Source organism: Cupressus sempervirens, chromosome 8, assembly GCF_028749045.1.
Source record: "Cupressus sempervirens isolate cs-2001-9-10 chromosome 8, ASM2874904v1, whole genome shotgun sequence".
NCBI classification, from domain to species: Eukaryota; Viridiplantae; Streptophyta; class Pinopsida; order Cupressales; family Cupressaceae; genus Cupressus; species Cupressus sempervirens.
Genome location: NC_143125.1, coordinates 785,023,375 through 785,084,322, shown reverse-complemented (window position 1 = coordinate 785,084,322; position 60,948 = coordinate 785,023,375). Strand labels below are relative to the sequence as shown.

At 33.1% G+C, this 60,948-nt stretch overlaps 1 protein-coding gene across 1 annotated transcript; it reads right to left on the bottom strand.

The window, feature by feature from the left end:
* Positions 1–21,623: 21,623 nt before the first annotated feature.
* On the bottom strand, positions 21,624–36,418 carry LOC149544749 (nematode resistance protein-like HSPRO2). Its single transcript, XM_089796005.1, has 3 exons — positions 35,810–36,418; positions 23,249–23,359; positions 21,624–23,006 (listed from the first exon to the last, which is right to left on the bottom strand). Exons 1-3 carry the CDS (start codon positions 36,416–36,418, stop codon positions 21,624–21,626), a joined length of 2,103 nt encoding a protein of 700 aa, XP_089652131.1.
* Between the last annotated feature and the right edge of the window lie 24,530 nt (positions 36,419–60,948).

The following is a 60,948-nucleotide window of genomic DNA, read 5'->3' as shown; positions in this document are numbered from 1 at the left end:
CATTGTATGCTATAAGGTTATTGGCATCAAAAAACATAACTTAGTTCATTGTAACTAGATGTTGCAAAATTTATAGAGAAATGAAACCACATCTTAACTATTAAGGTAAAATGATATTTTCACTCTAAATTATTGGCACTAGTGAATAAGTAATCTTTTATGACTAAAACATTTAATACTTAATTTTGTAACCATTTAGTGATCTACTATCTTTTTGTCAAATCCTTAAGTATTCCAAAGAATATATAGTAATGTCATTAACATTTTGTAATTATTCCTAGAATTAGTAATAGTCACAATTGTGTCCTTGCATCTTTATGAATTGAATGATAAATTATTAGCAACCACTGTAATATGTTGAAACTGGTTTTGACATGTTCACTAGTCTATTTGAGTTACATTCTTAATGACATGTCATTATGAGGTCAATATAAATGATAGTTCAATTTTTATAGTTTTTTCTTCAAATAAGTTATAATGGAACATTCTCCAAGATTTTCTATACAAAAAATTCAAGAAGAATTAACACATATTTTCTCAAATAAGCTTTATACAACACTTACAAGAATGGAAACCAAACACAATCCTTTAATTTTACGACTTCATGGGAAGGTTCTAGCAGATTTCAATCCACTTAATTTTATAATCTTAGGTACATTGACATTATGTTAGTCAATTTTTAAATTTTTTTTTTAATGCAAAAATTTAAGCAATTAAATAAAGCTAAGGATTATTCAGTTTGGTAACACATCTATAATCAATAACTATTTTTTGGAATTCTTTAGAATAACTGAGAGGGGGGGTGAATCAGTTATCTAAGGTCTAGATGTACAAATAAAACTTTCATAGCTTAGTGAACCCATATCCATAAAACATATTCATCATGCATGCATCCATTTAAATCATACAATCACTTAAGCTTGTAGGTTACTGTCAAAATAACTTTGTAGAAATGTAAACATGAAACATAATAGATTCAATAACATATTTGACACAATGATTTTACATGGAAACCTAATTTGGGAAAAACCACCAGTAAAATGCTACTCATTCTCACTCTTTTGAAGTGATGCCCTGTGAAAGGCCAACCCTGTTAAAGGTTACAATGCATATTGTTAAATGTGACCTGGTTAGAGGATTTCAATGACCCTGTTAAGAGTGAGCCTTGAGAACTTTAGATCATTCACTTGGGATATTACCCAGTTAAAGGATTTACAAATGACTATTAGGTCAACCTTAATCCAAAGGATTTACCCTAGACTGGTACAATGATTAGAAAGTAACAATGAGGCTTGATCTGATAACAACTTACAATACACTTGTAGATTAAAGGTTTTTGTTTTAGTCCTCCATTTTGCTTGGATTTCACACACTTTAGCTCTGATAGCTTTTTAACCCTTCAAACATTCATACCCTTAGGCCTTCTTTATTTGCTTGTCAATAGCAGTTTCTCCTCTTTGGTCATTTTTATGAAGCAAAACCTTATACTTATTGTCTTCCTTAGGTTCTCACACATGACAACCTTTGCTTCTAATTAGCCATCTCTATAAATAGAAAATTAAGATCTTTTTCCATTCATCCTCTATCATCCATTTTAGGGTTAGGTAGGATTAGGTAGGATTCAATGAATCTAGCCATCTTTATATTTTATTCCCTTCTAGAAACTTCTCTTTCAATCTTCTTTGAATTTGCCTCAAAATGGTTCATCTTAAATTTTGTGCCACCACCTCATCAAGCTTATTTTCCATACGGTTCACATAATCCAAGAAAAAAACTTGTCAACTCAGATTCATCGAATCCACTATCTTTCTCATAATGTTGTCACTCAACATTAACTTGCTTTTGATGCTCGACACATAGTACATTTCTCGACATCCATTAAATTTTATTGGTGCTTGGCATCAACTAAACTTTACTAGGCTTACACTATATCACTCAACATACATTGGAATTTGACTTTTCTTGACTGCAAATGATTTTTCTACTTGAGTTACACTAACATTGCTAGACACCTACTATGCAAATTGTTAAGCTTGGTAGACTTATTTCTTTTTACTTGTTCTTCTAAACTTAATTGGTGTGTCTATCCTTTGCAACCTTAAGTAGATAATTAATGCACTATAACATCACTATCTTAATTGATCTCTGTACTCCTTTTACATATCATAACTCAACCTTTCCTCTAGGTGTTATTATTACCTAATTTGATCAAATCCTCTTCATCAATCAAACAAATGATAGTACTTAAATTATCTAAGCAATTTTCTTCCCAACAAGTAGTAGGTTTGACATCAATAACAACACAATGATTAAAACACATTCTCATACTTGTATCAATCTATTTTCAAAAATCTCCCTCTTTGGTATTGATGGAAAACCAAAATTAATCAATACAACCAACAATAATACCAAAAAGAAAATAATTCCTTGTATTGAAATCTGTCCATCTATCAGCAACTTTCATCTTTTGTAAATGTTACAAAATTTTGTTCTGATCAACAGACAATCAACTCATCCTTATGACTCCCACTTGATCACTTCTTATATTTCCCTCAACACTATTTTCCTCTGAGTAGATATTCCATGTTTCTTCTATATGTATCTTCTATAATCTCCCTCTCTAGATTGTTGGATTTCTCTCTTTATTTCTCCCTTTCTTTGTCTTTCTCCCTCTTTGACAAAAATGCCAAAGAATTTTCATCTTAATATGTAGATATGAACATTTTTTAGTTTCTCCCTTTGTCAACTAGATTGCAACTGATTTGTAAATTACTTTAGGTAGCTCTTAAAGTAAGATCTATTACATCAATGTATAACATATGTTAATCATCTTGTTTAATACAGGTCACATCTAATGGTTCTTAAATAGCCTTGGATAGGGGTATAACCCCTTGTTTACCTCTTAGATACTCATGAGCATCCTTAGGTAATGCTTTTGTGAAGATATCAACTATTTTTTCTGTTGTGTTAACATATTCCATCTTCACCTCTTTAACTTGAACTAATTCTCTCAAGTAATGATACTTGATTTTAATGTGCTTTGTCTTTGTATGCATTACAAGATTCTTTAAAATATTTATAACACTTGTGTGATCACAATAAAGTATCATAGGTTCAGTGATTTCCTCCTTCATACCTTTGAGTAGTTGTTTGATCCATACAATGTTTGTACAGTTTACTGCAATAGCACTTATTCAACTTCAACGGTAGATTGAGATATGTCATTTTCTTTCTTTTTAGTCCATGTAACCAACCTTTTTCCTAAGAAAAATGCTCCTCCACTAGTGCTCTTTCTATCATCAATATTTCTAGCTCAATTAGCACCAATGTAGGCTCTCAATTCAACTTTCTCATTTTTCTTGTAGTATAGACCATACTCTTATGTTGCTTTCAAATATCTCATTACTCTCTTAACAACCATCAAATGATTCTCCCTAGAATTAGCATAAATCTTGCAACTATCCCAACAGATAATGCAATGATAGGTATGTTATGTACTACATATTGTACTTTTCCAATCATAGACCTATATAATGTTTGATTTACCTTAGCTGAATAATCATTCTTTGACAATTTATGGCTGGTCACCATAGGTTTTCTCACTGGCTTAGAATCTTCAAATCCAAAAGTTTTTAGTATCTCCTTTACACATTTTGACTAAATGATGTATATACCATATTTCATTTGATGTACTTTGATGCAGGAGCATCCTAGGATTTTTTATGATCCTCCATGTTGGGCATATTTGGCTTTGAATTTGTGGACTTGGTCACCAAAGGAGTGGTGCTCATTCATTGTTAAAAGCAGTGTTAGCCAAGGTTCTTAATCATTGAAGGGGCTCAGTCACTAAAGAGCTCGATAGATACTATTTCTTGGAACTCACTATTTTTCTTGGCATGCATTGATTGCTTGGCATGTGTTGGCTGCTCGACATGTGTTGGCTACTCAACATGTGTTGGTTATTCGACAATACTTGGGAGTTTCTTGACACTTGGCAATGTGTTGGTGTCGACTAGAGTTCTTGGTGCATTTGGTGTGTGATTGTGATATGGATTGATCTAAGAGTTTGTGTGGACATATGAGTGGTATTGGTTATCTCTTTTATGTGCATTTAATATGTGTTGTGAACTTAGGGCTTGTCCTAAGTATTTTTGTGTAGTTAGCACGTGTTAAACTTAGGTTAATGCAAGGGTTAAAATTTTGTATTTAATGTTTTTTGTGAGCTGACTTGGGGCTTAAATATGTGTTTAATGCAATGGGTTTTATTTAATTTGTAATTGCTAGGCCAACTTGTGGCTTAGTTGGGTAAATGTAAGAAGTCTTGTGGAGTCTTTAGATATGATCATCCAGCTTGGAGAAGGAGATGAAGTGGAGGAGAAAACTTTGAAGAGCTAGTAGTTATGGCTTGGAAAATAAGGAGATTTCTTGGTGGGCTTGCGAGCACAAGTTGGGATCTTCCTTAGAGGTTTCTACTAGAGTGTAAATCTAGACTAGCTGGGATTAGTGTTGTGAGTTGGATCTTGTGGGGTCTTGTAGAACTATTATTGTATTTGTTGTTGTATTTGGCCCTAACCCGAAAGGCCTTACAACTAAACACATTGCATGTAAATAGTTATTTTATAAATAAAGATTTTTGATTTGGTATCAGATATTGCATTATTGTTATCTTATGTTGTGTTTCCACTATGTGGTTATTGCTAGGGGCTAGGACATCTCCTTTGGGGATACTCCTACCCTACACTGCATCAGGTGGTATCAAAGTGAAGGTTTTTCCTGAGCATGTAGACATGTCATCAAAGTTGAGGAAGTTTGCACCAGGATCATGGGTTAGAGAAAGTTGATTTGGTGGAGCTAATTGGTCTTCTGGATTTGTGGATCTATTGCTTAGGGTTTGCAAAAATCTTGGAAGATTCCTCTAAGAATATTGGACTCTAGGGTTATTGATGATATTAGTGATGGTATGGAAGAATGGAGCATTAGAGAAGGTGAGAGTAGAGTTCATATTTGAGATTGCATTGATGAAGAGTGACATGATTTCTAAAATTGTGAGTGCTTTAGGTGGCATACCTAGGCATGTGGGTACTGAAGGTAGTTATGAGGAAGTTGACAAAGACTTTGAAGGTGCTCAATTGAGTAGTAAGGATAAAACTGATTGTGTGGAGAGACCTATTGGAATTAGGGCCAATCAATTTGCTTGACCTAGATCTTAGTTGAAGTTGAAGCATAAGATGGAGATTTCTAATTTCTCAAGTGCTTTGAATCCCAAAGACCTGATTGATTGAATTGGTGAATTAGAAGACTACTTTGAGCTTGAGGATATTGAGGATCCACTCAGAGTGAGGTTGGTAAAAACTAAGTTGAAGGGACATGCTACTCTTTGGTGGAAGAAACTACACAGAGACAGAGAGGAGGAAGGTGAAATGAAGATCTCTATATGGAGATTGATGGTGACTAAATTGAAGGCTAAGTTCATTCCTATTGATTATGAACTTGATTTGATTAAGAGGTATCAAAATCTAAAATAAAAGGATATGACTATGAAGGATTATAATGAGGAGTTCTACAAGTTGACTATTCAGTTTGGGTGCAAAGAATTGTCAAAGGAGAAGGTAACTTGATACATTAATGTTTTAAGATTCAATATTTAGGATGAGGTTGGTATGTTGAATATTTCATTGTTGAGTATTCTTATCAGTATTCTTTTAGAGTAGAAGAGAAGAAGAAGAGGAAAGATCAAGGTAATCCTCGATGAATGGAGAAGTAGGATAGCTTAGCACAAGCTAAACCAAGTGCAAAAGGTGAACCAAAACCTATTGATCAGAAAAGGAGGATAGGTGGAGGTGTATTCAAAGGTAATTGTTTCAAATGTGGCAAAGAAGGGCATAGATATTTTGAATGTCTAATTGGTAGGATAGTTGTTTTTGTGAATGAGGTTGAAGTCTAGGATAGTCAGCCCAAGTAAGGAGAGAATTTGCTGGCTCAACGAGTAGTGGTGGGTCAGAGAACATTGGATTCTTTTCAAAGGACTAGTTTGTTCAGGACTTGTTGTAAGTCAGTGGCAAAGTCTACAAGTTGATTGTGTATGGTGGTAGTACTAGTAACCTTGTTGCTAAGAAGATGGTGCAGAAACTTGGTTTGAATAGAGTGAGACATCCTTATCCTTATAGGATTGGCTAGTTGCAAGGTTCAAGCATACTTTGGAAGTGAGGGAGTAATGCCTTGTTGATTTCCAGATTGGGTAGTATAAGGATCAAGTGTTGTATGATATTATGGACATGAATAGTTGTCATGTGTTTCTTGGTAGACCTTAGCAGTATGATTGCAAGGTTGTGCATGATTGTGTCAAGAATATGTTTACTATCGAAAAATATTGTAGGAATTTTTCCTTAATTCCTTTGTAGAATGAAGAGTTCAGTAGGAGGAACCTAAGTATTGATAGCCAAGTTTAGTTAGTAGATTCTAAGAAGTTTGGGGATTAGAATGGAAAGTAAACCTATGAAGCACCTATGATGGATGTGAAGAAGAAGAAGAAGAAGAATGGAAAGAGTGTGTAAGTTGAAGACTTGGAGGATATGTATGTGAAGAACTAGTTTGGGATTTATGTGTTGAATACCAAAAGATGTTATTCCAGCCTCTAGAACATCTTTTTAAACCTAGGGTATCTGATATAGGAGCATCCTAGGGTTTCTTGTGATCCTACATGTTGGGGGTATTTGGCTTCAGAGTTGTGGACTTGATCACCAAAGGAGTGGTGCTCGATCATTGTTAAAAGTAGTGTTAGTTGAGATAATCAACCATTGAAGGGGCTCAGTCACTAAAGAGCTTGGTAGATATTATTGCTTGGCACTCACTCTTGTGCTTGATATGTATTTTTTTCTCAACATGTGTTGGCTGCTTGACATGTGTTGGTTACATGGTAATGCTTGGGAGTTTTCTGACACTTGACAGTGTGTTGGTGTCGATTAGAGTTCTTGGCACATTTAGTTTCTGATCATGATGTGGATCGATCTAAAAGTTTGTGTGGACCTATGAGTGGTCTTGGTTATCTCTTCTATGTATATTTAATATATGTTGTAAACTTGTGGCTTTTCCTAAGTACTTTTTTGTAGTTATCATGTGTTAACTTCATGTTAACATGAGGGTTAACCTTTTATATTTAATGTTTATTGTGAACCAACTTATTGCTTAAATATGCATTTAATGCAAGGGGTTTTATTTAATTTGTAATTGGTAGGCTGACTTGTGATTTAGTTGGGTATAAGTAGGGAGTCTTATGGAGTCTTTAGATATGATCATCCAGCTTGTAGAAGGAGATGAAGTGGTGGAGCGGACTTTGAAGTGTTAGTAGCTATGGCTTGGAAAACAAGGAGATTTCTTGGTGGGCTTGCAAGCACAAGTTGGGATCTTCATTGGAGGTTTATACTAGAATGCAAATTTGGACTAGTTGGGATTAGTGTTGTGAGTTGGATCTTGAGGGATCTTGTAGAACTATTATTGTATTTGTTGTTGCATTTGGCCCTAACCTAGATGTCGTTATAGCTGGACATATTGCATGTAAATAGTTATTTTATAAATAAAGAGTTGTGATTTGGTATTAGATCTTGCATTTTTGTTATATTGTGTTGTGTTACACTGTGTGGTTATTTCTCAGGCTAGGACATCTTCTTTGAGGATACTCCTACCTTGCACTACATCATACTTGCAAACCCACAAAGAACTTGATCTCTCCAAACATAGACATCTCAAATTCTTTCTTCATTTCATTTGCAAAATGTTAGGATTAAAACACAAATAAAAATAAAAATTACATGCAAATATAAACAATATCATAAAATAATAGATCACATAGAAAAGAACACAAGACAGTAGGATTTAACATGGTTCACCCAAACCCCTAGGCTATGTATACCAAAGAACAAGTCCAATATTATTACGATCTAGTGATTGTAACTTGATTACAATTTGTAATCTCTTACATCTCAATACCACCACAAGAAGAAATTTTTACATCAAACGTTATGAAAAAATCCCTAACCCTAATCCCTTTTATACAAGTATTTTTTCCACTTTAGGGTTAAAATTAGTTACAACATGTCAGCCATAAATTGGTGAATAAATAATAGCCAATTAGTACAATACTTATGAAGTATATATAGTACTTCTTTGATAAGTCACCAAAAACTAACAATCTCTCACTTGGGGACTGATTAAACTCCACAAATTAGACAAAAATCTCCCACTTGGAGACTAATCCTATAGCAATATCACTACCACATGGGGCTCCCACTACATCAAACCACACTGAACTTTGTTGTTATTTTTGTTCTATTTAGTCTAGAAGACCAACTAAAGCTGAAGAGGAATTCAACCTCTCCCTTGTCACTACCTTTGTAAACATATCTGCTGGATTGTCATCTATATGTATCTTGTCCAACTTTAACTATCCATCATCCAAAACTGAATGAATGAAATGGTACCACAACTGAATGTGTTTTTTCTTTGAAAGTAGAGTAGAATTATTCACAAGATGAATGATACTCTAGCTATCTATAAAAAAAAATTACACCTTTGAGGGTGTCCCAATTCTTCCAAGAAGAACTAAAGCCATATCATCTCCTTGGCTACCTCTATAGAAACAACATACTCTGCCTTTATAATGGATAAAGCATTAACCTTTTATAATCTAGAAACCTAGCTTACTACTACCCCACCAACAATAAATATATAACCTATAGTACTCTATCTGTTATCAATATCCCCTACCAAATCTAAGTCAACATATCCCTGTAAGTCAGTAGTAGAGCCCCCCAAGTGTAAACACTTACTGGATGTGCCTCTCAAATATCTAAGAAGCCATCTGACTACATTCCAATGCTTGATTCCTAGATGACTCATATACCTACTAATGAATCCCACTATATGTGAAATATCTAGCCTTGTACATACCATAGCATACATCAAGCTTCCTCCAGTTGAAGCATAGGGTACCTTAGACATCTTATCCTCCTCTTCTTGTGTCTTTGGACACATCTCCTTAGTCAACTTCAAATGACTAGGTAAAGGTGTGCTGATAGATTTAGCATTCTCCATAGAGAAACATTGCAAAACCTTCACAATATAATTAACCTGAGGTAATGTCAATTTTCTATTCTTCTTATCTCTATAAATCTTCATACTAAGGATTTATTTTTCTGCTCCTAAATCCTTAATAGAAAATGCATGTACTAACTAGCATTTCAGCCCCTTAATGTGATCCATGTTAAACCCAGCTCCAAGCATATCATCAACATATAAACATAAAATAATGTAGCTATCATCATCCAACCTCTTAAAGTAAAAAAAATGATCTGAATGACACCTACTATATATATGTTCATGCATAAAACTGTCAAATTTTAGATACCATTACCAAGGTGCTTGCTTCAAGCCATATAAACTTTTCTTCAATCTACACACTATGTTCTCCTTACCTTTGACCTCAAATCCCTATGGCTGAGCCATATATATCTCTTCATCCAAATCATTATGAAGGAAGGTTATTTTAACATCAAGCTACTCCAAATGAAAATCTTTAGTAGCCACAATACTTAAAACAATATGAATAGAAGTCATTTTAACAATAGGTGAGAATATCTCATCAAAATCAATTCCTTTTTCTATGCAAATCCTTTTACCACTAACCTAGCTTTAAATATTTTCTTAACTCCATCCTCTTATTTCAATATGTAAACCCGTTTATTTTGTAAAGCCCTTTTACCTGCAAGCAACTTGCATAAATCCCATGTCTTATTTTTTAGCAAAGAGTCCATTTCGTCTATCATTGTAGACTCCTACTGAATCTTAGTAACCACCTGCATAGCTTCATCATAACATTCAAGTTCACTAGCATCAGTTAGTATACAATACAAAGAGAGAGAAAATCTTTCTAGAGGTCTTTTTAGCCTTGTTGACCATCTAATATTCACTAATGTGTGTGGTATTTTTTTTTGCAATTGTTGTACATCATAAGGAATTTTTGGAACATCATCTTTTGGATTATCTTCCAGCACTACATAATCATCTTCTTTCTTCTCATGTTGCTACAACAGATCTTTGTACAACACTTTTTCATTGAATATGACATCCCTGCATCTTACAATTTTTTGATTTTTAAAATCCCAAAGCCTATAACCAAATTCATTAATTCTATATCCAATAAATACACATTTGTTTGACTTAGCTTCTAGCTTGGTTGTATTTTTAGAATCTATATGAGAAAATGCTTCACAACCGAAGGTTTTGAGAAAAGAATAACTCACCTTCTTACTATTCCATGCTTCCTTCAGAATATCATAACCCAAAGGAGTAGAGGGGCCTCTATTAATCAAATATACAATAGTATTAATAGTCTTTGCCCACATGTTTAAGGGCATCCCAACATGCAACCTCATGCTTCTTACACACTCCATTATAGTTGTGTTCATGCGTTTAGCCACTCCATTTTCTTGTGGAGTCCTTGGAATAGTTTTCTATCTATGAATACCATTAGTGGAGCAATAATCTTCAAATTTATGACTACAATACTCACCACCATTATCAGATCTGAGACATTTTAATTTCTTATTGGTCTCATTTTCAACGAAGCATTTCCATTTCTTAAAAGTTTGAAATACATTAAATTTCTATCTAAAGAAATAAACCCATACTTTTCTAGTTGCATCATCAATAAATGTAATTTAATAATGAGAGCCACTAAGGGAAGATACCTAAGCTGGTCCCCACACATCTGTATGCACAAGCTCTAATCTCTCACTTTTCTTTTCCTTCCTAGTCTTCACAAAACTCACTCTCTTTTATTTTCTATACACAAATTTTTCATAGAAATCCATATTAATACATTTCAGACCTGGTAAAACATTCTTTTAATGAAGTAATTTCATACATTTCTCACTCATGCGCCCAAATGTATTGTGCCATAGCACTGTATCAAAATCTATAGCAGCTATTTGTTTTCCCTGATCAACTATAACAACTATTCCTAAACATTCATTTTTCTTTAGAACAATTAAAGTAGAAGGAACAACATGACCTATACAAAGATATAAGGTGCCTACTTTCACACCTCTTGCTACTACAAGGGAACCTTTTGAAACCTTCCAATTTGTATCATTAAAAGTGACTACATAACCCTCATCATTAAGTTGCCCTACTAAAATTAAATTCTTACTCAGTCTTGGAATATGTCTTACCTCATGTAGTAGTCAATGATTCTCATTCTATAACTTAATCTTAGCTTTTTCCTTTCCAACAATCTGATAGGGTTCATTATCCCCCAAATAAACAAGCCCAAAATCACCTTGGACATAATCAATGAAATAACCTCTATGAGGTGTGGCATGAAATGAAGCACCAAAATCTAAAACCCATGAATTATCAACACTTTTTAAAGAAAGAAGCAAAACATCCTCTTCAGATTTGTTACTTATCACATTTTTCTCCTTGTCTCCATCTTTCTTTTTCCCTTCATTTTTCTTTCAAGTCCAACAATATTTCTTCTTATGCCCTAGTTTCCCACCATACCAGTAGTCATTTGGTCCTCTCAATTGATACCACTTGCCTTTTAACTTTCCTCTTGATTTCCCATAATTTCTAGAATTACTTCCTCTTAGTCATTCTACCTTGACTTTGTGTGTTCAAAGCACTTACAGATGTAGATTAGCTTGAGGTTTTCCTATGAGTTTCCTCACTCAAATAACACTGATCACATTATCATATTTTAGAGTATTAGATCCAGAAATGGAATTACTCACAACCATTACCAAGCCATTCTAACTTTCAGGAAAAGAACACAAAATCAAGAGAGCCATAATTTCTTCATCAAAATTAATACCCACAAAAGATAACTAACTAGTAATAGTATTAAACTCATATAAATGATCTGCAACAAATCCACCTTCTATAATCTTCATATTAAATAAATGCTTCATGAGAAATACCTTGTTTCAAGCAGAAGGCCTTTCATACAATTTCGCTAGGGTTTCCATCAACTCTTCTATTGTCTTTGATTTTGTTATAGTACATGTCATCGATGGTTCTAGGCATAATTGAATGCTTCCAAGGGCCTTTCTATCTAAAAGATCCCAGTCATTATTTTTCATAGATCCCTGATTCTTGATTTTTCCTTCCAAGGACTTTCATAAATCCTTTTAATAAAGACAGTCTTCCATTTGCATCTTCCATAACTAAAATTTATACCCATTAAATTTGTCAACCCTCAGCTTACCCTTGTCTACCATCACTCCCACTCAACTATGAGACTTTCTTGCTGATGATAACTGAAAGAAACAACTTCTCTTTGATACCACTTGTTAGGATTGAACCACAAATAGAAATAGAAATTATATGCAAATATAAACAATATCAAAAAATAATAGATCACATAGAAAAGAACACAAGACACCAAAATTTAACATGGTTCACCCAAACCTCTAGGCTATGCCCACCAAACAAGAAATCCAATATTATTATGATCTACTGATTGCAACTTGATTACAATCTGTAATCCCTTATAGTTCAATACTACCACAAGAAGAAATTTTCACATCACACCATATGAAACAATCCCTAAACCTAAGCCCTTTTATAAAAGTATTTTTCCACTTTAGGGTTAACATTAGTTACAACATGTCGGCCATAAATTAGCAAATAAATAATAGCCAATCAATACAATACTTATGGAGTATGTATAGTACTTCCCTGATTAGTCACCACAAACTAACACAAAAGCTTTACATGAAGTATCTTGACCTCCAAATATGATATCATCAACAAAAACTTTAGATAGTAAAATACCATTTTCTTTCTCTTACTTCAACAACAAATTATTGTTATCATCAGTCCTCTCAAATCCAAATTTCATAAGATAATTGTGAAGCGTTTCATACCATGCTCTTGTAACTTGCTTCAAACCATATAGAGATTTGTGTAGTGGGTTAGTGCAAGAAGTTGGGTCTCACTTTTGGCCAAAAAGTGGAAATGTTTTTCCTATTTTTGAAATATTTTTTCAATTGATGCCAAAATTTGAGCTATTCAGATATTAAATATAAAAAAATTTAGAAATAAAAATTGTAGTGCCTAGGATCTTCTTTTTGAATATGTAATTAATTTGTATACCCATATGATAGAATATATTTTTGGTATGGATCTTTAAACACCACTTTTTCAAAATGCTTGTTTCAAGACCATACCACGCTCATGTAAGAACACCATAATTTGAAACAACTAAATTAATTTTTGCAAATCCTTTTAAAGAGAGTTACCTGACACACCAAAGATTGATGAGAATATTTTTCCTGAATTTTTTAATGAATTTTTTTTACTAATTTTTAATTGGCTATAAAGGTAAATTTTAAAACCTCTCATGTATGGACACCATAATTTGATCAAAATCTCACTTTTTTAAATTTTAATTTTTTAAATTCAAAAGAATTGAATGTAGATTGATGACGTATAAATTAATTTAAGAAAAATCATAAAATAAAAAAGTTATAAAAGTTTTAGTGAACATCGCTATTTTACATATAGGTACCACCTTTGATTAAAAAATAATACAAAAATAGTAACTAAAATCATAACACTATAAAATTTATATTTCTAAAATCAAGACAATGAGAGCTCTAATGAGTTTTTGTTTCATAAAAAAATTTGATCGGGAAGACCCTCTACAAATTATGGCAAGGCATGAATTTGTCAATTCAATGCCTTAGCCAAATCTTGAGAGGCCAAGGCATAGGCTTGGTCTCACCAAGCCTGTCCCAAATCAAAATCCTAGGTAGGAAAAAAAAAATCCTGCCTTATGTTGTAAGAAATGGGCACCCATTATTTGAAATTCAAAAAATGGGTAGGTCCATTTTGAAAAACTAAAAGCGGCATGTGAAATCCCCCAAAACTAAAAAAAAATAAAAAATTTTAGAAACAAGTACCCCTTTTTTACTTTTAAAAAATGGGTACCCGATTTTTAAAAAAAGGCTACTCATTTTTTACTTTTAAAAAATGGGTACCTATTTCTAAAAAATTCAAATTTTTAACTTTTTGAGAAATGGGTGCCCATTTTTTGAAAATATAAAATGGGCACCCAATTTTTTTTAAATGGGTGCCCATTTTTTAAATTTAGGGTCGGGTATCCAAGCCAAAAATGGGTGCCTATTTTTTAAAATTAGGTACTCGTTTCTAAGAGGTCTCATTTTGTGGATTTGACTTCTGCAGAATTGCGACCCAACTTTGTGCATTCACCCTAGTCTACATACCATGTTTTTGTTGTTAGCATCAACAAATCCTTCTACATGTTCTATATAGGCCTCTTCTTCCAATATGTCATTTAGAAATGCAAATTTAACATCAATTTTATAAACTTTGAAATCTTTGTATGCAGAGTAAGAAAGAAGAGTTCTTACTCCTTCCAATGTTACACCAAGAGAAAATGTTTCTCCATAGTCTATCCCTTCTTCTTGTGCATACCCCTTGCAAACTAATCTTTCCTTATTCCTTGTGACTTCACAATTTTCATCTAACTTGTTTCAGTACACCCACTTAGTGTTAATCACATTTTTATCTCCTGGCTAGAAACTAGAGTCCATGTCTTATTTTTCTCAATCTATTCAATCTCTTCTTCCATGGCTTTACTCTAGTCCACATATTTTAAGGCATCTTTCACTTTTTTAGGTTCTTGCATGCAAAGAAACCATGTATCATTTCTCATCTTGTTCCTTGTCATGGGTCTTGCATCTTTATGTCCAATAATTTTTTTAGCAGGGTGATGTCACTTGACATACTTTGACAATCTTGGTTCTTCTCTATTTTCTTCATTTGATCTCTCATCTTCTAAATCACTATGTACTTCTCTGTCAGGTAGTTTAACATCTCTTTCATGTACACTAATCTCAAAATTAGATTGTGCCTCAACTTCATCCTATAACTCGGCACCTAAATGTAGCTCAGTTCCTTAATGTAACTCAACATTCATAGGATGTGATTCAATAGTCACTAAAATTTTATATTAATTTGCAACTTGATTTACAAAATCTTTATCAGCAGGCATACTTACATAAAAATATACAAATGATTTGTATTCCTCTAGTTCCTTCATAGGTTTAGCCTCATGTGCTTTTGTATATTCATCAAATTTCACATTTGCACTTCCTACAAATCTGTTAGTGTTAGCATTTAAACATTTATAATTTTTGTTTCTTATGGAATAGCCAACGAATATACCATCTTCAATTTTTGCATCTAATTTACCATTCCTAAAATCTTTAAGAATATAACACTTTCTTCCAAATACCTTTAGATATTTTACATTGGGTGAGTATTCATACCATAGTTCAAAAAGTGTTGAGTGAGTACGTTTCTTGACTTGCACATGGTTCAAGGTATAGATAGATGTACTTATAGCTTCTCTCTAGTATTTCAAAGCAACATTCTTCTCCACCATGAGTGTCCTAGCATAGTCAATTACAGATATGATCCTTTGTTTAGCAATTCCATTTTGTGAAGGGGTCCTAGGGGTAGATGTTTGTCTTTTGGTTCCTTTGTCATTACAAAGAATCTCAAACTCATTTGATGTAAATTCTCCACCTTTGTTAGATCTCAAACATTTTAGACTTTTAATTGTTTCATTTTCAATTCTTACTAAGTACCACTTAAACATTTGGAAAGCATCAGATTTTTATTTCAAAAACATAACTATCATCATCCTAGAATAATCATCAAAAAATAACATAATGTACTTATCACCTTTGTATCTTTTTACATCAATTGGTCCACACAAGTCAATATGAACAATCTCCAATATTCCTTTATAGGTATGAGTCTTACTCTTAAAACTAGACTTTATCATTTTCCCTAACTAACATTGTATGCAAATTATATTGTCAAGTTTCTTTAACTTAAGCAAACCTCCGACTCTTCTCATGTTACTAGTACTAACCAAGTTATCAAAATTAACATGACATAATATCTTGTGCCATAGCCACACATCATCAAATTCTACAACTAGTTGAGTAACATCATCCATATCAAGGTAGAATAAATTATCTCTAGTTTGATCACCTTTTCCAATTATTTTTCCATCAGTATCATATGTCTTAGTAATCTTGTTCTCAAACTCAACCTTACAACCTAAACTATTTAGTTATGATACACTCAACAAATTATAGTTAAGTCCTTCAACATAATAAGCATTGTCACATAAAATCTTTTCTGTGAGCTTGATAGAACCTTTTTCCTTTTATCAGTCAAGGTGCATCATTACCAAACCATATATTATTTCCATCATAATATTTTAAGGTAATGTTCACTTACATTTATCTCGAATCATGTGACATGAAAACCCACTGTCAATGATCTGTCTATCATTCTTGTTCAGACAAGACACTAGTGCAGTTTTCTTATCCTAATTAGAATCATTCTTTATTTCAACATACACCACTTCATCATCATAATCATCAAATCCATCTTTAGTTTCCTCTTCAGCAATCTAGCAAGACTTCTTGCCTTTGTCTTTATAATCTTTGTTTGTCCTCATCTCTTTTACCTTTTTACTTGTCTCCACCTCTATAGTTCTTCTTCTTTGGACATCTAGTAGCAATATGACCAACCTCATTACAATTAAAATACATGATAGGTATCTTACCTTTGAATTTTCCTTTATCTCTTTGAATTCTCCTTGCTAGTAGTGCTTAAAGTTGTTCTACATCCTCTTCATCTTTATCACTATCATTGGAAACATATTTTACCTTTTTCTTCTTCTTCTCATTAGACTCCTTCAATGATAACTTGGCTTTGAAAGAAGATTCAGCATTGTCAGATTTGAAGTTATCAAAATTAAATAGCTCAAAAGTAGTGAGCTTGCTTACCAGACCTTCAAGAGTCAGATTAGAACTTGGAATACATCTCAGTTCTTGTATTGCAGGAACTTTAATAGCATAAATGAGCAACGGTGTTCTCAAAACTTTGCTTAATATAGTCTCATTATCTATCTTACCAGTAGCTCCTCTTAATGCATTAACAATATCTTTTATCCTAGAGTAACATTGAGAAATATTCTCACCTTCTTGCATTCTCATATCATCAAAATTACCTTTAAGACTTTGAGAGTTAGCTCTTGGAACATTTGTGTCTCCTCCATAAATGGTATAAGAGCATCCCACATTTTCTTTGCATTGTCACAACCCTTGATATCATCAAACTTGGCATAAGTTAGGGCAAAAGAAATCTCCAACATTGCCTAGTTGTGTTCTTTCTTCTTTTTCAAATCTTTATCAGTTAGGGCTCCAACAAGAATGACATGCTTTGTGATAATGGTAGATTGTGCATGATCTCCAAGACCTCCTAGGTGTAGCTTAATCAAACTTTGTCATGTAGGAAAGTTATCTCTATTAAGCTTTGGTACCTCTCTCTCTAACATCTTGATTTTTTTCTTCTAGTACCTTCAAACTAGTCCTCTTAAGTAGATGGCTCTGCTACCAATTATTAAAATTCTTTAGAATAAATGAGAGGGTTGGGGGTGAAACAATTATCCAAGGTCCAGATGTACAGATAAAACTTTTCACGGCTTAGTGAACCCATATCCATAAAAAATATTCATCATACATGCATCCATTTAAATCAAACAATCATTTAAACTTGTAGGTTACTATCAAAACAACTTTGGAGAAATGTAAGCATGAAACATAATAGATTTAATAATACATTTGACACAATGATTTTATGTGAAAAATCAATTTGGGAAAAAACATCAGTAACATTCTATACATTCTCACTCTTCTAAAGTGATGCCCTATGAAAGACCAACCCTGTTAAAGGTTACAATGCACACTTTTAAATGTGCCCTAGTTAAAGGATTTCAATCACCCTATTAGGAGTGGGCCTTGTTAGATAACTTTAGATCATTTACTTGGAATGTCGCGTAGTTAAATGATTTACAAATGATTATTAGGTCAACCATAATCCAAAGGATCTACCCTAGACTAGTACAATGATTAGAAAGTAGCCATAAGGCTTGATCTAATAACAACTTACAACACACTTACAAATTATAGATCTCTACTTCAATATAAACACTGATATTAATCACTAGTGGAATAAAAACACCATTTTTTTGTTAACTACATGAATTTGTACCAAATTTCATATCTACAAGAAAATCACAAATAAATGGAAACACTTTTTATTATGAAGTTACCTAACAAACTACCAACTTACCCCAAAAAAAAATTAGCTTTAGACATTATAACTAATCATTACACAAACTCATTCCAAAAGAACCCATTTCACATGATTATATAAGGAATAAAAGGCACTAGAAAATTAGACCTCATTGATTGTATTAGGATAACTGTAAATATAATTAAAAACAATGACAATAAACTATTTCTAGTGCTAGCACCAATAGGGGTTACAAATTATAACATACACGCATCAACAATATACACATGCCTTCAAATTTCAATAAACAAAATGCATCCCTTACAAGGACAATCGTTAAAAAAATTCCAAGAAGACTTTGAATATATATATATATATATATATATATATATATATATATATATATATATATATATGAAATGAGCTTCTTAGGACCAAAACTTCTCGTAAAAATATACAATTGCTTGTGTGAGGCATTTCAACAAAGACAACAAGAACCTTTTAGTGGGAAACTTCTTGTAAAAATATACAATTGCTTGTGTGAGGCATTTCAACAAAGACAACAAGAACCTTTTAGTGGGATTTCTATCATTTTCATTGGAGACCTAGGGTAACTGCCACAAGTTCTTGATAAGTTAATATATGCCTCACACTCTACAATCATCATGCTTTGGAAAATATTCACTATTGCAATTACATTGGACACAATATTTTGTCAACAAGGGCAAAGTCACTCACAACAACAATTTGAAAAGATCTTACACAATATATAAAAAGTTGAACCATTGCAAAATGATTAGGAGACACTCATGAGACGAAAAAACAACTTCTTAAGCCTCAAACAGAGGGAAGATTTTGACATGACAACCCATCTATTTGTAACAAATGAATTCATGATGCTTGATAATAAAAAAAATCTAAAATAATTGAACCTCCCAATAGCACTTAGTTCAGTTGGAATAGCCACACAAAGATGTAAGGATCATTATGAAGATGATTAACTTCAACAAGAGGTGCTACTATGCATCATTTAATGGATAATGTTACAACAAACCTATGGATCCAAGTTGGAATTGTAAATAGATTGCTTAGGAAAATTAAGGAAATAGTTTACAATACAAACTCAAAAACTCTAGATCTACTAAAATATGTTGCTGTTAAATTTTGTTGGTGTAAATACATATTTACTATTTACACTTACTTAAGTTTACTTAGGTTAATGCATTATTTTATTATTTTGCATTATTTTATTATTTTATTTTGTGAGACACTTAGGAGTTTGCACACCTTTTTGAGTTGTCATGTTGACAACATAGGAGTATGCAAATCTATTTTAGCACATGGTGTCTACAACACTGATTTGCATGTCACACCCTTGTAGGCTTATCCTCTCATCATCGCATGCACGATGGAGGATAACCCATATCTAGTGGACATGTGTCTGGTTGTATGACTTATCATGATGCTAATTATGAGGCATTTTAGATGTATCTCAGAGGCCTTTATATGCAGGCACTCCTAGTGTACTTTTATAATGCATATTGAATGAATATATCGTCATTCTGATCATACTCTCTCTTTCTGGTCTATAGTTGTGCTTGTGTTTGAGTTCTTAGTTCCTGGATGAATTTTTCTCTTAGGCAAATTCTTACAAATTTAAAAGTTACATTGGACTAGTATGGGATACATTTAACCAAAGTATGTTACTATTATGCCAATTACCTGAGGGAACTATACACAACTACCAACATCAATGGCTTAGGCCCTAACAATACCCAAATCCCAAGGACTCACTCTACAAAATGCTATAATAAAATATTGAAAAAAAGAGCACCATGGATTGACATTTACATCAATTTCAATAGTCAAATCAATTGAAGGCCTTCATATTCAACCACCATTCTCTTTCAAAAGATATTGTTAATTGCAAAACAATTCTTACACAACATCGAGAAAAGAAGAAGCATATCTTTAGCTATTGTTGCATCTCCAATTAGGTGCACTATGCACAACATGAAAACAAATACGTTGAAAGGCAACAACTCAAACTTATATGCCTTTTTATAAAAAGATTATATAAAACAAATACTCACAAAATTGTTGCAAATAAATTTACTTTCATATTTTTATAACTAATAATCCATTTACAATGCAAGTGCACAACATTTTAGATTTTGAACATAAAATATTAGGAAAAAAAAAAACATTTCTTGGAAGAATTTTTTAACTAACTTAACAGATTACTAATGTTCTTTTGTAGATCACAATATACCACATCCACTAGACAATACAAGATTTCTTATATGATCTTGTTTCCTGCAAATCACAGTTTTCAACAATACAAACTACAAGACTGGACTAGATTTAGACAACTTATTGTTATGTTATAGCTTGTTGGTTAACAAGAGTATTTATGATCTTGTTTGAGAAATAATATATTTATATTTTAATAAATAATATATTTTCTTCAAAAAATAATTTAATTGTTCTATTTCTAATAGTTTCTTACTTTTAATAAATTTTACTATGTAAACTCAACATGTATAAATAGCAACATAATACCTTGCATTCAATTAAACAAAAAATTAAAACCAACTAATCATTGCATGTACATAAACATAGAGCTACTAGCTATTTAGTCTAAGAAATAATTATGTAATGGTATACTAATCTTATTGATCTTTTCAAAATAAAATAAAAACATTTTTCAACTTAGTTAATACATAATAAAAAATTATTTTAAATTAGTATCACCAATTATATCCATCAATTTTTATTGATACCTTTAAAATTAAAAACAATGTTTCTTATTATCTTTAAAATAAAATAAAATTTATTATTAAGAATTATACAATGACATCATCAGTCGTAATCACCAACCTTTTTCATATAGAATAATTTCTGAATCTCTCACCTTTCTCAACAACATTCCTTGAATATTTCTATTTTTAAAAATTCATTTAAAGAAGTTGGATATTTCTATTTTCAAAAAATCATTTAAAAGCACACTTATTAAGAATGGATTGCATAGAACAGAGCGACGGTTTTATAATCGTCTCGTTTCTATTAAGTCTCTCGTTGCTAGTGGCCGGCTCGTCCCAATTTTACCCATCTCTACAGTTTTGCTGGTCGCTTAGTGATGAATGTGAATGTCTAATATGAAATAATAGGAAAATCCATATATTTGCTCACAACGATTTATAATAGCTAAAGTCGGAAAGTTTTTACATAAGTGGTTTTTTTTCAATCCACAAATATAATCGGACCCAAAAGTTCTGCGTCGAGTTTTCTTTGATCTTCAAATATAATCACATCCAAAATTTCACATCGATTTTTCTTTGATGTTGGAATATAATAACCACATTCAAAATTCTGCACAGATTTTTCTTTTACCTTCGAGCGGAGTATGCATAGATTTTCTGTGAAGAAGAAGTTATCTTTCAGAGCAGGTTTGTCGGATTGTTGAGCCAGTGGTCACTTAGCAATGTCTTGGCAGCATCCACACTCGGAAAATAAGGAGGCTCAGAATATATCTGAGTGAGAGGATCAGATGATGTTCCAATCATCTCGAACTGAGACTGGGGATAAGCAGTATGAGTTAGAGCATCTGAAGCACCTGTGTATGCTGCAAATCCATTCATTAATTCAGCCCTGCCCATGACAACAACCACAAGCTGCTGATAAGAGAAGAAGAAACTTCTCGCTGCAGCTTCAATTGCCTGAAAGGCCATCAGCAAATGAGCTTTTCCATGATGATGATGAGGAGGAGTTTGAGCTCTTGTATACGAATGAAACAAGTGCATGACTGATTGTTGAAACCTAGCTGGATCAGCCTCAACACCCACAACTTTTGGCACAAGGTTTGTTAGAGCCTTGCATGCATCCCTAAGGCCTCTCAGAGCAGCGGAGTTGAGGCAGTATGCACCACCAGTGGTGACACTAGTGATCCCACCCCTCTTTGCAGCGTTCAAGAGCCTCAAAAAGTCCTCTGGATCCACAAGCAGGAACAGACTCTGAATGTCAGCGAGCAATTTCCAAATCCTTTGAATGGTCCAGCAGGCTCTGGATGCTCCTACAGAGTCTCCATGCTCTATCCTTCGATGTACTCTCTTCAGCAGAACAGTGGCCACGCACAGCCATGCCTCGAAGATCTGATGGACGGTATAAACTGTGTGGTCCTCCTGATCTGCATTGTGGATCGATGGCGAAGATGATCGCTTCTTGAGGGAATAGAGGTAGCCTGGCTTGCAGATCTTGTCATACTCAATAACGGGCTTCCATTCTCGGTTTTCCTCCCCGAGGCCCAAGGTGAAATGAACTCTGTGCATGTGAAACTCAATCGCCAACCGTATTCTCTTTACCATGGGCTGATAAGCGTCTCCCAGTCTATCCAGAGCAGGAAGCAGACTGTCAACGCTCTTCATGGTAACCATGGAAGTGGGCGCACCCCCTGCTCTCGCCCACACCTCCACGCCACGACTCCTTGGAACAACGCCATCTCTTTTACACCATTGGAAAACGGGTGCATCCTCATCACCCTCACAAATCACCGATATCAACTCCAGCTGAGAAGATGTTAGGGTTTCGAGGCTCCTCTCCCACTCTCCCTTGTCAGTGTAACTAGGCCTCGTAGAGTCACGGAGGATCGAGGAGATTAAGCTGAATGTCATCTCCAGAGACTGCAAGGCTGGCTTTACCAGCGTCTCGGAACGCCAATGAAGCCATTCCCTGGATTTCCAATTCGCAGAAAGCTCTGGGAGATTGATATATTCCTCATATGCTGCGCCGCCACCGCCTTCAAAACTCCCCATCTCCTCAACAAACTGACTTCCAAAACAAACCAGATATTACTGTAAGACTCTCAAAACAGTTTTTTTTTTTGGAAAATTATCTTAAAAACCTTGTCTAAAAGTAAACTGTTCGAAACCATAAACCTGGTAAAAAAACCCTAAATTCGATTCAACAACATAATGTAACAAAAATGTGCGATATAGTGTTCTCAATTTATGAAATTGGAATCTGGTTAAACCATGAGCAATGCTTCGATTTTAATGCCGAAAGTAACCTGGATAAGGCAAGTAGACAAGCCATAAACTAGCGTGATGGGAAAACGCCGATAGAATAATACAAAGGAATAAATATTTGCACATTGCACATATCGGTATACTAAACATTCCTTCAATCAACCCAGACAATAAATCATTAAAAAGCAAGAGAAGTTTGTATTGAAAATAAAAAATAATTGATACAATCTAAATCTTCAGATTTGAGAATACATACTATAGCTGCTATTTCTGGTTCAAGCCTCCTTGTTTGGTGTACAATGTTCCTTCTTTCAGCTTTACAACCTCCTCACAATTGAAAATGGGCTAAATGGAGCTGCAAATTATTTCAGAAGTTCAGAAACTACTCGCAACATCAACAAAGTCTTCTCTAAGACTTTGCCTCATGCACAGCTATATATTCTCACCAGTCTGGTCTCTTGACTCATGATGAAATGAACAAAGTGTGCCCTCTATTTAAGCAGTTCTAATCGGGTCAGTCAACAACCTTTATTTATTTCAAATACATTTTCCAGCTCAGCCAAAAAGCATCAAGCACAAATATAGGATACCCTAAGGACAGTGGCAAAAGAATAAGCTAACCAAAACACACATGAAGATATCCAAAATAAGATATTATTTTGCATTAAATAATTTATCTTTTTACATTAAATACAACACTCACTTGGTCTTATAATTGATCACCAGATGAACTTCAACTGACCTCAACAGCAAATCTAAATAGGAAAGTCAACAAATTGTATTTATTTAAAATGCATGTTCCAGCTTAGACAAAAAAGCATGCGTGCCAAAATAGGATACTCAAAAAATAACTGTTAAAATAATGAGCTGGCCAATAAAAACATGAAAATATATAAAATAAAAGTATTACTTTTACTTTAAATAATTTACCTTTCACATTAATTATGTAATACACTTGCCTGTTTTAAGACCAATCACAATATTCCAGCAATTAATATACTTTGGAAGCAATAATATTTTACAAATACACTTGCGCTATTTTTTTAAATAATGGTCCTTTAAGATTAATGGTATTAAATCTAAAACAAGATATTATTTTGTATTTAATAATTTACATTTTTATATTAATTACAACACTCATCTGCTCTTATGATTGATGACCAGATGAACTCTAAGTGACCTCAAGAGCAAATCTAGATAGAAAAGTCAACAAATTATATTTATTTAAAATGTATGTTATACAACTCAAACAAAAAAGCATTCAGGCCAAAGTAGGATACACAAAAAATAACTGTCAAAATAATGACTGGCCTAAAAAACACATGAAAATATCTAAAATAAAAATATTATTTTTATTTTAAATTATTTACATTTGACATTAATTATGTAACACAGTTGCCTATTTTGAAACCAATCACAATATTTCAATTTTATATATATATATATATATATATATATATATATATATATATATATACATATGTGTATATATATATACACATATGTATACACACACACACACACACACACACACACACACATGGAGGGTTCAAACATGCAAGGACACCCAGTAAGGTACAAAGCCTGCAAGCTACCAACCAACAAAGGCCACCACATAGACATTTTATAAATACACTTGTGCTATTTTTTTTTTATCATCTTTTAACATCAACATTATTAAATCTAGAAAAGATTGGATTTCAAAAATCAGTTATGTGGATTAAAATAATATTTATGTACATGTTTGGTGTACAATTCTTTGATCAATATTCATCATTCTATCCTTACAATTTCTTGGCAATTGAAAAAGAGCGGAAACAAGTTTTAAATAATTTTAGAACATTAAAGCTACTCATAATAGACCAATAACATCTTCTTTAAGACTTTTCTCATATATCAATTGTCATGAACAACTAAAATATTCCCATAAGTTGGGTTTTATGATTGATGATCACACACACACACACACGTGTGTGTGTGTGTGTGTGTGTGTGTGTGTGTGTACACATACATATACATAAAGAGAATCTTCTCTAATCACCTATTGAGGGAAATATAAAGAGATACATGTTTAAAAGTAAAAGAAAATAATAGCTACATAGGCACCTCTTCTCCCCTTGAAGAAAATCACAGAGCAAGCACTACTACATTTGGGCCCAAACACCAAAAATTACAATGCTGTCACTAATTGCCATCGTAATTTGACCCCAAAATTGTAGTTTTGCAATGGGCATAGAGATCAGAAGGGCACAACACAACAAAAAAATTGTAGAGCAAGGGCATAGAGATCACAAGGGCGTGACAATAAAATGCAGAGATCATAATGAAATGTAGAGATGACAATAGAATCCATGCTATACATGTTATATATATTTAAAATGCATGGTATACAACTTAGACAAAGAAACATTCGCAGCAAAATAGGATAGTCAAAATATAACTATCAAAATAATGAGCTGGCCGAAAAAATACATGAAAATATCTAAAGTAAAAATACTATTTAAAATGATAATAATTTACCTTTGACACTAATTATGTAACACATTTGCCTATTTTGAGACCAATCACAATATTCCAACTCTCTATGTGTGTGTGTGTGTGGAAGGTTCAACCCTACAAGGCAACCCAGCGAGGTACGAAGCCCATGAGCTACCAACCAACAAAGACCACCACATAGAACTTTTATAAATACACTTGTGCTATTTTTTTTAAAAATTATCCTTTAATATCAGTGGTATTAAATCTTGGAAAGATTGGATTTCAAAACCCAATTATATGAATTAAAATAATGTGTATGTACATGTTTGGTGTACAATTCTTTGATCAATATTCATCATTCTACTATTACAATTTGATGGCAATTGAAAATGAGAAAAAATAAGTTTTAAATAATTTTAGAACATTAAAGCTACTCATAACATCAACAACATCTTCTTTAAGACGTTGCTCATATACTAATTGTCATGGCTAACTAAAATATTCTCATAAGTTGGGTTTTATGATTGATGATCAAATGAAGCTCAAGTGACATCTATGTAGATACATTCAAGAGCAGTTTCAATTGGGTCAATAAACATCTTGCAGTTATTTAAAATAATTTCTTTGTGGTGTAGAGAGGGGTGGGTTATTTTTTCATTTTTCCCCTCCTCGACAAGAGTTCAAAGTCAAGATTAACTATTATGTGTTGTAATTAATTATTATTGTTTATTAAGATAACATAGTCTCAAACCCAAGACTTCCCAAATAAGAGTCTCACAATTCACCACTGTGTTGTAGGTTCTTGCCTAGGGGTGGCTTAGTTTTGGTCTATATGAAAAAAGATGTTTTAAATACACAAAATATGTTGACTTGCTTCATAAGAGTTTCTATAGACAGAGACCACTTGAAGTTCATTTCATCATGAAGGATAAGAGCATATTTATGAGAATATGTGAGCTAAGCATCAAATTTCATGACTATATTGATTGTACCATTTTGAACTTTCAAATAATATGTGGTACGCTGAAATATTATAGACTGCCTGAATTGATAAATTATTTTTAATAAAATCATAAATGATGTTTAAATTGATTAATAAACTAATAAATTTTGTTCTAGAAATATTTAATAATACAATTACTTATAACATGTATCGTAAATTATATTATTTTATAATATATATGTATATTTTAATTATTATTATTATTATTATTTTTATCAGTAAATGGCTAAGGTCTTGATCTATATTATTAATTTAAAAGAAATTACAGAAAATATCTCCATTCAAACGGGCACTGGTAGGAAAGAACGGAGAAGAAAACCTCCAGTCTTGCCCAGGACAAAATGTCCTATGTTATTACAACTTTAAAAGGGGCATACCCCAGTGAAATTGTTTACCTAATTATTACATATAATCTGGGGGATACCCCTGATAATTTACAACTTAAGAAATCCATAGTCTCTTCCGAGTGATGCTAGGATAGCGAACAAGGGATAGATTATAATGTCTCAATTTTCTTCCTACATCCAACCATTTTTTATGCTAGATACTCGAACAAAGGGTTAGTAGCTTATGAGAAAAAGAGAAAAACACATAGATACCCATCAAGATAAAGAGCTAATCATAAACACTAACTAAAAAAGTTTAAAGAAGGAAAGAAGAGAGACAAAAAGGACAACGAACTAATCTACTAGAAAGGGAATAGCGGGTAACTCTACTAGATGACCACTATGTAATAATCTGATTGTATTCATAATCACCAACAATATGAGACAAAATACCATATCATAAATAAAGATTAAAAAAGGAGTCCCGAGCCATGGTAGCATTTCTAAAAATCATTACTTAACTCACAATAAAAATCCTAACTTAACCAGATGAGCCTCTTCTATGAGATCGCCCAGCTATAGCTGTTAGAGGAGGTTTACTTAAAAGATTTATAGATTTAAAGAACCCATAACAAGAGGCTACATGCCTACCAATCATTAATGGAGATAGAACCAGTGGCCAAAAGGAGGAAAATGGGGGCTATCAAATAGAATAGTCGAGCAAATCCGACCGTCTTTATAAAATTAGTCTTAATTTGGGAAACAGAGTCTAATCCACATTGAAGATTTACTACTAAATTTTGAATTACATAGAATCCCAAGCAATGATACTACACCCAGAATGCAAAAACTCGAAGAATTCCTAAGGATGGAAGTCGATAAGCAGTTTTGAGAAAGCTAGATGATTACCAAGTACCAAATCTATATAATTTCTAAATTGAAATCACCATCTGATTCATGATATCCTTATGAGAATTACCACAAACTATAGCTTAATCTAAAGCTAATATTAATCATTTATTAGAGCTCGGAGTGTTTAATTTCTATGACTTTCATGAGATTTATTCGTACCTTAGAAATTTCACATGCACAGCTGAGAAAGCTATTAACTAAATTAAAACAGAGTACATTGAGCCTCACACTACCCTGTATTAACTTGAATCACAAGCCTAATCTGAAGTAAGGAATTAAATCCATCTCAATTTCGATAGGATCCTAAAAGCATTCAAGATTTAATAAATACACAAAACCTCATCCAAATATCCTCATATAATATATTTTATAATGTATTATCACACCAATTTATAGTAGAGAACTTATCACCAATTTACAGACCCACATTTATGTGTATCACCTCGATTTACAAACCAAACATTTCTGCTAAAAAATGAAGGACCAACATCTTAGCTAAATTAAGCGTAACAACAAAATTGCTACCATACTACACGCTAAAGATCTATAGGGCTAAATCTAACTAGAAAAGCTAGTATCTAACTAATCAGGCCCTTTCCTTCCTTCCAAAAAACATTAATCACATCTGCCATGTCATTTGGATGCTCCACTTGGTAATTGGGAGGAAATACGTAGTCATGCTTCACCCTGCTTGACTTCTCTGCATTTGGGGTACTAAATACTAGATCATCCATTTTCTTGAAAGACACCCTCGGCTTGATATAGGCATTGAAGCGGTGAAGATAGTTGAGGAGCCATTCTTTGTTATCTTCTATAATAATCCCTCGCTAGCAAAGGAGAAAATGTAGACTGGCCTCCATTTTGGGCCATTCTCTATAGAAGGCTAGGTTATCCCGGATGGTCAGGGACTGACAGAGAGGAGCAGTGATTAAGTCTGGATGCCCTAAAGGAAGACTCATATAGCTTTCCAGGAGGGGAATCCTCCATTTTTCGTCGATGCTAAACATGGCTTCTTCCAGACCCTTTCTCCATGACAGGACAAATAGATCACGATAGAGCATGACGATGTTGTTCGCCTCTACTTTAGCCCTTACTAGACATCCGATAAAGGACCCGATGATGTCACTAATTGTCCTCTAGGTATATTGGTAATCAAACACCCCCTCACCTAGAGCTCTGTAGATAGAAAAATGTGTCATGTCGTCCACCAGATATAAAATACGGTTCCACCTTTCTAGTTTCACCGACCCACAAAACGCCATAGTTCAACTTTCATAGGCATGGAATAGATAAATGTTGGATTCCATGTTTAAACCAAGAAATTGGGGATGGATATCTCAAACGACCTCTCTTATAGATATCGAGGGGAAACTTCTAGACTCAAACACGAGAGATATAATCTCAATATAAACCTAAGTGAAATTTCCAAAGCTGGCCTATGCTAAGTACTTAAGGCGCATAATATCACGTAAGAGGGAAATAATTAATCGAGATTGCAATCTTCCTACAAATGGTGGTTTATGAAATAATGATGAGAAAGGTACCTAAAACCTACAGACTATATACTTCACACACTTGGGATACCTCAGAAAGATATACCGAGAGATTATAATTAAAGGACGTAGATGACATAACTTCTTTTTTAGTGATGTCACTAAATAAGAAGAAAACTACGTCCTAATGGACAAAATAATTAAACTATAAAAACTAAAAGGCTATACTCAAGTTAGTCAAATATTAGAGCGAGTTAGAGTATTTTTATTAATGAGGAGAGAGTTGACTCTGTCTGCTCCTAAATTTGCTAGTTGATCCGCTAGTGAATCACCTTCCCTATATATATGATAGATCCTATACTCTTCTAGCTTATCCAATAGGGAGAGAATTTCTTCTAAATGTGAATTTAGGACCCAGTTGGGGGTGGATCTTTTTCTAACAGTGTTTAAAATAATTTGAGAGTTGCCTTCAATGATAACTTTGGATTTTTGAGCTTAAGGCATAACTGAATCTCTTGATGAAGAGCCTCCAGTTCTGCTATGTTATTTGAAGTAGGTTGGATAGACATTGCTTTTTTAGCTATCCAAGATCCTACCTCATTGTTTATAATACAAGCAATACTAGCTATACCCAGGTTACCGCACGCGGCTCCATTGAAATTTAGTTTGACCCATCCAATTGGCGGTGGCTCCCATTTGCAGATTTTCCTAGCCGCTATACTTTTCTTCATATAGATAAGAGGAGGGTTAATCAGGTTAGACCAGCGCTTCTTCATAAGGCCATCCCAATTTGAAAAAGAACCTTCTTCTAACCTTGATTTACTTAAGTGAGAGTTGACCAATTCTATAATACTAGATTCGATTTTGACCATGAGCTCTACAGGTTCGAGTTCCAAGCTATAAAAAATACGTCGATTCCTTTCTTTCCAAATTTCCCAAGTAATGATAGAAGGGGAGATGTTCCACAGCTTACTATAAACACCCTTTACTATTTTTGTAGGTCAGCCAAAGATCAACTCAGCCAATGATTTTGGAAAAGGTGTAGACCAGCCCAACATCCACCTGAGCCATTCCCAACAACTTTGAGAGTAGGAATAGTTAAACAAAAGATGATCAGCATTTTCAATACTGCAATGGCAAAGGGTACACCTGGAGGGACCCTGAAAGCCAAGTATGTATAGTCTATCCATAGTTAGGGTCCTCTTTTGAATAGCTAGCCAAAGAAAGAAGCCAACTTTTGGGAGACAAGAGGAATCCCAACATAGTTTTGATGGGATATTCACAAACTCTGTTTGCTGAGCTTTGATAATAGCCCTATAGCCATTGCTAACCGAATATCGCCCATCATTGGAAGCGGCCCAAATTAGGGTATCCTCTCTGTTAGTTTGTTTAATTTTTCTACCTTCCAATAGCTTATCAAAGCTTTCAGTTATCTCTTTTTCAAAACCTAGTCCTTTGAGTGATTTCCAAGACCATTTTGGTGAACCTTCTATATCTGACAGAATCTTGTAGTCTTTAACCTTATTGCCCCAAAGGGTTGTTAGTTTGTTTATGAGGGTCGGGTTATGAAAATTGAGAGAGAGAGGTGGATTACCATCCCAGGAATCCTCCCAAAATAGGGCTTCATCACCCGAGCCTACATCCCCAGTTAGAAATTTACAAATCAGACTACGACATTTAATCATGAAGTTCCAACATTTTGATCCTTTGGGAGGAGAAATAATTCTAAAAATTGAAAGCTGATCCTCTGCGATGAGATATTTACTATAGAGTATCTTTGCCCATTTACAGTTATATTCATTGTAGAGATGCCAAATAAGTTTCACTCCTAAGGCTTCATTTTTCCATTGAAGGTCTTGACCCCTAATCCCCCTAATTCTTTAGGTTTACAGATATGCTTCCACTTGATGAGAGCCCACTTGTTATCTCCATCCCTATTGTTCCACAGAAAATTGCTCATCTTAGTTTCAAATTTCTTAAGATTCTGCTTAGAAAGAGGGAGGCAAGAAAGTAGGTAGGTAGGAATGGCTGATAGTACTGCACTAATCTTAGTACATTTGCCTGCTTTAGTTAGCCATCTGTCCTTCCACGAACCTAACTTGGAATCTAATTTCCCAAGAATGCCATCCCAAACCTTACCCGACTTAGTACCCTTCTCTAAGGCTATACCAAGATATTTGCAGGGGAAGGTTCCTTTCTTAAAACCCATGAACCTACAAATTTGTTCCTCAATTTCTATCTTGGTATTTATAAAGAAAATTTTGGATTTGAGATTGTTGACCTTCTATCCTGAGGCTTCCATATATAGGTTAATAATGCTTTTAAGAGATTGAGCTTCTGCAATTGTACTTTTCCCAGGCAGAATAGTGTCATCAACAAACTGTTGGTGAGTTATATTAGGTAAATTTTTGGAGATTGTGATGCTTGAGATCCGCTAATTGTTGTATGCATCCTAAACCGCTCTTCCAAATGCTTCCACCATGATAATGAACAGTGAGGGGGATAGAGGGTCCCCTTGTCTAATTCCTCTAGATATATCAAAAAAACCTTCTGGAGTTCCGTTGATGAGCACCAAAATTTTAGGGGTTGAAATAAATTTGAAGATTAGATTAATCCACTGGTGTGAGAACCCAAAAGCTTCTAATGTTTTACATAGGAACCTGGAGTCTACCATATCGTATGCTTTCTGAATATCTAGTTTCATGAGCATACACGCTTCCTTACTGAGCCTTGCAGAGTGAATAGTTTCTTGAATGGTGATGATACCATCTAGAATGGATCTACCCGGCATGAAACTAGTTTGTTCCTCTAAAATAATCTTAGGGAGGATCTTTTTGAGTCTGTTTACTATAATCTTGGAGAAAATTTTATAGACTATGTTGCATAAAGCAATTGGTCTATAATCTCCTGGAGAATCAGGATCAGACTTCTTAGGGATCAATGTAATGAAGGAGTAATTAATTTCACCAAGGAGAGAGCCCCCATTTCTAGATGCCTCAATTTCTTTCCAAAGGTCAATACTTATGATATCTCGGCATTTTTGGAAAAAGAATGTCTGGAATCCATCAAGACCCGAAGATTTATCTGGATTCATATTGAAAACCACACTCTTAACTTCTTCTAACGTTATAGGTTTGATCAGATTAATGTTATCCTGGCGATCCACAACTTTAGGAATGACTTTCAAAAGACTCGTTTGCGTTGAGTAATTTGAACCTTTATGATTATTTAATAAATTTTTGAAATGATTAACAAAGGTGTCCGTGATTTCTCCTAGTTTTTCGGTTGAGTTTCCTTGTTGATTTTTTACCCTTGTGATTCTGTTCTTTGCTCTATTATATATGGTGGAGTTATGAAAGAATTTAGTATTATGGTCACCTTCTGCCAACCAACTTTCTCTCAATTTCTGCCTCCAGAATATCTCTTCTTTAGATAGAATAACTTCTTCTTTGGCTAATAGCTCTTTTTCGAGGAGATAGCTCTTATTATCCATACCTTTGCTGATCACTTCTGAATTAAGATCTTTAAGTTGGTTTTAAATATCCAATTTTTCTCTAAAAATGTTGTTAAAATGTTCTTTATTCCACCTAAGGATATGATCCTTAAGCATTTTTAATTTGTCAACGAAGACAAACATTTTAGACCCTGCGAAGCACTCTTGGTTCCACCAAGATCTTACATTGCTGAGAAAAATTGGATCTAGGAACCACATTTTCTCACATTTGAATGGGTTTCTAGCCAGTTTAAGGGACTCTATGAATTCAAATTTGACCAGGAAATGATCTAATCCAGCTATGGGTAAAATTGAAGACTGAATGTCAAGATTGATGGAATCTAGCTCCCCTTTAATCATAAATCTATCGAGTTTCTCTGCTATGTAGGAAAAGTCTTTTCTTCTATTGTTCCATGTATAAGTTCTGTTATTGGTGGGAATGTCAATTAGATTATGAATGGCACACCACTCTTTAAATTTTTTAGATGCTTGCGATAGCATCTGAATGCCACCAAATTTTTCATTAAGGTTAAGGATGGTATTAAAGTCTCCTCCTAATAGAAAAAATTCATTATCATGACTATTCAAGAATTGACCTAATTCTTCCCAGATTAGTTTTTTATCAATATTATTAATCAGATCATACACATTAATGATAATGAAATTGAGGTTTGATTTTAAACTTTGAACCTTACCACTCATCCAATTATAAGAACTGTTAAGGGTACTGAAACTAACCTTTCTTGGGTCCCAGAGGATTCCCAATCCCCCTGATGCCCCTGAAGATTCCTGAAACATGGACTGCCATACTCCAAGCATCCTACTTAACTTATCTATTTCTATAGAGTTTAATTTAGATTCTTGAATTAGGACAATATCAGAGTTAAAAGAATTTAGGTTATTTTTTAATAACCTTTTTTGTTAGGCGCATTGAGACCCCTAGCATTCCAAGTAGTGATCTTCATACCTATTCGGGAAGGCACTTCCCCTTCCCATTGTGGAAGATTTGGTCAATCTTTTGTTATTCCTTGCTAAGACCCTCTGCTTCTCTGAGTATCTTTAGAGATTTCCTCCCTCTTTTTCCCTTTACTTTGTCGCAATTTGGAGATTTTGGTCCTTCTTGAGACATGTATATACCTAGCTGATCCAGGTTATCTTTCACTATCTTCACACTATCATTTTTTCCTATTTGAGAATATTCCTCATCCTTTAACTCAACTTCTAACAGAATCTATTTAGCTAGATCTGATTGATAAGAGAGTGCTGAAGCTATATCTTCACTTTGAATTTTTAATATATCTCTTCGAAGATCTTCACCTGAGTTGTTTTCCCCTCCTAATTGGATAACCCTCTTTATGAGTTCTTCCTTCTGGATCATTGAGGATTCCTCAATGTTGTCAGGACAAAATACTTGGGCTAGTTCCTCAGCAAGTTGTTCCAATTCTGAATTTTCTATCTCTAATGTCACTGGTTTGGCATTCGAAGGTTCTGAAAAATAGTCCTTGTTCAAAAATTCTTGAAATTCCTTGACTGGGGGTTTAGCTACTGATACACTGACTGTGTCTTCCTAGTGAAGACTATTGCCTAGAGTGAATGGAGAACTGCTGGTGGTTGCTAGAGTCTACCAAATTTTTTTTAATTTACTAGGGGACTCTATCTTATTGTCTATCTCCCAATGCAAATTTGATTGTGTAGAAGATGGATCCTTATATAGCTCTATATTGCCACTTATCTCGCATGTGGTGAATAACATTAAATTTTCAAGCTCCTCTAATTGACTTCCTTGATTACCTTTGGGGAGTCTATTTGTTGCAGGACTAGATTAGGATCTTTACTTTTTAAACATTCTGGGCCCTTCTCATGGCCAGAGTCTATAATCCTCTTTGGTCTATGGGATTGTCCTCTAACATTTCTTTCCTGATTTCAGAATGCTCTTGACCCCGAGAAGTCACTAATGATCTGTCTTTATTTTTCTTGCTCTTGTTTAACCTTCCTTTCTTCTTCTTTTTTCGGTTGTCCACAATGGTGCTCATTAGCCTGGGCCTGCTGAAAGAATTGACATTCTGATTGCTCTTGCTATCCTTTTCCTTAACAGCAGTCTCTTGGATGAATTCATCCTTGTTGCTGATTAAATTATTGTCCGAAGAAGGGAAGTTGTCGTCTATATATTTTAAACTCTTTACTCTGTCTTTGTGACACTTTGTCCTCTATTTTGCATTGTGATTTTCCTTGAAGGGAGACGAATCAAGCCAGTCTAATCCAACTCTTGTAAAGCATTCCTCATTTGTTTGATCTTCTTGGAGCATTTTTTATTTTCTTCTTCTAAGTAAAGGAAGGGTCTTACTGAGATTCGTTGTTACATCCATCATGTTGAAAGATTGACATCTCTCATCAACCAATTTGATGATATCCAAGATTTTCCCTTCATATTTAATAAACTCTAAATCGTATTTAGATCTCTTTGTGATATTTTTTAACTGTTTTGTCCTAGAGTCATTGACCTTGCCACTAATTAGAAGTTTCACATTATTACTAGTTTCATATGCTAAATCCACACCTATTAGATTTCCTATAGATCTGCCCATTTTTAAAAAAATATTGATATTCTTTAATTTTGGGGGTAATGAATAAACAACATACCATGAAGGCATTGTGAAATCTAGATTTTTTTCATTACAATTAGGGATCTAGTCAAAAAAATGAACCGCATGGCCTTTAAACATACATTCAGAGCTGTTAATAAAATCTTTCTTAATTAAATCATCATAACAGCGAAGGAAGAGCATATTATCAGAAAATTTAGAGATACATACCTGGGTGCCATAGTAATCATCAAGTCAGTCGATCAATCTATGTAAATCCAAAGTAGGGCCATTCCAATAGGCGAATAGTCCTACCTCTTGGCATTCCACCCATTGTTCTTCACTGATTTGATCACTGATGATGAGAACCATGTCGTCAAGGTCAGATGGGGGGTGAGGGATAGGAGAGGAAAACTTAGGGTTAGGATGGTGGTTATCCTTAGCTCTTCGGTGCGGCGGAATGTAAGGTGGAGACATGGCTGAAGAGGAGCTAGACGATAAAGGAGATTGCCAAGCTGTAATAAGAGGGAGGGGTGGATCCTCAATCCCTCGGCAAGGCAGGAAGCGATTTTCCCTGGCATATTTTGTGGAGTTGAACATTTTGATTTGCTTGTCTAAACTTGTAACAGAGAAGATTTTGTTCTGGATAAGGCATGATTTCCCTGTCGAGATCTCCTTCTTCTCCAATTTCCATTCTGCCAGAGGTGCATAGATGTTAGAAGTGGGGATTGTCTCTATAGTATGAGCGCCGAGGACTCCTACCTTGCTCTGGTCATGAGGGAAGCATGGAGCCGAGCCAGACCAAGCTATATTCTGCTGGCGGAGCCTTGAGTTTTTAATCGCTTTGTTTGAATGGAAGGGCTTAAGGTTTTTTGTCGGGATTCTACTATTTGCTATTTTCACTGTTCGCTTTTTGCTCGCCATCATTTTAGTTTTAATTTATCTCTTAATAGTTGATTAAATTGTTTTGATATTATTGTTTGAATTGGAAATTTATTTTAATTATTATATATGATTATATTTATTATTATTTTATATCCATATTAATATAGATGTTTAAAATAAAATGTCAAAATTAAAATTGTAGTGCACTAATTTAACATAGGTTTTTAATATAGGCAAGAGCATACAACACAATGGTAAATTGTGAACCTCTTATTGAAGAGGTCTTGGGTTGGAATCTACCCATGCTTAATAAAATAATAATTAATAATTAATCTTGGCTTATGGCCTCTTACCAATAAAAAATAAATAGGTTTTCAATATTACTTATTATTTATTTTTATAAGTAATGGATTATTTTAAAAAAAAAAATTAAAGTAATGGGTTGAAGTCTAGTCTTTTTATTATTATTTTAATTATTATATATTTTAAATTACTTATTAGTATGTATTAAACTTGATCAGACACAAACCCAAAATCTCCTAGATGAGAGGCTCATAATTTGTCTCAGGCACACTATTGTGACTCGTGATCAAATGAATTGAATGTGATCTCTATTTAAGAAAATATAATTAAGTCAGTCAAGTCTTTATTTATTTTGAATATGTTTTCCAACTTAGCCAAAAAGCATTAAATGCAAAAATACAATACCCTAAAAATAGGTGACAAAAAAAAAGCTAATCAAAGACACATGAAGATATCTAAAATAAAATATTATTTTGCATTACATAATTTACCATTTTACATTAATTATAACACTCGTTGGGCCTTATAATTGATGATCAAATGAGTTGCAAGTGATCCCAAGAGAAAATCTAAATAGGCAAGTTAACAAATTTTATTTATTTAAAATACATGTTTAAGCTGAGACAAAAAAAACATTCACAGAAAAATTGGATAGCAAAACAAAAACTGGCAAAATCATGAGTTGGCCAAAAAAAATTGAAAATATTTAAATTCAAAAACATTATTTTCTTTAAATAATTTATTTTAGACATTAATTAAAACACACTTGCTAGCTTTGAGACCAATGCTAATATTTCAACAATTAATAAATTTTTTAAGCAATGATTTTATTTTAAATGCACATGTGTGCTATATTTTTCCACAATGACCCTTTGATCACAATAAATCTATTTTTTTTTGGATTTGACAAATAAATGAATGATAAGAGTAAAAAATGTTTATTTATATGTTTGGTGTACACTTCTTTGATCAATATTTTTTATTCTAGCATAATCCCTTCCTAATAATTGAAAATGAGAAAAAAAAAAAAAAAGATTTTAAATAATTTAAGATCATTAAAATTCACTCACAACATCAACAAAATCTTTTGTAAGACTATTCTCATATATTAGTTATTATGTACAACTGATACATTCTCATGAGTTGGGTCTTATGTTTCATGATCAAATGAACTTCAAGTGACATGTATTTAGATACATTTAAGAGCAATTCTAATTGAGATAGTGAATAAATTGTTATTTAAAATACTTTCTCCACCTCAGGCCAAAGGAATTCAATACAAAAATAGAATACAAAAAAAGTTAGAATTTTTTTTGAGACCAATGATAATATTTCAACAATTAACACATTTACAAAAAAAAAGATTGTACAATTAATCCACTTGTGAGTTTTTTATTAAATAATTTTAAAAAATTAATCTTGTAAAGGAATATTGATCATGAATTTTTTTTGATTTACAAATTATTCATATTAATTGTCAGTTAATAATATATAAATGTATATATCGAAATATGTATTTATGTTAAAAAATATAAAATGATTACAAATTAGTAATATATGAAAAAAATAAACTATAAAAATAAGTTTTAAAAAACATGTGCTTAATTTTAAAAAAAAATAAATTAATTTTAATATATAATAAGTATTAGGAAAATATTTTATATATTATTATTTTGATTGATAAAAGGTCCTAGTCATATTATTTTATTAATTTTTTAAAAATATTCAAAATTTATTGTGTGTTTCTTTCAAAGTCTAGACACCGATGAAAAAGAACATGGAAGAAAAGTTCAAGTATAACATGGGGTGTCAACGCCTTCTGAACTATGATATACGCAATCCCCCTTGGTATAAAAGGGGTCTTTCAAAATCCATACCTTCCCTTACATACATATACTACAAATACATAGTTTTTCTTTATCACTAGTTTTAGGGGTCAATTAAGTGTTTAATTTTTTATTAAATACATTCTATCATTTTTAAATGGGGTCTTTGAGAAGGCATACCTTCATTTATAAATAAAATTTAATTATGTTCTCCTTGGTTATATGTTTATGAGTTTACTCTTTTATTCATGATACATCATCTCGTTATTTGGCTAACTAGGGAAATCTTGGCCAAGGGAAAACCATGGTGGGGATGGTACCCACAAAATGATCCACTAATCAAAAGTATTTGCTGAAAGATATTGACCCTGTTAGGAGTCCATTATATATGTATAGCGTCTCAGTCCTTGTTAGAGGACTAGTCTTTCTTAGAAGCCTCAACTCTATTAGGAATTGTTATTACAATTATAAAAAGTATGCAAGAAGAGCCCATTGCCCAAACATGTAATATACAATAATGTTCTTCAATACAAGAGATATATACAAAACCTCTTACTATTGTTGATATCTTCAATATCATATTTACCTTTGTTTCTCTTTACAAAGTTGATCATATGTCTATACTACTCTAATCAAACATCATAATTTGTATCTCAAAATAATATTGTAATCACTTGCATTTATAATTTTAACATTCACGCAACTTTTCATTTTTAAGTTCTATCTTTTATACCAAGTTATTTCATAATAAATTGTACTATCTGTAGACACCTAAATTTGATTACACCGCTTTGGTAATTCTATTTAGTTATCTCTAAAGGCATCATTAATTAAATTTCTATTTAATTAATCCTTTGCCATCCCCTAGCTGATTAATTTAATTAATCGTCTATAGTCCTAATTGATAAATCAAATAACCTATTATTTATGAATTAAATCCTATTCTTCTATCTAATTCCAAAATCCCCATTTATCAAATAAATCTATTTGATAAATAAAACCCTCAAATCTAATAGCCCCTAACTTATCCCTAAACCCCCTTTTTAGCCTAATCCACCCCATCCACCCATACTAACCAAGCTTAGCCACTAACTCACCCAGCCTCATGAATGCCATCCACTTGCAAATCTCTAACATCCCTAATATAATCCTAAACCCAAGCCTAATCCACCCCCTAATGTTGTCACATTCCCTAAGCAAGCTTAAGACTTTCCTAAGCCAAGGAAAGTCAACAATCTCAACTCCCTCCAAAATATCCCAACCACCTAACAATGAATGCTCTTACAAAGGCCATAAAGACTCTTACAAGCTCTTACAAGCCATAATGAAGGGTCTTTATGAATATATTATCCCTTGAGCCTCCTTTGTTGACTCGTCCATCCCCTTTCCTCCATCCACTCACCCTGTGACATGTGTCACTCCCTGATTGGTGCTAAACAAGCACAATCCATGTGCTCTCCTTTGAGTGCATCTCAACCCTCCTTAACCATTTCCCCATCCTTGCATCTTAGCCCTCCATCCCTCAAGCCCTTATCCTATAAATTGAATCCCCTCCCAAGCCATTTCAATCACAATCCTTGAGCTAAAGTTATAATGCCATTTTGAAGCCAAATCCATACTTTTGCATGCACCCACACCAAAATCCCAAAAATCTCCATTGAAGCTTGAGCATACATCCCAAATCCTATCAAATAGACTCATCTCTAAATCAAGTGACCATTCTCATTGGGAGAGCCATTCCATGGCTCATATTCTCATTTGAGGGTTTCACTTTGTCTCTCTTATATGTTATGGTTTTTATGCTAGTTAATGCTTTGTTCTTTTAATAGATTAGTATTACTTGCTAACATATTTCTCATATACACTATCGACCTTCATATCTTTATATGCTTGCCAAAATACAAAGATAACTGTTGTCCACTTAGGGTTTACATCTGGGATGTCATCCATAATTTATCATTCAATTATTTTGATAAACAAAATAATTTCGTAATATAAAATATTTGATTCCTTGTCTTTATCCTAATCTATAGCCCATTACTACAACTTGAAAATTTGTAATAAATTTGATATATTTCTCATATGCTACACCACCACCACCTTCAAAACTCCCCATCTCCTCAAAAAATTGCCTTCCTTCCAAAACAAACCATATATAACTATAAGACTAAACTTTTTTTTTTTGGAAAATTATCTCAATTGTCTAAAAGTAAACCACTCGAAACCATAAACCTGGTTTAAAAAGAAACCCTAAATTGGATTCAATGATATAATGTAACAAAATTATGCGATATAGGGTTCTCAAATTATGAAACTGGAATCAGGTTAAACCATGAGCAATGCTCCAATTTTAATTTTGTAAGTAACTTGAATAAGACAAGCAGACAAAATAATACAAAGGAATAAATATTTACACATTGCACATATTGGTATATTAAAAATTCCTTCAATCAACCCAAACAATAAATCATAAAAAAGTAAGAGAAGTTTGTATTGAAAATGAAACATAATTCATAGAATCTAAATCTTTAGATTTGAGAATACATAGCTATAGCTCTATTTTAGTTGATATTTCTAGTTCAAGCCTCCTTGTTTGGTGTACAATGTTCCTCCTTTCAGCTTTACAACCTCTTCACAATTGAAAATGGGCTAAATGAAGTTGGAAATTTCAAAAACTACTCACAACATCAACAAAATCTTCTCTAAGACTTTGCCTCATGCACAACTATATATTCTCACCAGTATGGTCTCCTGACTCGTGATGAAATGAACTAAAAGTGTGCCCTCTATTTAACCAATTCTAATTAGGTCAATCAACAGCCTTTATTTATTTCAAATACATTTTCTAGCTCAGTTGAAAAGCATCAGGTGCAAATATAGGATACCCTAAAGATAGGTGTCAAAAGAATAAGCTAACCAAAACACACATGAAGATATCCAAAACAAAATATTATTTTGCATTAAATAATTTTTCTTTTTATATTAATTACCACACTCATCCAGTCTTATAATTGATTACCAAATATTATTTTGCATTAAATAATTTTCCTTTTTATATTTATTACAACACTCGTCCAGTCTTATAATTGATCACCAGATGAACTTCAAGTGACTTCAAGAGTAAGTCTAAATAGGAAAGTCAACAAATTCTATTTATTTAAAATGCATGTTCCACATCAAACAAAAAAGCATGCGCACCAAAATAGGATACTCAAAAAATAACTGTCAAAATAATGAGCTAGCCAAAAGAGCACATGAAAATATCTAAAATTAAAAATATTATTTTTATTTTAAATAATTTTCCTTTGACATAAATTATGCAACACACTTTCCTATTTTGAGAGCAATCACAAAATTCTAGCAATTAATATATTTTGGAAGCAAAGATATTTAATAAATACAGTTGTGCTAATTTTTTTAATAATGGTCCTTTACCATCAATGGTATTAAATCTAAAATAGGATATTATTTTACATGTACTTTACACTTTTTTATTAATTACAACACTCATCTGCTCTTATAATTGATGACCAGATGAACTTCGAGTGACCTCAAGAGAAAATTTAGATAGGAAAGTCAACAAATTATATTTATTTAAAATGTATGTTATACAACTTCGACAAAAAAGCATTCATGCCAAAATATGATACTCAAAAAATAACTTTCAAAATAATGAGCTAGCCTAAAAAACACATGAAAATATCTAAAATAAAGATATTATTTTTATTCTAAATAATTTACCTTTAACATTAATTATGTACCGCACTAGCCTATTTTGAAACCAATCACAATATCCTAACTAACTAACTAACCAACTATGTGTGTGTGTGTGTGTGTGTGTGTGGAGGGTTCAGAGCTACAAGGCAACCCAGCAAGGTACGAAGCCTACGAGCTACCAACTAGCAAAGGCCACCACATATACACTTGTGCTATTTTAAAAAATTATCCTTTAACATCAATGGTATTAAATATGGAAAAGATTGGATTTCAAAAATCAGTTATATGAATTAAAATAACGTTTAGTGTACAATTCTTTGATCAATATTGCAATTGAAAATGAGCAAAAACAAGTTTTAAATAATTTTAGAACATTAAAGCTACTCATAACATCAATATCTTCTTCTTTAAGACTTTGTTCATATATCAATTGTCATGAACAACTAAAATATTCCCATAAGTTGGGTTTTATGATTGATGATCAAATGAAGCTCAAGTGACATCTAAATAGATACATTCAAGAGAAGTTTCAATTGGGTCAATGAACAACTTATAGTTATTTAAAATAATTTCTTTGTGGTGTAGAGAGGTGTGGTTTATTTTTCATTTTTTCCCCTGATTGACAAGAGTTCAAAGTCATGATTAACTATTATGTGTTCTAATTAATTATTATTGTTTATTAAGATCAAGTATACTCGAACCCAAGCCCTCCCAGATAAGAGGCTCGCAATTAACTGTTGTGTTGTAGGCTCTTGGCTAGGGATGAATTAGTTTTGGTCTATATGGAAAAAAATGTTTTAAATACACAAAACATGTTGACTTGCCTGATAAGAGTTTCTATAGATAGAGGTCACTTGAAGTTCATTTGATCATCAATAGTAAGAGCATATTTATGAGAATATGTGAGCTAAGCATCAAATTTCATGATTATATTGATCATACGATTTTGAACTTTTAAATCATATGTGATATGCTGAAATATCATAGACTATCCGAATTGATAAACCTTTTTTTATAAACTCACAAATGGTGGTTAAATTGATTAATAAAATATTAAAGTTTATTCTAGAAAAATTAATATTTTATTTAATAATAAAATTACATATAATTATACAATATGTATGGTAAATTATATTATCTTATAATATCTGATTATATTTTTATTATTTCATATCCATATTAATTTAGATGTTTAAAATAAAATGTTAAAATTTTAATTTTAGTTCACTAATTTAACATAGGTTTTTAATATTACTTATTATTTGTTTTTATAAGCAATCCAGATTACTTTTCAATTTTTTTATAAGTAATGGGTTGAAGTCTAGTCTTTTTATTATCATTTTAGTTATTATATATATTTTAGATTAGTTATTAGTATGTGTCAAACTTGATCAAACTCAAACCTAAAATCACCTAGATGAGAGGCTCATAATTGTCTCATGCACAACTTCATCAGTCTAGTCTTGTGACTTGTGATCAAATGACCTAAAAGTGACCTCTATTTAAGAAAATCTGATTAAGTCAGTCAAGTCTTTATTTATTTCTAATATGTTTTCCAACTTGGCCAAAAAATCATTAAACGCAAAATACAATACAATAAAAATAGGTTGCAAAAAAAAAGCTAATCAAAGACACGTGATGATATCTAATTTTTTAATATTATTTTACACAAAATAATTTACCATTTTACATTAATTACAATACTCACTAGGTCTTATAATGAATGATCAAATGAGTTGCAAGTGATCCCAAGAGAAAATCTAAATAGGCAAGTGAATAAATTTTATTTATTTAAAATACATGTTCGAGCTTAGGAAAAAAAAAACATTCACACAAAAATTGGATACGAAAAAAATAATTTGCAAGATAATGAGTTTGCCAAAAAATAAATAAAAAATATCTTAAACCAAAAAAATTATTTTCTTTAAATAATTTATCTTAGACATTAATTAAAACACATTAGATTTGAGACTAATGTAAATACTCCAACAATTAAACAGTTCAAAGCCATAAACCTCTAGTTAAAAATAAACCCTAAATGGATTCAACAATGTAAAGTAACAAAACTATGTGATATAGTGTGTACACAAATAATTTGAAACTAGAATCTGGTTCTAGTGAGAGCATTCTCCAGAGGCTAAGCCAACATTGGTTTGATTTTAATGCCAAAAGTAACTTGGATAAGGTAAGAAGACAAGCCATAAACTAGTGTGATGGGAAGACCTAACATAATAATACAAAGGAATAATTATTTACACATATTCGATAGTTATGCTAAATATTCCTTTAATCAACCCAAACAATAAATCATAAAAACACAGGAGAAGAAGTTTGTATTGAAAATAAATGATGAGAATCTAAATCAAATTTGAACATACCTATAACTCTATGTTAGTTGTTATTTCTGGTTCAAGCCCCTTGTTTGATGTTCAGTATTCCTCCTTCTAGCTTTATAACCTCATTACAATTGAAAATGGGCTAAATGAAGCATCAACTTATTTCAAAAGTTTAGAAACTACTCACGACATCAACAAAATCTTCTCTAAGACTTTGCCTAATACTCAACTGATATATTCTACCAGTCCAGTCTTATTACTCATGATGAAATGAACTAAAATTATGGCCTTTATTTAAGAAATTCTAATCAGGTTAGTAAAAAACCTTCATTTATTTCAAATACATTTTCCAGCTCAATCAAAAAGCATTAAGCACAAAAATAGGATATCTTAAAGATAGGTGGCAAAAAAATAAGCTAATAGAAACACACATGAAGATATCTAAAACAAAATATTATTTTGCATTAAATAATTTATCTATTTACATTAATTACAACACTCATCTAGTCTTATAATTGATGACTAGATGAACTTCAACTGACCTCAAGAGAAAATCTAAATAGGAAAGTCAACAAATTGTATTTATTTAAACGACATGTTCTAGGTCAAACAAAAAAGCTTTCATGCCAAAATAGGATACTCAAAAAATAACTGTCAAAATAATGAGCTCGCAAAAAGACACATGGAAATATCTAAAATAAAATTAAAAAATATTTTATTTTAAATAATTACCTTTGACATTAATTATGTAACACACTTGCATGTTTCGAGACCAATAACAATATTCCAACAATTAATATATTTTGGAAGCAATGACATTTTATAAATACACTCGTATTATTTTTATTTATATAATCATCCTTTAACATCAATTGTAATAAATCAGGAAAAGATTGGATTTCAAAAATCATTTATAAGAATTAAAATAATCTTTATGTACATGTTTGGTGTACAATTCTTTGATCAATATTCATCATTCTAGCATTACAATTTCATGGCAATTGAAAATGAGCAAAAACAAGTTTTAAATAATTTTAGAATGTTAAAGCTACTCATAACATCAATAACATCTTCTTTAAGACTTTTCTCATATATCAATTTTCATGAACAACTAAAATATTCCCATAAGTTAGGTTTTATGATTGATGATCACACACACACACACACACACACACACACACACACACACATGTATGTGTGTGTATGTATATGTACACATAAATATACATAAAGAGAAGCTTCTCTAATCACAAGTCAGGGGAAATATAAAGAGATACATGTTTAGAAGGAAAAGAAAATAAAATCTACATATGTACCTCTTCTCCCCTTGAAGAAAATCACAGGGCAAGCAGTAATATATTTGGGCCTGAACACCAAAAATTACACCGTTGTTGCAAATTGCCATCACAATTTGACCCCAAATATTGTAGTGCTACAATGGGCACAAAGATCACAAGGGAAAAACATGGAAACAAAATTGTGGAGCAAGGGCATAGAGATTACAAGGGCATGACAACGAAATGCAAAGAACACAAGGGCACGACAATGGAATCCTAGATCTTCATTGATCTCCACCAAGGGCATGGCAACAAAATGCAAAGATCATAAGGGCATGACAAAAAAATGAACTGATCACAAGGGCATGGCAATGAAATCTCCACCAACATTCAGAGTCTCCACCCTCATTTGAAGCTCTCCACCCTCTTTTGCATGCAACTCTCCACAATCAAAACAAATAGGGAAATTATTTATGTCATGTTTCTTTATATATATAGATATATATAAAATAAACTTCACATTATGTTGAAACTCTACCATAGGTGTTTGATCCTCGACAACTTTCATTTCAGCATTTCAACATTCAAGTTTTCAAGTTTCCTCTTCATTATATAGTACTTTCCACCCTAAAAACCTTTATGTTACTTCATTTAAATCAGGATTTGAACAAAGCCAATGATAAAACAAATCCCATATTCCAGAATCCAAATAATAAAATAATAAAATCCACTTAACTTGTGCTAAGTGACTTAGCTCAAGATCTTGCACAAAAATAATGTAGACCAAGAAAAATGGGCATAGTTCACAAGAAATTTTAAGAAAACATATCATAGCAGATATTTTAAGAAAGAAACAAGCTATGACATAGTTAAATTGGTCTAGTTGTTGATTAGTTGGGTTGATTGCAAATTCTTGTATAACTATCATCAGATTAGGTACAATAAAATGAACAATAAGTTGTTCCCAGCTAGCAGGATCAAATATAGTTGTCCAAGGTGATAAAATTACATATGCAGATGTATGCATGTGTGTGTGTGTACATATATATATATATATATATATGTGTGTGTGTGTGTGTGTGTGTGTGTGTGTGTGTGTGTGTACATATATATATATATATATATATATACATACATCTATATATATACATATATATATACATATATATATACACATATATATATATACATATATATATACATATATATATATATGTATATATGTATATGTATATATATATATATGTATATATATATACATATATATATACATATATATATATATATGTATATATATATCTATATGTATATATATATATATATATATATGTATATATATATATATATATACATATATATATATATATACAATACAATGTGCAAATAGTGTCAACTAGGAAAGATGACCAAGTCACATTTCAAAAGAAAAACCTATACTTCCAAAGAAGTACTAGAGTTAGTCCATATTGATTTATGTGCCCTAATAGAGGTGCAAAGTTACAAAGGAGACAGATATATAATGTTGTTTGTAGATGAATACTCTAGGATGATGACTGTCATGTTCTTAAGGAAAAAATCTAATACATTTGTAATGTTTAAGAGGTATTTGGCCAGGGTTCAGAAAGAAACAAGAAAGAGTCGGAAGTGTCTACAACCAGACAGAGGAAGAGAGTTCACATCAAAAGAATTTGAGATATTTTGCAATGACTAAGGAATTAAAAGACAAGCATCAACACCTAGAACTCCCCCACAGAATGGCATTGCAGAGAGAAGAAATAGATCAGTGATAGACTGTGCTAGAAAATTAATGATGAAGAAGAATTTTTCTCTAAATTATTAGAGAGAAGTTGTAAGTATAGCTATCTATACCCTGAATTGAGTACAAATCAAGAAAGGTAAAAATGTAACACCTTTTGAACTATGGTATGGTCACTCACCCAATGTAAAATATTTCAAAGTGTTTGGTTGTAAGTGTTATATGCTTAAATATTCTAGAAATGGCAAGTTTGATGGAAAGAGCGATGAAAGCATATTCCTTAGATACCCCACTAGAAGTAAAGCATATAAGTGTTTAAATACTAGCACTAACAAAATTGTGGAGAGTGCAAATGTAAACTTTGATGAGCATGTAGAAGTTCAAGTTCATGAAACCAAGAAATTAGAAGAGTACAGATCCTTTGTATACTTCTATGAAGGAATGCTTGTTGAAGGAGCTGGCAATCAAGTCAAGAACCAGCAACAAGTTTTAGTATCAGTCAAGGCACAACTAGTGAATGTCGAGCTACATTTAGAAGTTGAGTTGTAGAATGAAGATAATTCCCATTCTGATTCTAAAATTAGTACACATGAAAGAGATGCTAAACTACCTAAAAGAGATGTGCATAGTGACTCTGAAGCTGAAAGACCAAACATGGAAACAAGAATAGAACCAAGGCTATCAAAGTATGTGAGAAGACATCGCCCTACAAGAATAAATCATTGGTAACAAGGAAGCCAAACCAATGATAAGGATCAAACTAAGAAATGAATTATGTCTATTGAGCAAGATTGAACCCATAATAGTGGAAGATGCACTACAAGATGATAATTGGTGCAAAGCTATGGAAGAGGAGATTGATTAGATAGAAAAGAACAAAACTTGGACCATAGTTCCAAGACTAGATAATAAGAATGTGATTGGTACCAAGTGGGTATTTAGGAACAAGCTAGATGAGAATGGTAAAATCACAAGAAATAAGGCCAGACTAGTCTGTAAAGGTTATGCACAAGAAGAAGGACTAGACTATGGAGAAACATTTGCCCCTATTGCAAGGATGGAAGGAGTAAGAACTCTACTTGCATATGTTGTTTACAAAGGTTTTAAAGTCTACAAAATGTATGTAAAGTCTACTTTTTTGAATGGTATACTAGAAGAGGAAGTCTACATAGAACAACCAAAGAGATTTGTTGATGACAACAACAAGGATATGGTTTGCAAACTGCATAAAACACTCTATGGCTTGAAACAAGTGCCTAGAGCATGGTATGAGAGACTTCACAAATATATTGTGAAGATAGGATTTGAGAGAATAGATGATAGTAGCAACCTGTATATCAAGGTAGAAAAAGGTAAAGAAATTCTAATATCTGAAATCTTTGTTGATGATATAATATTTGGAGGAAAAGATGCACTATGCAAAGAATTTTTTGATCAGATGAAACATGAGTTTGAGATGTTAATGTTTGGGGAAATCAAATTCTTTATTAGGTTGCAAGTACATCAACTAAAATGTTGCAATATTCAAATGGGAAGAGTACTTTTGGGAGGGCGGGGGGGGGGGGGGTGGGTGTGAATCAAAAGTACCACACCCTTTTTTACCCTTTTTTTATCCTTTAAACATATAATTGAAAAAACAAATTGCATGCATGTAAACATATAAAAGAACATAAAATCAACCACATTCAATAACACATAACTGATAACCCAGAAACCCTCCATGAATAAGAAGGTAAATCTAGGGTGGGAATGATACCCACAAAAATTAGTACAACAATCAATGTTCAACCACTTCTAATGGTCTGCCCTGTGAAAGCCCTGCCCTATTAAAGGCTTTACACTATGTCAATAGTGACCTAGTTAGAGGATTTACAAACAGTTACATGAAGTGCCACCCTCTTAAAGGATTTATAATAGGTTTTTAAACCCACCTAATTTAATAGGACTTTCATGACCTTCTCCAAAGGTTCTCCTACCTAGCTGTTAAGCTAACTTATCAACATAGGATTTCAACCTCTAATACAATTGTGAGAGAGTATTGGAACATTTGACTTGATTGAATCCAATCTCAAATTATTAGATTTAGGTACTAGATCTGCTCTTCTCATTTTGATCCCTACTTGATCTAATCTTTGAGTGTATCCCCTGCTCTGTTCTGATCAACTAGATGTATATTTGCAGTCCATTTCACTAAGTCCTTGACAACTTTGTTGATTGCTCTATTCTGCAATTTGATAACTCCATATATAAGCTTCTCAACTCTTGTCTTAGCAATCTCAACAACTTCAATATGGAGTCATGATCTCCTTATAAAGATATTGTGGACTTAGGGTTTGCTATGTATTCATGAACTTGAAATTCCTACTCAAATCCTTTGTTTTCACCTATTGGTTGCATGTTGTCTCCAATTTTTGATTGGTTGCATGTTGATTTCATAGGTAATTGCAAGGATTCAATCTTATCTTCTTATCCTTTTGTGAATCATGCAAAAACTATTTTACATCTTAGTTTGTGATGGCACAAACTCTTATGCTGATCCTGAGTTACTCAACACATATTGTATTCCTGATGTCCAACACATATTGTTTCTAGATTGCTCGACATCTACTACATTTTTGGTTTGCTCGGCACCTATTATATCCTAGTTTTCTCAGCACCTATTATATCCTTTATTCCTTGGCACATGAATGCTTCTGGATCACTCGACATCTGAACAATTTTGGATCACTTAGCATATATTGTGTACTCGACATATATAGTGAAAATAGTCAAGTGTGTTGACACTCAATTGTTAAGACTATTCTCTTGACCAACAATCTCCCCCTTTGACATGAGTGTCAAAAACACTTAACTAAGCATTTATGAACTTAACCTTATTGAGTACATTCTTTATTTGCTTGGCATTCATGCAAAATTTCAAAAATATTATGAGTAACAATATACCTTATGACTCCCCCTGAGTTGATTATGCCTTGTCCAATCTTGAAACTAAAATTTTGTTCTTAAGTGCTTGATCCTCTCTGTCCTTTGTCCTATTTCTGCATTCTGAGCCTGTATGCTGTATCTAATCTATGTGAAGTTCAAAATTTTGCATCTCCCCCTTTCTCCTTATTACTTGACTCCCCCTTTTTGGCTATTTACAAAATTTCCATTCTATTCTCAAAATGAATGAAAGAATGTAATAAAAAATGAGAAAATTTTTCAAAAATTTGGTATTCTCCCATATTTCTATATACATATCTCCTTATTTCTTCCCCTATACATATTTCTCCCCCTTTTTGACACTGATGTCAAAGGGTTCTATAGAGTAATACCATGTTTAGCCAAAAATGTGCTATTTACCTCCAGGAGTATCTTTAGAGCTACATCCCAATTCACTAGTGTAATGTCCAATGACTTATGCTAGATGGCAATCTTTGCTGCTAGATGTAAAAGTCCATCTGAGGTAGACAAATTTTAATCTTTCTTAAGGATTTTTTCTGCATACATGTGCTCCTTATGGAGTACCTCCAAGTGAGGTGTTATAGAGGACTAGATTTGCATCAACTTAGCTTTTGTATTAGCCTCCTTTGCTATTAATACAACTAATTCTCTTTGAGTGTGAAGCATTTGAGAAAAATGCTTCTCACTTTGATTTGTATTGGTGGGGAGTTGCATACTAGAAATCTTTAGATTTCTTTCCAAGCTCATTATTCTCTGGCTAGTCTCCTGTGTGAAATTGGAAAAATCACACAACTTTTTTTAGAGGGAGAATATATTCCCAAGTAAAATCTTTACTCTTTCCAATTTCTTAACCATATCAACTTGAGATAGTGCTATATCACCAAATATCTTCTCATTAACTTTACCTTGGAACTTCCTCTCTGACCATTCCATTAATTTGGCATTTGTATCATGATCTTCATTTATCACCTGGTCAACTATGTTAGATAATTTCTCTACTATTTGCCTTGACTCATCAGGTGTCAGCAAGCTAAAGGCATCCATAAAGATGTCCTTTATCTCATTCAATGCTTGCCTATATTTATATTCTTTTCTCAATACCTCTTGTCTCCTTCTTCTATCCAATGTACTCTATATCTCATTAATCTTTTCCTCAGTGAGGGTGCTAGATTCATAGTAGGTATTTTAATTTCTTCATCTAGCTCAGGAATTCCATAATGAAGTGTCTTGGCTACACTTATTGAGCTCAAGCCTGGTATTCTAACTTACAATGCTAGCATGTTAGTTCTTGGCTTTTGAAAAGTTTGAGTGGGAGAACTTGTTTTGGGTAGTTGAACCAAAGTTTGTATTGTAGATTCCTCCTCACCTCTTGTCTCTTCCTTCTCTTTTGTTTGTCTTAGTTTTTCACTATCAATGGCTGGGAGTGTACCTGCTGACTATACTAATTTTTCTTTGTCTTCCCCTACTACTACACTCAACACTTGAAGTGCATCTATAACTGCTTTTGGTGGAGATGGTGGAGGAAGGAATATGAGTCCAGTAGTTTGAGTGGTCAAAGGTGGTTCTTGTGTTTTCACCTTGACTTCCTTTTATTATACTAATAACTTTTGCAACTCATCAACATTGACTAATATAGGACTTGTGCATAGTCCAGCTACTTGGGTTGATTGGTCAAGGATATTTGTGAGATTCTCTATTGTCAATGGATAATACCATGATGAGGGCTAGGAGGTGATAATACCATGACGAGGGCTAGGAGGTGATAGTTGTGTGTCTTGCACACTTTGTTCTTGATGCTCATTTGTACCCTTTCTTCCTCTTTTTCCTCTTTATTCTCCTCTTCATCTTTCTTTTCTTCTTCCACTTTCTTCTCTTCCTCAACCTTCTTCTCTTCTTCCTTCTTTTCTTCTCCCTTCTTTCCTATTTTTTTTATTTCCTTTATCTTGACACTTGCTTCTGCCTTGTATTCCTCATCAAAAACATCATCAATTTTCTTATAAATTATTTTCCACAACTCTGTGGATTTGCTCACAACATCTTCAATTTTATTTTGCAAAATACTAAATGTTGTATGCTTTGTAGTAAATATATTATTGTGCCTCTTGACTGCATTAGTTATTTGACCCTTAGTCAAACCAGGCAATAATCTAACTAAAGTAGACTCTCTAATTTCCTTTTCCATTTTCAAGCAAAAATGTCATTTGTCTTCTACTATTTTATATAACTCTTTGGTCATTGAGCCATCTAGCTCTAGAGGTGTGTGCTTGTACTCTGCCATCATTGTATACATAGATTCCTCTATTTTGTTTTGCTCTTCCTTTGTGAGCTTATTGAAATCTAAATTCTTCAAATCTTTTAAGTCTCCATTCCTAATTTTTGCACATAATTTATCAATTGAAGACTTAGGTGGATGACTTACCACTTTGAACTGACTATTATCATCTAACTTTGTCTTTTCTTCATTAGAGTCAGGTTGAGCTACATATTTTCTTCTCTTCCTTGGCTCCTCATCAGTCTTATTGGTGGCTTTTTTCTTCTTTTCTGCCTCATCTTTAGCCTTTTGAGTAGTGGCTTTGGTGGTGGCTCTAGTAGTAGGCTTCTTTGTTGTAGGTTTTGTCAATTTCTTTGCCTTGGGTTAAGGAGTAGGTTGAGCTTTAGCCTTTCTTTTAGTGACCTTGGTTCTGATAGGTGCTTCCTCAGCTTCTTCTTCCTCTACACCTTCTTCCTTGTCCTCACCTAAGCCTTGTGTCAGTTGTAGAGGCTCCTTTTTAGGCTCATCCTCTTCATTTTCACTATCATTATCTTCTTCATCTGCTTCCTCTTCCTTTGATGTGCCTGCTACTTCAACACCAAATCTCTTCTTGATCTTCTTGATCAATTTGTCCTTCTTCTTCACTATAGTGGCCATTTTAAGGTCTGTGACCACTCTAGATTTAACAACATCATAAGCTCCAAAATGTTTTGCTGCCTTTTCAGTGTCTTCTACAAGTAGTGTTGTTATTGTTGCTGAGGCCCAATCAACATCAAGTTCATAACCGAGTGGCCTAAGCCATCTCACTCTAGGTATGGTTTCTTGTATATAAGTGTAATCAATATCCACAAGAAAGAAAATGTCCTTTACATGATGCTCAACTAGTGAGACTGGTATCCTCATCCTCTATTTCATGGACTTCTTAAAGTCCTCAAAGTAACTTATCATCTAAGCATCAAAATTGTCTCCCATTTGATCAATGAAGTCATTGATTTGTGTGACAATTGTCTTGTTAGGATCCCATCTAACCTTTCCAACTAATGGAAATTCCTTCATAACATAGAAAAATATGCAGACCAATAGTGATATGAATTTGCACTAAGCTCCTTTTGATTTCCTTATGGATCCAAAATTTTCATTGATTTTCTATAGCATGAGCTTTGCTAGATCATATGTGCGGTCCTTCTTTACAAGTTTGTATGCTACATCCACTACTATGCATGGCACATTGTTCAATCTGCTTGATTGATAGAATTTGTGAGATTTGACTCTAATAGCGAAATCAATTAGTGGATCAATAATGGTATCAATGGTCATTCCCTTTTTATTCCATTTGGCACCAATATTCTTCTCTATGGCCTCCTTTTTATCACTTCTCAAGGTCTTTGGCTGATCTAGGGTTAGGAAACTAGTAACCCTATGAAAAAAATTCTTCATAACCTTCACTAGCCTTATTTCTAACTAGAATGATCCATCATGAATTTGACTCAACACTATATGAATCTGTTTAGTCTTAAACACAATGGGGAAAACTAGGGCTTTAGTTAAACCCTTCTTTTCAACAATTTGAAACTCATCATCAGTATACCTTTGTCACATAGCTTATCAAAGCCATTGAAAATTACTAAGTCACCTATGGTTCCAATCTTATAGTTATAACATTTTTTGATGTCTTGGACCATTACGACTTTGTTTGGAATGACTGACAAAGCACCAGTAGGGTCATTTTTATAGGCAACTTTAGGGATGGGCCTAAACTTTGGTTGTTTGACTTCATTACTAACAAGTTGAATTTCATGACTTTCCTTCCCCTTAGTAGCTTTTGACCTAGATGACCAAGTTGAATCGTGGTTGGAATCATTGCAAGTCACTACTAAATCATTGTATGATCACCTATTCACTCTACTCGACTTCACACTTTGTTCGAATGACTTGAAAATGAACAATTTTCACCTTTATTAGGTTCAAAAACCTATCATTTATTGCATTTGTGCTTATAGCTATACACTCAACTTCCAAAGATTTTATCAAGTCAGCTTCCACTAAAGTTCATCTACTCAACAACTACTATCTAATTTCACTTGTCATCAACTGAACTTCAATTTATCAGTAGTCACTAACATCTCTTACTCGACATCCACTAGTTGGTTCAACTCAACATGTATTGAATTTTCACTCAACAACCAAAGGTAGCTCAACATCATCTTCTAACTTTTAACTTGGCATCTTTTCTCATGCATATTTCTTCTTTGCAGTACTTTTATGTTTTCTTGGGCTGATGTATGATACATCTTTATATGTATCAGCTCCATGTATATATCTTGTGCTTAATTGGATGAGGCATGATCACTTGACCTCTTGGGTGAATTGATCTCTCCATTTGATGTGCTGCATTCACCTTTCTTCTTCCATGTCTTGTTCATTTCTCCTCTTATTTGTTCAACATCAATCTTCTATTTTTCTTTGTTGACTTCAGTCTTTGGTGCTTTTGAATTTGTAGGATAGTTTCTACTAATATGAGTCTTCAAGAAACTAAAACATGTAGTTTGGTTTGGCCACCTGCTGTAACTTCCCTTGAAATGTGTCCTTATGCAGTTTTTAGGAATGTGTCCATACTCTTGACAATAGGGACATCTATACCTAGTATTGTACTCCCAATTGTAGTGATATGCATGATTGATTCCTCTTGCAAGAGGATTAGGTGTCCACAGAGGCTTTAATCTACATTGAAATTCTTTATGTCCATACTTTTTGTAGTTGTAGCTGTGACCTTCAACACAAGACTACAGAGGTTGGCTACACTTAGAAACTTTAGAAAAATAAATTGTAACAAAGCTGTCTACAAAGCTTGACTAAGTTCATTAGTGGGTGTCGAGAAAGTTAGTTCATGGTTAGTAGATTATCAGTAAGTGCTAAGAACATGAAAAATTTAGTGTGTTGAGTGAGATAGAAGGTGTTGAGAAAAGTTTAAGTGTCAAGCTAGATAGAAATGTAATAGGTGTCGAGCATCAGTAAAACTTAGTTAATGCCAAGTGAATCCACAGTAGGTGCTAAGCATCAATAAAACATAGTTCAAACTGAGTAACACAGTATGTGTCTAGCATCAAAAATTAAATAGTGCTGAGCTATTGCATTATTTGAAAATTCAAAGATTCACTAAATCTGAGCCAATAGGTTTATTACCTTGAATTTTGTGAACTAGATGGAGGATAAGAATGATGAGCTGGTGGTACAAAATTTTAAGTAAATAGTTTTTGGACAAATACAAGAGGATTTTCATGATTTTTCTAGAAGAAACAAGATTAGGGATAGATTCATTGAATCTTACCTAATCCATTCAAACCAAAATTAAGAGCAAAAATATTAGAGTGAGAAAAAGTATTCTAGATTTTTATTTGAGTTATAGGTCAAGAAGGAAGAGTGGTTGGTTGGAGATAGTGTGTGGTGTCAAGGGGAAGACATCAAGAGGGAAGAATAGAGTATAAAGACTTTGCTTCAAAAGGTGACCACAGAGGTGATTGCATTGGGTAGTAGAGTGCATGTTAATGCCATCATAGGTGAGACAATAGCAGACTAAATATCCTCCTGATATCTAGGAGATTAGAGTTAAACACTCTAAGCTATTTAGTGACATTTCACTAGGTAAACCACTAGATAGAGGTATTGAGCACATCATTGAGTTAGAGGAGGGGGCTAAGCCCATCATGATTACACCTTATAGGCATCTGAAGAGGTTGAAGGATGAAATTGAAAAAACCATAAAGGAGTTACTTGCTATGGGCCACATTAGACCAAGTAAGTCTATTTTCTCTTCTTTAGTGGTGTTGGTAAAGAAGAAGGATAGGACATTAAGGATGTGCATTAATTATAGGGTGCTTGATAGGAAGATAATTAAAAATAGGTACCCCATTCCCAAGATTGATGAGTTGATAAATGAGCTTCATGGAGCTTGCTTCTTGTCAAAGATAGATTTTAGATCAGGTTATCAACAAATCAAAGTTAGAGAGCAGGACATTGAGAAGACAATTTTTAGATGTCATATTGGCCATTTTGAGTTTTTAGTTATGCCATTTAGGCTAACTAACACACCTGCTAGTTTTTAGGCAACAATGAATAGGGTTTTCCATCCTTAGTTGAGGAAATTTGTACTTGTCTTCTTCAATGATATCATCATGTATAGTAGAACTTGGAAAGAGTAGTGGTTCACCTTGACATGGTGTTGGATATATTGGGCAGAGAGTCCTTGTATGTAAAGGAGTCAAAATTTGATTTGGGTATGATAGAGTTGTTGTATTTGGGACACATCATTAGTGCAAAAGGTGTACACATGGATCTTGAGAATATTCATGCCATTGTAGAGTGGCCTTCATTAATAAACCTTACATAGTTGAGGGGATTTTTGGGATTATGTGGTTTCTATAGGAGGTTTGTGGATGTATATTCTAGGCATGCAATGCCCTTGATAGATTTGATGAGAAAGTGAGCTTTCTTATGGACTCCTGAGGCATGGGAGTGTTTTGAGAAATTTAGGGAGTTGATGGCTTCTTATCCAATGTTAGCATTACCAAATTTTACGAAACCTTTTGAGCTACACTATGATGCTTCTGAAGAGGGCATTGGAGTGGTGCTTATGTAGCAAAAGCACCCTATTGCTTATGAGAGTAAGAAATTAAAAGGGCCGGAGCAAAGCTTCAACATATATGATAAGGAGATGTTAGCCATTATGAATGCTTTGGATAAATTTAGGCAATATTTGGTAGGTAGAAAATTTTGTATTGAAACCAACCATAATAGCCTAAAACACTTTTTGGGGCAGCAAGATCTCAATGATAGGAAATAGAAGTGGTTGAGCAAGTTATAGTCCTATGACTTTGAAATTACATATTTTAAGGGGACATAGAATGTAGTTGTTGATGCTTTATCATGTAACCCCCATTTGAGCTTATTGATGGACATATCAGAGTATTGGAGACAATTGATCCTTGTAGAGCATTCAAAGGATGCATGGATAGCCAAATTTATAGATGGGGCTATTCAAGACAATAGATACACCCTTGTGAATGAGCTCATCATTTACAAAGGGTGAATATTTTTGGTCCCAGGCTTAACAATGAGGATGATTCTAAAATCTTTTCATGATTCAACTATGGTAGGACATGCTATTTTTTATAAGACATACCAATAGATTAGAGATCATTTCACATGGAAAGCGCTCAAAGAAGAAGTACTTTAGTATGTTAGGGAGTATCCCACCTACCAACAGAATAAGCAAGAACACTCTAATCCAATCAGTTTACTTTAGCCACTTTTGATTCCTAATAGAAAGTGAGAATGTTTATTTATGGACTTCATCATAGGACTGCCTAGAGCCCAAGGCAGGGACTGCATATATGTGGTTGTGGATGGCCTTTCAAAGTTTCTATAGTTCTTTTTGATCATTGCTACACAGGTGGTAGAGTTGTTATTCAAGGAGATATTCATATTACATGGCTTAACTTGGAGCATTATGAGTGACAGAGACAACAATTTTATGCATCACTTTTGGTAGGAGCTATTCAAGTTGTGTGTGATAGAGCTCACTCTGAGTACTAGCTACCACCCTCAAATTGATGGTTAGATGGACATAGTGAATAAATGGGTGAAGGGATATCTTAGAAATTATATAGTAGGGTAATATAAGGCATGGGTAAAGTGGATTTATCTTTGTAAGTATTGCTACAATACCACTTATCACATGCCTATTTAGATGTCACCCTTGATGGCCCTATACGGGTATGAGGCACTCAATTTTATGGATCTACTTTTGAGTGACAATAGAGTGCCCAATGTAGGTGGATTTACAAGAGATTCAAGACATTATTAAGACTCTCAAGGATACTATAACTAAGGCATAGAATCATTAGAAGTAGTATGCAGACCAAAAGAGGACCAAGAAAACTTTTGAGGTTAGAGATATGGTCTATCTTATGTTGCAGCCTTACCATCAATCCACTCTCAAGAATAGTGGTGCTAAGAAACTTAATCCATGATACTATGGTCCATTTAGGATTATCAGGAAAGTGGGAGAGGTGGCTTATGAGTTAGATTTGCCAATGGAGATCAAGGTGTACAATATTTTTCATGTGTCATGCCTCATGAAGGTGTTGGGATATCATATTGTTCCTTCTACAGTGCTTCCACCCTCGGATGATGAGGGAAAATTGGTATTGGTGCTAGAGGCTATCATTGATTTCAAGGAAAGAAACCTAAGGCAGTGTACTATAAGGAAGTATTTAGTGAAATGGAGGGACCTACTAGTAAAGGATGTAACATTGGAGAATGAGGAGATTTTGTAGCATCTGGACTTGAAGTTGCTTAAGGACAAGCAATTTCAAGGAGGGAAGACTATAATGTCCCCATCATTTTAGCAACTCAATGGAGTTCTTAGCCTTTACATTCTCTAAAGGCTAAGTGAAGAAATAAGGAGAAATTGATTAAATTAATTTCCTTTAAATTCATTAAAAAAATTAAAAATAAAAGGGTGACTTTATATTTAATTAATTTAATTTTCTAGAAGCACAATTACTTATTGTATTGCAAGGGAGAATCTTCTAGAGAGTGCATTTTCTAGAAATACAATTAATTATTGTATTGGAAAAGGGGAAGCTTCTAGAGAATACAATTAAATAATATTTTATATCCTTCTAGAAGGGTGAAGGAAAAGAATAAATAGAGGTAAGAGCTTCATTGTTAATCATCTAATTATTGTGAATTTCATTTGATAAGAACTTGGGAGAAGAAACTAAGGTTTCTAATTTTAGTCAGCCATTGGAGAAAATCAACTCTTTAGTGGTGTAACCATTTGAGGTGGTGAAATATCCACTAAATTTGGTATTTAGGAGTTCTATTTGTGCTTAAATTGGAAAATACATTTATTGTTGGTTACTACAGTATGCAAGAATGATGCCACACTACAATACTTATGCTTGATTCATCTCCATTCTTGGGCATCACTATTACCAAGCTCCTCTTGCAACTATTAGTAAATAGCATTGTAATTTTTAGGTATATAATTTTGCTATGATAATTTAGAATCTGATTTTGGCATTAATGTGGTCATTATTGTAAGCTCATTTGTCTTGGAAAACTCATAGGAACATTGTATATGAGATATGAATTCAAAAAAAGATATACATTTTGCATACCATTTGTTTGATAAAATCTTCATCTAATAGCATATATGAGTAGCATAATATTTGTATGTCAATTGTTTGTCAAAATGTTAGTTAGCTATAGGTATGCATTCCATATCTAGTTTCCATGTATATGCATTGAAAATATCAAAAGTACTGCACTTGCATATTAGTTCATTGTAAGAAGCATTGTAATATCATTTGCGAACATTCTAAACTTCTTAGCATTGAAAGGTAGAAATACAAGTGTTTGACAATATTATTTGAGCTAAAATCAGTCATTTTGGGCAAGGGATATTACATATTCATTAGAGTGAGTAGTTCAAGGGTCTTCATCCCATGGATATGGTTATGTAGGTAGCCTAGTATGCAAATTATGTCTCCAATGTGCAAACACCTTGGAAGTTAGGTAACACTTAACCTTGTATGTATGTATGCATGCATGCATGCATGAATGTATCTATGTATATATGTATATATGTATGGTGTAACTATTCTCTACTTAACAGTGCCATCCACATGGGGGGGGCAGGAGCAATTGAGCTTGCACCTTCTATAATACTTCATTTCCATCATTTTTGCTCTCTAAATCAAAGGTATATAACTTTATCACTTGTAACTATAATTTTCAAATAGTACAAACCACAATAGTTTCTTATAATTCTACAGTTCTCTTTGAAAGTTTATAAAATTAGAGTTTAAAAATTAATTACATTTGTGTACATCTTTTTCAAGTTTGATATTTCTCTTTTTCCTGACTCATAGTCCAAGAATAATTTTTCAACACACATACTAACTAGTTGGAGATTGAGCCAAAAAATTGTAAGAATGATTGTGCCAGAAGAGCTAAAAAATATGATTGGTGCACAATAATCATCTTTTTATGTTCTTTTTGGCACAACTACTCTTACATTTTATATTTTTTGGTGAGAACAAAATTCCAAACTAATTAGTTAGGTGATCCAAAACTAAACCATAATTGGTTGAG

Excerpts from the sequence above, each read along its gene's own strand:
- LOC149544749 (XM_089796005.1), bottom strand. The coding sequence starts at position 36,418 with ATGGCGAGCAAAAAGCGAACAGTGAAAATAGCAAATAGTAGAATCCCG. Across the intron at positions 23,360-35,809 it reads AATGGGTGGAATGCCAAGAG|GAATGTTTAGTATACCGATA; the intron begins GTAGGACTATTC and ends GGTTGATTGAAG. Across the intron at positions 23,007-23,248 it reads TGTCTACTTGCCTTATCCAG|TTTGTTGAGGAGATGGGGAG; the intron begins GTTACTTTCGGC and ends TTTGGAAGTCAG.